The sequence below is a fragment of the Vigna umbellata genome, chromosome 8, assembly GCF_029865625.1.
Source record: "Vigna umbellata cultivar VRB3 chromosome 8, Vumbellata_1.0, whole genome shotgun sequence".
Lineage (NCBI taxonomy): Eukaryota > Viridiplantae > Streptophyta > Magnoliopsida > Fabales > Fabaceae > Vigna > Vigna umbellata.
The window spans coordinates 7,914,065-7,984,434 of NC_142172.1; the positions used below are offsets into that span (position 1 = coordinate 7,914,065).

A 70,370-nucleotide genomic window follows, 5' to 3' on the forward strand; every position below is an offset into this window, starting at 1 on the left:
GAATACTCTGCCTGCTGTCTGCGGCTTTCCTCCATTACCGGGTTTATGGTAAGCTCCAGTTGGTGTCTTTTTTTGAGGACAATCATAAGATAAGTGTCCCGGCTTGTTGTAGTTGAAACACGTTCTCACCTCGTTCTTAACATCAGAAAATTTGGGACAATTCCTCTGAAGGTGATCTCCACTACTCCCAAAGCACTTCAACGTTCCCAACCTAAACTGTTGTAGTTGCTCCTACAGCTTCTTCTACTGTCGGCCTTTTGAGGAACTGCCCTTTTGACTCCTCATCACGTGCGCAGACTCATCCATCCTCTCAGCTATCAAGGCCTGCTCCACCAATTCTGGAAAACTATTAATTTTATGGTGAACTAATGGTTTCAATATCTTAGGACGAAAACCTTGCTCGAACCTTCTACACTTCCATTCCTCGGGAAGATTCTGAGTGTAGAATCGAGCCAGATACTCAAATTCTCGACTTTTTAAAATTTTAATTATTGTTCATAAGACAAAGATGGAAACACCATAATATAGGTATAAATGTTTAAGGCACCTAAGAAACCCTAAAAGAAATATTTGCCACAAAGATGTTAATCTTTGATAAGAAAAATACAATTTATTTTATTTCCTATACTAATTACTATTCAGGAGATAGTCCTCTATCCTACCTTTGGCTCGGGTTAGCCCATCCCTACCTTTGGCTCAGGTCGACCCGTTTCGACCTTCAACTTATGTTAGTATGTCTGGACCTTAAGTCTTAATCTCCGAACATTCATTTAGGGTCGACCAGTCTCCATCGTCAAACTTAACCTGCCTTAATCTTTGACCCAACCCATTCTATCTTAATTTTTGGTTTAGATCTGTCTGACTATTTTCCATACACGTTGTCTCTTGTCGATCTTTGACTTGGTGTGATGCATCTCTGTTGTTAACTTGTCTACATATTTTGTTTCTAACTGAGCTATCTCAATTTTTGTCCATGACATTCTATCTTAACCTTTAGTTTATCAGTCAACTTAATTTTTTCTCAAACTTAAAGTATTATAATTTAAAAATCAGTCAAAGTCTTTTAGTATAATCATACCTCTCTTTAGCGTAAAACATTAATTTCAAATTACTTTTAATAATATAAAAATATTTATTATGATTTTAATTATTGTGATCTGTAACTAAAACTCAATTCTCATAAAATATTATTATTATTATTATTTTCCATATGTAATTAAATTAATATTTTAAAGAAACAAAATTTTATTCTCTTTAAATTTCACCGACAAATCATACTTATATTTTATAATATGTAAATATTACAAGATAAATTTACACAAATTGATATAATATAAAAATAAAAAAAATTGTAAATCTTATCTTAAAATATAAAGGTAATGGTGGGTTATGAGAGGTTTATAAAGGAAAAAAGTACAGAAAAGGGCGGGAGGCTGAAGAAGAAAACCTCGAATATCTGTAATGTTGCATTTCTAATGGGAGGTTATCTTAAAATGTAAATCTTATATTAAAATATAATGGTAATGGGAGGTTATGAGAGGTTTTAAAAAGGAAAAAAAGAGGCGCGAGGATGAAGAAGAAAACGTCGTATATCTGCAGAATACGATGTATCATTTGTCTTTTGTCAAACTCTTTGTCTTTTGGCTGAAAATTAGTGCGTCGAAGCCTAGTAGAATTGGATGTAACCATTGTATATTTTAAGCTGAGAAGTTGAGAAGTTAAAAACTACTAGATTGTGAAAGACGTTCCAAGAATTCTATCCAGACATGGCTTCTTCGTCGTCCTCATCTAGAAGAAAAGAGAAGGTTTCCCGGGTTACAAGAAACGCCAACCTATCTGGATGGATAAGTGATGAAGAGATCCGAGGAAAGTTTTTATTCTAGAGAGTTATAAAATATGTAGTTCCTCACAAGTATCTGGACCTACAATTGTTCAAGAAAGAAGGGTTCCTCACAAGTATCTAGATTTGGTAGAGGTTTTCTACACAAACTTGAGGGTTGTAAATGGGGTCATTCACTCAAGGATAAAAGGTGTTAACATTACTATTGACGATAATGTTTGGTCACATATTGTTGGACTGAAAGCTGAAGGTTTGGATTCTAATATCCGTGATTCTGAGTCAAACAGATGGCTAACAAAGATAGCTATATATATATATAAACTGCTTAAGATATCCATGAAGGTACAAGGTGGATAAGAAGTACCTACATGATGGCTTAAACAAGGAGGAGAAACTGATTTCTTATGTCCTGACTTGGCTACTGCTTCCTGGAAGATTTGTCGAGGATAGAATGTCAACAGAAGATGTATTTTTGTTGAATGCTATCAAGACTAGAATCCCAACCAACTGGGTTGCGGTACTAAAAGACAACATGATCGCTGTAGGAGATAAATATGCACACAAATTGCCATATGGAGTATTTATCAGCCATGTGCTGATACTCCAAGGAGTAAATGTATCTCAAGAATTAAGACTTGTGTGCGACAAGTCACAAGAAATTGGTATACTAAGTCTGTTTTCAATTGGGCTGGAAAGGACTGTGAGTGGATGGTTCTTTAGAGATGAGCTAACTGTTGGAAGTACACCTACTCCTACCGTAGATCATACTGCCTTCATTCCACAAACTGATTTTGAGAAATATGTTGTTGATCAATTTAGGAAGAAGTCTGAAACGGATGAGAGAGTTGAAGATACTCTTTTCAGATGGGAGAAGAAGGGAAACAAGAATGGCATTGGCTTTGAAACTGAAGATTCTGATGATGGGTCAACTGATGAAGATTGAATGGAATCTTCTTCATAATATAAGTCACCTATATTTTGTAATCATGGGTATTAAGTCACCTATGGTTTTATGTACTGCTTTCGGTTTTATTTTGAAATGAAGTGAAGATTTATTTTAGTAAACGATATGTGAATTGTGAATGTTGATTGCATTGTATGTGGACTAACCCTCAAGAAGAGAAGATTATACAGTTCTGATATTGATCAAAAACTGATCACTGGTTTAAAAGTGCAAATTTCAGTACACTGCTAACTTGAATCAATTAAGGAAGAAGTAAAAAGAAAATATTTCATGTCTGATTTTAAAGAAAAAAGAATCATAAGAGCGCTATATTTTGCTATTGGCGGAAGAAAAAAACGTCAAAGCCCTATCGAATACGATGTTCTATTAAGCACACAATTAATGCTCCCAAGTACTTTAATTCCCTTCACGTTCCAGCCCGACAGCCTTTGACGTTCTATTAATGCTCTCGTGTTTAAAAGAAAAAACTAAAAAGAACTAAAAAGGTACAAACTTTTAGCTTCCAATACTACGTCTTAGCCCCTTCAAATTCGACGTAACCTTTGCAATTTATAAGAAAAAATTAATAATAAAAGGCGCACTATTTTAAGAGAAAACGTCGAATGGTTTGGGACTTCGACGTTGTTTTTAAACATAATGTCAAATTTTTGTTGTATTCGACGTGAAATTTATTTATTGAATGTAAAAACAAAACACAGTCTCATTGTTTGTTCGCGGTTCCATTTCTGCTTGAACTTTCTTTTTTAAGTCGTTTCTGTCTTTGTAATGTCATTTGGTTCTCATTTCTAAGGTTGACCGATTGTTTTTCATTTATCTTTAGGCTGTTTATCGTACGTGGTCAGCGAAGTTCATCATCTTCTCTAGTGACACCATTTGAAGTATGTTTTTTTTTCTTAAAATACTCTTACATATGATGTATGTGCTCGTGTTTGTGTTGTGTTTGTCGATTCTGGATGTATGATATCTATATGTATAACGATACTATGATAGTTTTGTTTCCTTCAACGTATGATATTTGTGTTCGTTCATGGTCAGCGAACTTCGTCATCTTCTCCAGTGACACCGTTTCAAGTTTGGTTTTTTCTTCCTTCAATATCTCTTACGTATGATATATGTGTTCGTGTTTGTCGATTCTGGACGTATGATATATGTATAACTATAGATATTTGTGTTTGTGTACGTATACTATGATAGTCTATTTTTTCCTTCAACGTATGATAGGTATTTATTTTTGGTTCTCTAAGTAAGTTAGTTTTTTTTTTCCGTGGATTCTTTGGTTTTAGTGTATTAGTATGGATCGAAGCTGGATTCAACAGCGTCCTATTAGTGAAGAGTATGAGCGAGGGGCATATTTTTGCCCTTGTGTTCGTTGTCTCAATCAAGTAATGAAGACTTGGACAACATTCGTGATCATCTGTTCATATATGGAATAATGAGAAGCTATACAGTTTGGACTTGGCATGGGGAAGTATTATATAAGCCAACAACTTTAAGAGGTTCAGATTATGTCGACGAATGGATGCGTGATCATTTAGAAAAAATGGTACGTGACATTGACGAAGAAAATTTTGGAAGAGCTCATTTATACGATAGTCTTAAGAACAATTCGGAGCAAGAGTTGTATCCAGGATGCATCAATTTTACAAGGTTATCGGCTACTTTGAAATTATTTTGTTTGAAAGCAAGAAACGGATGAACTAATAAAAGTTTCAAGGAATTTTTGGAGTTGCTGAAGGATATGCTTTTAGAAAATAACACATTACCTATCCGTAATTACGACACGAAGAAAATTCTATGTCCAATGGGTTTGGAATACGAAAAGATACATGCATGTCCCAATGACTGTGTATTGTATAGAGATCAGTATGCTTCAATGAAGGTGTGTCCGACGTGTGGTTCGTCACGATTTAAGAAGAAACTTGATGGAAATAACGATGAACACAATGAAGGTCCACCGGCTAAGGTCATGTTGTATTTACCTATAGTACCTTGGATGAAACGATTGTTTTCTGTTAAAGAAGATGTGAAGAATCTTATGTGGCACGTTGATGGAAGAAAATGTGATAATCTTTTTTGACACCCAGCTAATTCCCCATAATGGAAGAACATTGATGGAACATTTCCCGAATTTAGTGTAGAGCCGAGAAACTTAAGACTTGCACTTGCTACCGATCGTATGAATCCTTATGGCAAGTTAAGTAGCAAACATAGTTCATGGCCAGTTATTTTGATGATTTATAATCTATCTCCTATGTTGTGCATGAAGAGAAAATACATGATGTTGTCTATGATGATATCGAGTCCTAGACAACCTGGAAATGACATTGATGTTTATCTAAAATCGTTAACTGACAATTTAAATATGTTGTGGGAAAAGGGCGTCGAGGTCTTCGATTCATATTCAGAAGAACAGTTTCGTTTGTGTGCAATGTTGTTTTACACCATAAATGATTTCCCAGCATATATGAACTTGAGTGGTTACCGTGTTAAAGGTGATTTTGCATGTCTAATTTGTGAAGAAAATACTAGTTATCTTCACCTGAAGCATGGGCAAAAAACTGTGTACACAAGACACCAAAGATTCCTTCCTCGAAATCACCCTTACTGTAGATTGAAAAAGCGTTTAATGGAAGTCTTGAGGATGATGTAGTGTGTAGACCACATAATGGGGAAGAAGTATGCGACCAGGTGAGAAACATTGATGTTGTCTTCGGAAAACAAAAAAAAAAGACCGTTGAGAAAAACATTTGGAAACAACGATCAATATTCTTTAATCTTCCATATTGGTGTAAACTTGATGTGCGACATTGCATAGACGTGATGCATGTTTAAAAAAATGTATGTGATAGTGTTGTTGGGACTTTACTAAACATTAAAGGAAAGACAAAAGATGGAGTGAAAGCACGACAAGACTTGGTTGACATGGGAATCCGTAATCCATAAGAAGACGCACCTATCTTCCTCCAGCTTGTCACATTCTTTCAAAAAAAGAAAAACAATTTTTTTGTCAATGTTTACATAGTGTGAAGGTTCCACAAGGTTAATCGTCGAATATTAGTAGCCTTGTTTCTATGAAAGATTTGAAGTTGGTTGGTTTAAAGTCTCACGATTGTCATGTCTTAATGCAACAACTTTTACTAGAAGCTATTCAATGCCATTTTCAAGAAAGTTGTTGATCCTCGACAGTTAGATGATTTGTAAAATGAGGCCATCAGACTATTGTGCCAATTGCAAATGTATTTCCCAACCTCAGATTTTGATATCATGGTTCATTTGATTGTACATCTAATGAGAGAAATTCGAATATGTGGGTCGGTTTTCTTGAGGTGGATGTACCCGGTTGAAAGATACATGAAGATCTTAAAGGGATATGTTAAGAATCAATTGAGACTGAAAGCTTCAATTATAGAGCACTACATTGCAGAGGAAGCCATTGAATTCGGCTCAAGTTATATGTCAAGTTGTGACCCCATAGGACTTCCAAAGAAAAGACGTGAAAACAGACGTGAAGGAAAGGGAGTTCGAGGAGTAAGGATTGAAAGTGTTAGTGGAAAAGAAGTTAATCAAGCACATTTGTACATTTTAAACAACACAAAGGATGTTATTCCTTACATTTCACAACACATTCATCAAATTAAGTCAACACATCCACGTATGAGTGAAAAGTGGACACTTAATAAACATAACAAATTTTTTTTAGCTTGGTTTAAAAAAAGATTTATGAGACTCCGAATGTTTCTAAAAATCTATTGAGACTAGCTTGTGGACCTAACACAAATGTGATCACTTTCGGCGGCTATTACATAAACCATTACTTGTTCTATTCAAAAGAGGAAGATGCTAACGGTTGAAGAACCGTTATTTTTATACTTAATTTTTATTTTAAAAACACCCTTTATGACTTAGAAACTAGCTTGGAATCATGCTTTTGATTTAGTTGTGAGAATAAGAGAGTTGAATGGGTTTTATGCTTGTTTTTCCTTGTTTTGACAGAAATTAAGATGAATTGGATGAAGAAGTTGAAGTAGCAAGGAGCTGGAGTGATGAAAGGTTGGAAAAGTGGCACATAGAAGAACCACTATTTCACGCCTGGGCACCACCGTTGAGCGCCAGTCTGGAAGTGCAACCATTATTTCACGCCTAGGCGCCACCGCTGAGCGCCAACTTGGTTTTGAAAGCACTGTTCCACACTTGGGCGCCACTGTTGAGGGTCAAAAGAGTGTCGCAGCTACCGTTGAGCGCCCTTTTGGTGCATTGAGAGCTGACGACGAGGGCTTGGGCCATTTTTCTATATTTTTAATGAACTATTTAAGGTTTTAGACGTTCTAGGGTTCATATCTTTAGACAAAAAGAGGCGAAAATACATTCCTACGACCTCTTGGAGGCGGATTTTAGATGCGGAAGCTCCGATCTTCAACTTTTAGGGTTTTATCTTTCATTCTTTTCATTATTTTCATCTAGTTTCACCATGTCTATGGTGAACTAAACCTCCATTGTTGTTGGGGAAACGATGTAATCCTTTGAAACTCTCATGTATTGAATTGATTCTTATTATAAAATTCTTTACTTCATTAATTGTTAGGGTTTTTCCTCTACACTCTATGCAGGCTTTGTTTAACTCATTCAATTTCATGATTATTGATATTGTCACTACGGAAACATTTGGGAAAATCTAGAAGTGGGAAATTCTCCCAAAAGTAATATTACCCAAACATAGGGATAGGAGGGTTGGTTGCCTTTAAGCTTCTGTGCGAATGTAATGCATGATTAATTGGTAGGGATACAAGACATTGTGAACTAGTAATTAGGAGTAGGCATTCTTCACCAAGACATCGGGTTTAAGGTAAATTAGAAAGTGACATTAACATTAATGGAGAAGATGAATTCATAAATACATAAGAGTGGATAGGATAAGTCGGAAACCCCAACAACATAATCATTCCATATTTTATATCAATCACCTTTGCATCTTTCAATCCAATTGATCAACACTTGCATTCATATTTATTTTCCGTAATATAAACACAACGATTTCGTTTACCAGTCCTAATTAATCAAGAAACCATATGAATGTTTAGGCCGTGAGTCTCTAGGGAAAGGATACTTGGTCTTACCAATTATTATTACTTGATACGATTCGGTACACTTGCCGAAGTGTTAACAGAAGACGATAAAAGTAGAGTTCAAAATAGTGGAGTTACCCTACAAGCTGAGGCTGTACAGGTTTCCAGTTCCAAGGATAAGAATCCAATTAGAGCATCAATCGGTTATTTTTAAATAATCACTTTTAGAGTTCCAATTTTCAAGTGTAAATGGGTTGACAGTAATTCTGGTGTGGTGATAGAAGACCTTAGATTCACTTTGGTGGATCTTAACAAAATGAGTTACACGAAAGAACCATTTATTATGGCTAGTCAAGCAAGACAAATATTCTATGTCACTAACCCTAGTGAATCATAAATGGTCAGTGGTATTGAAAGGCAGAGCCATGCACACAACTGGAGATGAAGACTCTCTAGATATACCTAAGATAAGCTCTTTCTCATCAAGAACCATTGAAAATAAGGTTGATGATGTACCTGATGAAATACATGCAACTCGATGTGATCACAACGAAGGCATATGGGATAAATAGGTGTCTTAACATTGTTTTAATTACTTGTACAATTTATTTATTTTGTTTGTTCTAACTATAATTTACTAACAATTTGTAAACAGGTATGACAAGCTCTGGATCAGGTCCGACGGGAGGAGGGGGTATATCTGTGACTCAAATGTCTGATGTCACATCCCGTCGGGTTAATGAGAAACTAGTAACAGTGGAGTTTGATCCCCGAACATTTGTACCTATTGGGGCACATGCAGCATCGTTCAGGAGTTACTTGGGCGTTGGCAAAATATCATGTCCCTATTGTCGCTACCTGTTGGGATGATGTCCCATAGGTTGACAAAAATCTACTATGGCAGGATATTTTAGTATATTTAAGATGTTTTACTTTCATCATTGACTTATTTTTGTTGATCATGTTTTAACATTAATTTTGTTTTTAACAGGAAAATTGGGATATCCCTAATGATGAGAGGATAAGGAAGAAGATTTTATCCCACATTGCAGTCCAATGGAGGGACTTCAAGACGAGAATGGCACGTCAATACGTCTTTGGCTCTAAACAGAACGACACTCCTTGTACAAAATATAAATTAACTGACGAGGAGTGGATGCAGTTTAAAGAATCTAGATTTACTCCTGAGTGGCAGGTATGTTTTTTAATATTTTTCTCTAGTCACACAACATGGGTGAACGCTTCAAAATGCTCGAAGAAAAACTTGCGATGATCACCCAACAACAGCAACAACATGAACAACAACAACAGCAACAACAACAGTCTCAACAGGAGGATGCCCCTACAGATGATCCTATTGCACCTCGTGTAATATCAATAAACTTTTGACAATAAAATGAATATAATAGTAAAGTTTCCTTGATTATGCAGCGGTTCAACACTACCTCTTCATTGTCCACTTCAGTAATAAAGACGATAAGAGAGGATTAGGCAAGATATTTGAATAAACATTTTAAATAGCTATAGCTTTAGGTTTTTCCTTTCATGATAGTAGCATTTGCTTACTTGTGTAGCTTTTAAACTGTTAATAGATTATTGTGAATAAATGAATATTGTGAATAGATGAATACTGTGAATAGAAGAATGAAAAACTGGGTTCTTTTAAGTTTTGATGATAGCATTAGCGTCTTTTAGTTTTACTATTTAATTGGAATTGATGAATTGATGATAACATGGTTTAAATTAATTAATTCTGTGAATATATATGAATTGGAAAACTGGTTTCTGTATTTCAGGTTTGGTTAAATGATCTAAACCAAATCAAATTTAAAAGAAAAAACACTGAAGGTAACGTCTAAGTATACATCATTCTACATCGATAGTAACGTCCAATATCGCCAAGTTCGACGTTAACCTTACGTCCATCCCCTTATACTTGACGTCAAATATTCCTTTAAATATAAATATTTATTCAAATATTACTAAAATATTGATGTCCTCTTTGAACTTTGACGTGAACATTACGTCCGTTATTTTCCATAACAACGTTAACTTTACGTCACTTCCCTCGTACATAAGATGACAAATCTTTCTATAAATATAACTATTTATTCAAATATTGGACGTCATTCTCTTTACTAATGGACGTAACCTCACGTCGTTGTGCAAAATCGACGTTAGACTTACGTCAATTCTCGATCCACTCGATGTCAAATTGTCCTATTAACGTCGCCCACTGATATTCGACGTAAAATTTATGTCACCTCCTATGACGTCGGTCTCGAATTCGTCGTTTAAAGCCAAAAATAACCGACGTAATACGCTATTTTTGTAATAGTGTGAATTGTTTCAGATTATTGATCTCTGGTAGAACGTGCTAAAGCTCCAAGAATCCATCAAGAAAGACCGAGGTGTTCACTCTTTGGTGAATGCTTGACGAGCAAGAATCTGTGCGCATTGACTAATTTATCAACCTGCACTTAAGGTGTCTGATACGTGATTAACTTCTTCTCTCAATCTTGTGAAGATTATTGTTGCACTGTTGTGACTACAGGAAGAGAACGTGCGGCATTCTAGACTTTGAGGATTGTATAAATTGATTAAAGACTACAGGAGAAGGGACATCTTGTTGATGTTCTTTGTTTGTATATGTGTATATTTTGATTAGAGGGTTAGAGAGGTGTTTTATATTTTGACGTGGAGGTCGCTATAAAAGCCTTGTTGTAAAAACTTTGATCATTATAGTGCATTTGCTTCCTGGGATTGAAAGGACACTAGATGTAGGTAGTTTGGCCGAACCAATATAAAAACTTGCGTTTGAATTCTCTATCCCTGCACTTTTAATTTTCAAAGTCGACTTTACTTTTCACGTAGTCAACTATTTCCGTTGCACTTAAAAAATCTTATTCCTTGAGATTCAAGAAACTTTTGAAAGATCATCCTTTTGTGAAAAATATTTTTAAAAGACTCTGATTTTTGTGTTTCACCAATTCACCCCCTATTGGTATTGAAACTAAGCTATTCTTTTTCAACAATTGGCACCAGAGCTGGTTTTCATAAGATATTTGAAAAACAAGTCGATTACTTTTTTCTTTAAGTCGACTATTCCTAGAAAATGGCTTTTAGTTCTCAAATCTTTGGTGGAGGTGCATCAACAAATAGACCACCACTATTTGTTGGTGAAAACTATGCTTTTTTGAAAATTCGGATGCAAATCTTTCTTGAATCCGTGGATAAAGGTGTTTGGGATGCAACATTGAATGGTCCATATGAGCCAACTCATGTTGTTAATGGAAAAACTGTTTTAAATTTTTTTTCTGAGTGGACTCAGGATGAAAACCGTAGAGCACAATATGATGTCAAAGCACATAATGTAATTGCTTCTGCACTAACTATGGATGAGTTTTTTAGGATTTCACACTACAAGACAGCAAAGGAAATATGGGACGTATTAGAGGTCACACACGAAGGCACAAAAGAAGTAAAGAGAGCCAGAAAGAACTCACTGATACAGGAGTATGAACTGTTCAGGATGAAGGCTTGAGAGACTATATATGAAGTACAGAAAAGATTTACTCACATAGTCAACCACCTGATGACTCTAGGAAAAGTGTTTGACAAAGAAGAGATCAATGTTAAGATATTGAAAAGTCTGAATAGAAGCTAACAACCCAAGGTTACTGCAATTTCTGAATCAAGAGATCTTACAAGCATGAATATGGCTACCTTGTTCGCCAAGCTAAGAGAACATGAGCTTAAACTTTGAAGACTAAAAGAAGAGGAAGAAATTGAAGAAAAGAAGTCCATAGCCTTGAAAGCCACTAGTAGAAAAGCCTCAAAGATTGTACCATCTGTTAGGGGTATTCTGACACGTCTGAGTTTCTTCTTTAATGCCATTTGCAAGAAAGTTGTTAGCCCTCGAGGTTTAGATGAATTGGAAAATGAGGGAATAAGACTACTATGTCAATTGGAGATGTATTTTCCACCTTCCTTTTTTGACATCATGGTACATTTGATTGTTCATCTAGTCAGAGAAATTCGAATATGTGACCCGGTCTTCTTAAGGTGGATGTACCCAGTTGAAATACATGAAGATCTTAAAGGGATACGTCAAGAATTAGTATAGACCAGAAGCTTCAATCATAGAGCGATATGTTGCAGAAGAAGCCATTGAATTTTGTTCAAGTTATATGCCATCTTGTGAACCCGTCGGTCTTCCCAAGAGCAGACATGAAGGAAAATGTGAAGGTAAGGGTGTTCGAGGTGTGAGAATTCAAAGTGTTAGCAAAAAAGAAATTGACCAAGCTCATTTGTACGTCTTAAACAACACTGTTGATGTGATTCCTTACATTTCTGACCACGTTAATGAAATAAAGGCAACAAACCCAAAAATGAGTGAAAAATGGCATCTTAATGAACATGTGAAAACCTTCTTGCAATGGTTTAAGAAAAAGATTTATGTGACTCCACATGTTTCTGAAACTTTATTGAGGTTATCTCGTGGGCCGAACACAGATGTCATTACATATGGTGGGTACTATATAAACAATATTTCTTTTCAGACAAAGGTAGAAGATGACAAAAGCAAAGTTCAAAATAGTGGCGTCACACTACAAGCTGAGGTTGTGCACTTTGCTAGTTCTAAAGACAGAAATCCAATCACAGCATCCATCAGTTATTTTGGAATAATACAAGAAATATGGGAAGTTGATTACGTCACTTTTAGAGTCCCAGTTTTCAAGTGTAAATGGGTTGATATAAATTCCGGTGTCATGATGGATGACCTTGGTTTCACATTGGTAGACTTGAACAAGATGAATTACACTGATGAACCATTTATCATGGCTAGTCAAGCAAGACAAATATTCTACGTAAATGATCCAGCGAATAACAAATGGCCAGTGGTTTTAGAAGGAAAAAACGTGCATGGACATGATGATGACGATTCTCTTGATATACTTGAGACAACATCTGTTGCATGTAGACCCACTGAAGACCCAGTTGATGATGTTGTCGATGTCATGCAGGCAATTCGTAGTGATCACAACGAAGACATTTGGGAAAAAACAATTAATTAATAGGTTGATATTTTCACTTTTATTGACTTTATATGTATGTTCATCATAATTGAATTATTACTAACGTTGTTTAATTTTTCAGGTATGTCAGCCTCAGACTTAGGATCGGGAAAGAGCAGACGTGGACGCGGCGTCACCCGAGTGGCAGATATGACATTCGGACGCATGGATGGTCAGAGGAGGCATGTTGACATCGACCCCAGATCAGGTCATCCATCAGGGCCAAATGTTGATAGGTTTAGGAGTTATCTGGGTAAGTTCGCAAAAAGTCATGTCTCTATCCTTCATGCATGTTGGGATGACGTCCCAGAGGTCGACAAGAACCTCTTATGGAAAGATATTCATGTATGTTTATACTTCATGCAATTTGTGATATACTTATCTTTTATGTTTTCTTTTGGAATAACAAGTTTTTTGTTTTAAACAGCAACATTTTGATATTCCAAACACAATGCAAATTAGAAAGAAAGTGTTATCGCATATAGCGATAAGATGGAGGGATTTCAAGACAAGGCTAACACGACTATATGTCTTTGGATATAGACAACATGAAAATCCATGTGAGCATTATACCTTCACAGAGGAGGATTGGATGCAGTTTCGTGCATCTAGAGAGTCTGAGGAATGGAAGGTATGTTTCTTAAGATCGTCTTTCATTGAGTTTTTATGATTTTACACTTATTTATATACATGGTTTCACAAGGTAAAAGGTTAGCCACCCAAGAAAGATAAAGGCTAAACGACGCACCCCACTTGTTATCACGAGGTGGATATGCAAAACTGGAGAAGAAACTGAGAAAGTCTAGAGCAGATGCCTTGGGACTTGAGTCGCCGGACCTAGCACCTGCACCTGCTAGGTACGAGCTGTGGAAGGCTGCTCGGACTAAATCTGATGGGAACATGACATCTTCCTCAGCTTCCTTGATCTCACAGAGAATTGTAAGTTCAAATTATAAGCAGTTATTTGATTGTGTATCTATCACAGCATGTCTTCTAAGTAACTTGGTTTTTTTATGTGCAGGATGAGTTGGTTGAGCAGCAGACTCAGGGCACATTTGTTGGCCAAGGTAGGGACGACATTCTAACAACGACCATTGGAAGGCCCGAGCACCCAGGACGTGTACGTGGAGTTCCTGGGGCGATTGGTCTTCGTGACTACTATGGCCCTACATAGAAAACCCCCCAATCAATGAGTCAGGAGACACTGAGGCAGATGGATCTTCAGTGGGAGGAAAGACTCAACCAAAGAATGAGATCAATGGAGCAACGATTCATGGAGCAACTACAAGAACAAAAACAAATACAAAGAGCGCTTGAAGAAAAGCTGCATTCCATGACGCAAGGCAACATGGGGGCCGATGAAACTCCCACACCACCTCATGTCAACACTAGAGGATCATGCTCTATTGTAGACCCCACTCAGTATAGCAGTCAATATGATTTGTTGGTTGATGGGGATCCCCCACGCACTGTGGCTGTTGGACGAGTGCTTGAGGGAGGGCAGACCATTCATGGTGTTGCCATATTACCCCAGCACGTGCGTGTGACCATTGACGAGGTTCGGGATCCCCAAGCTCAGGTGCCTGTACCCACTCCAGAAATTAACTTTATGGGGGAGGCCATAGGATCATTTATTGTCTGGCCTAGAGCATTGATCATGTCCCACATCGCTACTCCACAGGTATAATGTCTTTTTCCTTAGTATTTCTATGATTATTCTTCAAATAATTGTTGATAACGCTTTGACGTAAATTCTTATCTTCAGTTCACACGTCCTCAGAAGCAGCCAATTCATGATACAGTCATACATGAAGATGATGAGATGGCTGAAGCGGAGGATGATCCTCTATCAAAGTTAATGACAAAATTACCCAGATTGAAGAAAGCATCATTAGAACTATACTGGGATTTGAGAGTATTTGGTCTTCCCCCACATGTGCCAGTTTATATCACATTCTCTGATGCATTGGAGGTGATTGGGGGAGACATGATGTTCAATATTTCCATCATTCGGCTATGGTGCATGTAAGATAGTCAATTTGGTCTTTCATATTACTTTTATTTACATTGTTATAGTTTCTAATAACCTAACTTTGTTGTTTTAGGTACATGGACACAATCGTTGTAGACCAAGGTTGGTCTTCCATGTACAAATTTGATGAACCTCAGACCATTCAACCGTCTGGTAACACACTTCAAAACAGACAACATTATTTGCAAACATGGATGGATGAGTCAAAAAGAGACGTATACCTTGTGCCATACATTGAGGGGTAGGTGTTGTTATATGTGGTCAGTTCATTATTATAGTTTCCTTAATTAGTTGAATAACTATTTGTCCTTCGTGATAGGTCGCATTGGCAGTTGATGGTTATCATTCCCAAACAATGTAAAATTATATGGTTTTGTTCGTTGCACAGGAGCATGAAAAATGACTTGAGAACCATGCTTCAAGGGTAAGTGTTTCTCCAAAAATGACTTTGAATTTGATGTTCACCTTCAACTGTTATGATAAAATAGTCATATTAATTATACTTTGTGTTTTCAATCTGTACAGAGTTATTAGTAAATCTCGTGGTCAACTGGTTCAAATTTTGTATCCAAAGGTTGTAAGTCATTTATAGTTTCTAATTCATTTTCTATGTTATTGAATGATCTAAATTCTTAACTATTTAGTTTGTGATTTTAGTGTAACCAGCAGCTAGATTCATGGGAATGTGGCTTCTATGTCATGTGTTGGATTAAGACCATCATTCGAGCTGTCATTACAGATGACTAGAATGAGGTAATGATGTATACCTTCAATACATTACAAATCAAATTGATCTTCAACATATATGAAACCATAATGAATCTTTCTTGAATTTTGCAGCGCTTCAAGAGTACATCGCCTATTCCAGAGGACACAATTAAACAGATAAGGCAGGAGTGGACCGCTTATCTTCTGCAAAGATGGAGTTAGGAATAGTTTTATTTCTTGTTGAACATTGTTTAGTTTTAGTTTAAGTTTTATGTTGATAGTTTTGGTAGTGGATTGAACTCCACATTAAGTAGAACTTTGTTTATATGAAACACATATTTATATTATTGCAAAATTGTTCTGGGACATTTTTCTGCTTTTCAGGTGTGGTTTTATTGAAAAAATAAATTAATTTTTTAAAAAAAACCACCCAGTAGACGTCAGTTAGTGCACAGTCGGACGTCTATAGACGTCTGGAAGTGCACAAACGGACGTCCAACCCCCCAACCCCTACCACAAACAATTCAGCCAGGTAGACGTCGGGGAGGGAGGAGCCGGACGTCTATATAGACGTCCGGCCTGACACAACGGATGTCTATATAGACGTCCGGCCTGACACAACGAACGTCTATATAGACGTCCGATGTGAACCCCCCAACGTCTGAGTAACGTCACCCACAAAGACGTCGGGGGAACGTCGGACGTCAAAAGGCCAAAAGAACGGACGTCTAAAGCCCTTTCTGCACTAGTGCAATGAAAAGGAAAAAATAAAGAAAAAGAAAATAAATGAAGAAAAATGAAAAAAAAATGGGAAATGCGAAAAACATCTTTTTGTTGGTCGATAAAGTCAGACAAAAGAAAGTGGAGTCCTTTCCATCCAATCTTTTTTACCAAACCATATCACTGTTAGAAACTGTAGCAACTTTGTAAATCTTACACATCTTTTTCCTCATAGATTGATCTGTTTATTCCTTAAGAATACTAAAAAATCAAAGATACTCAAACCAATATATTGAGTCTCCCACGGGTTCAAGCATACATGAGTTGTATTATGCTAAAAAAAGTAAAGTCAAAGCGTAAGGTGCTCTAAAAACATACCAAGCTTTGCCTAATCCCTCATGGTAATGATATGAATTTGGAGATGATAGTAAAAAGACAAGTTTTGATGTATCAGGTTGATGGCCCTTCAACTTCCCTATGCCCTGTTGGAACAATTTTCCAAGAACTTAGGGAAGCAAGATGAACAACAACGTAGACTTGATATAATCTTCTAGGTGTGAATACACAGTTTCCTAAAAACAATATTTTGTCCCTTATAAGAATGAAGGGGATAACGAAATCCGCTTTTGAGATACAAAGAAGAAATACAATGATGATACTCACTCTTAGTATTAACATTAAATAAGATAAAATTCTCACGAATTGTTTTGCATTAGTATAGTAAGGGGAAACGACAGCGGTTATTTTTCTTATATGCAGCGATTCCCGAACCGAGGCATATGCAGGCGAGGCAAAACGTCAACTACTTTTTACCTCGAGTGCGAACCGAGGCATAAAAGGAGAGGATTTGGCCTCGGTTCAGCCTTAACCGAAGCAGTAGAGTTTTTGATTTTTTTAAATTTATTTTTCGTAGGACTTTATGCCTTAGTTATAGCTTGAACCGAGACAATAGAGTCCTTTTTTTTTCATCTGCAAGCCTTTCTGCTTCGGGTGTGACTATAACGGAGGCCATAACGGGCCTTTCTACCTCGGGTATGACCTCAATCAAGGCATATACCCCTGTGTTTTTTTTAAAATGAGGTCTGTTTCTACAACATTCTCAACTACAGAAACAGACCTGCATATATTTTTATAGCCAGAACAGTCCAGAATAATCCAGAAATGTATATTTTGAATGAAAATTATATTAAAACATAAATATATTCAATGGAATCATAAGTCAACTTCTTAGAAGCTTAAATCAATTCAATGTAATCATAAATCAAGTTTGAAGCATAAATCAATGCAATGTACAAAGTTAAACTAATAATAATGTAGAAAAGCATAAAACAACTTAGAAACAATAAACTTAGAACTTACTATATCGTAATATCTACTACATACTATTATATAAATGAATTACATATTTAGCCAGTGTTTACCTCACAAGTTGAATTGACTTCTCTGGAATTGGAGCAATCCTATTAAATCTCTGCATAAAACACAATGATTTCAATTCGTGTATATGAAGTATAAACTATAGAGAAACTAAAATTCAATCCTAAATATTACCGTTTCCCATCCACTAGTGTAATGTGCACGAATAATGGTCATCATCCAAATCATGACGTAGTAACCACATTCATATGACCTCGTTTGTCTATTACACTACAATATATCATCATAATTATAAAATGTTAAGTAACATCATTTGAGTGGAACCAAATGTAACAAAGTATGAACTAAAATACCAAACCTTAAGGGCAACCCATGCAAGCTTTTTAGCTGTAGTAGTAGATCTCCCAGATAACATCATATGTGTTGCAAGGGAACTATTAAAAAAAATTGCTTTAGCATACATTTATACAGCAAAGAAAGTTGAAACATTAAGTCTTACAAATCTACTACATGTCTAAGAGTGCTGGGAGGAGACTTGTGCAATGAACAAAACCAGACAATAGTGTTCTCCGGTATGGAGATCACAAGTAGCTGCCAATGACACCTGAAATTGGTAATAACTTCATTGTCATATACCAAAATTAATAAATGAAACTTTAAAGTTAACAAATTTCACTTACCCATGTATATAAGGGAGAAAATATATCTCCTTTCCCATTCCAAAGCAGGTGGTGATGTATGTTTGGATATCATCAAATTTATTTCTTTCATGAGTCATAGAGGGGTCAATCAACCCATGTACATCGTTGAACCCCTTCTTGTTACTAACATCAAACATATACCTAAAATGAAGAAATAATCTTATATAAGTAACTTGATAAAAAATAATTATATAAAAAAGTTCGCATAAACTTACATCATCCACAGCTGAATGAGTGTAATATTAATTTTTTCTCTCCCCGACGCAAGCTCCCTAACATCTTGATGATGCAAGTACAATGGGATCTGAGCTTCTCTTCCAAATGTAGTAGAACACCAGTGTACATTTATCAGCGCATCTGAAATGATTTTAACAAGCTCGTCTAACGCACCAAGAGGGTCGTCCTCAGATAAATGAGTCTTCTTCGGTCTAGGACTTCCCTCTTGACCTATCTGCTGTTACATGCAAAAATGGTTATGTTATAACGTCAATTAGAAGTAAATATTAAAATTGAGAAGTATATAGTATGAGTGTTTACCAGGGGATCAGACACATCGCCAATCAAATGTCTAGGTCAGGCGACAAAGGACTTAAATGCTCTTCCACGGTGAAGAACTCATTTGTAGGCACAGGAAGAACGACATCTGGTATGACAACTTCATCCATCGTGACCTTGACCTCATCTTCTACAAGCTGTACACCATGCACTACAGTGGCTGTCTCATAAACTGTATCACGAGCCACTAGCATGGTCCCAGTATCAGAGAGAATATATAACTGACATGGACGAGTGTCATCCATGTCGTCTCCTAGGGCACTGGCAGCTAAGCATTTTCCTTTACCGCTTCTACCTATCAAATTAAATGTTAGGTTATACAAAAAGTAAATTAATAAACAAAAATTATTAAGTTTACTTGTAGGGGGCACAACATATTCCGCTATAGGAAATGGCGGAGGACGATTGCCATAATCCTCATAACGCTGCTGGAACTGGCGCGCAACCATTTCAACAACTTCATCATACAACTCTAATCGAACCTTCTTTGTGATCTCCTGCGTCATCTCTTTTCTTATGTCCTCCTTCATCTTTTCGTATGAATATGGATGCGAGGAAGACCCAAAGAACTGTCGTATGCTTATGTCAGTCCCAGCACAATGCACTCGTCTTGGGTGCTCAGGTCGTCCAATAGTTGTGGCAAGAATATCCTGACGACCTTCTTGTGTGAATTGACCTTGGGAGTTCTGCTCAACCAAGGAGTCCTGTCACATAACAAAACTTCAAAATCATTTGAAAGATCTATGTAATATATATATATATATATATATATATATATATATATATATATAACAAAAATAATGTAAAAATATGAGAAAGGACATATTACAATTCTTTCAAATATCTCTTTGCCAGAGTCGGAAGTGTAGGAGTCCCATGGTCTTATACGGGCTAACTTCCACTTCTCGTGCCGAGATGGTGGTGAAGGAGGAGGACGAGGGTCACCACCCTCAGAAAGTGGAAGTCTACTATCTGACTTCTACTTCATTATTTTTTCCTGAAGCTTCCTGTATCCACCACGAGACAGTAGGTGTGGATTTTTATTCTGAGCACTTATTCCCTGTGCTTTTAACCTTTTTTCCTGTGACAAAATGAAACAATTATCATAAAAAAAAATTATGAATGATGAATTGAATGATTTTACTACACTTATGTGCCACACCTCGAATGAACGAAGCTCTACAAAGTGACACCATGTTTCTTCGTTAATTGCTGAATATTTGGAACATGGAGTTTCATTACTTTTTGGTCCAAATATATATATATATATATATATATATATATATATATATATATATATATATATATATATATATATATATATATATATATATATATATATGGACGTCAATTTTGTCTTAAACCCTCGAAATCTTTCTGCAATGGCAGATAAACACCTATTCCTTAAATAACCTTATATGAATACAAATTTATCAATATAATGAATATAGAATTTGGAGCAATATTGCTTAACTTACCAATAGATCTTGCCATATGAGATTCCGATCTGCCTCAGATACATAGTCAAAGGATGGAGTAAGTATAGAGATCTGATCACGTGGTAGTACTCCAAGGTAAGATCTAAATACATCTGCATTTGGGCCAAATGCAACTCCAGTGACCACGTCAATAAGTTCTCTTCTTTATCTTCAATTTGTCTTTTTCCTTGGAGAGCAACACACCAATGGTCAGACCTAGGATCTTTGACATAAAAAACCTGACTTGCTTGATATGCCATGATGAACGATTCGTCTCCATAACCAACCTTTCAAAAATCAACAAGTGTCATATTAGATTCATCTATTTTGACACCACTCTTATTGTTGACCCACTTACATTTGAAGAGTGCAACGGAAAACTTAGTGTAATCAACCTCCCATATCTCTTCAATTCTACCATAATATCTCATGGATCCAATTACAGGATTTTGATCTTTGGATGTGGAAAATTGTAGCGACTCAGCTTCTAGACTGACGCCACTATTTTGTACTGTGCTTTTATCATCCAAAATCTTTGTATAGAATGTGCAATTATTAATTTCCTAGCCTGTACAACATACAACATCAAACTTCAAACCATTTGTTAGCCACAACAAAGTCTTAGAGGACCATAATTCTTTCGAAACTTCAAAATTGAACCAGGACAAGAATGTTCTATTATGCTCCATCAACTGCCATTACTCTGATTGTCATGGATAATTGTCCTTTACAACGACTTTGTGTGCTTCCAAAAATGGGATCACTTCATTTGTGTTGTTTAATATGTACAGATGTGCTTGCATCAACTCTTCACGACTTTTCGTCACCACATTCACACCTTGGATGCTTTTACTTGTAGAATATCTATTCAACCATGATGTCCGAGGGACTCCTATCGGATTTGCTTTAGTCATATAATCAGAGCAAAACTCAATACTTTCTTCAGCAATATATCTTTCAATCATTGAACCTTCTGGACGATATTGATTTTTGACGTACCCTTTCAAAATCTTCATATAACGCTCAATTGGGTACATCCATCTTAAGTATACTGGTCCACATAACTTTATTTCTCTAACCAAATGAACAAGTAAATGCACCATGACGTCAAAAAAGGATGGAGGGAAAAACATTTCTAGCTGACACAAGATGATGATAATTTCGCTTTGAAAGTTCATCTAACTTTGTAGGATCGATGACTTTACTATAAATTGATGAGAAAAATGAGCACAATCGAGTTATGGTCTGCCTAACTTTTTTGGGAAAAATTCCACGAATTGCCACAGGTAACAACTGTTGCATTAAGACGTGGCAATCGTGAGACTTCAGTCCAACAAGCTTTAAGTCCTGCATTGATACTAAGCTCTTGATATTTGAAGAGTATCCTTGTGGTACCTTGATACTCTTTAAACAAAGACAAAAACTTATCTTCTCTTGTCTGGACATTGTGTAACATGCAGGGGGAAAATAAGTCTGTTTACCAATCTCTCTTGGTGCCAACTCTTCTCGGATCTTCATGTCAACCAAATCCAAACGCGCATTCACTCCATCTTTTGTTTTTCCCTGGATGTTTAGTAGTGTATCAATCAAGCTATCACAAACATTGTTCTCTACATGCATGACATATATGCAATGTCTAACATCTAACTTTGACCAATATGGAAGATCAAAGAATATTGATTTCTTCTTCCAAGGGGTCGTTAGAGAACACTTCTTCGACGTTTTCCCCAATACATGATGTACTCTATTAAATTTTTCAAGAACTTCAACTCTAGTAAGTGGAATGGGTGCATTGTCTTTCTCTTGTTCTCCATTGAATGCTTTCTTTAACCTTCGCTATGGATGATTAGATTGTAAAAATCGCAGATGACACATATACATTGTCTTCCTTCTATGTTTTAATTGATGAGCTGTAGTGTTTTCTTCACATATAGGACATGCTTTATGACCCTTCACACTGGATCCCGACAAATTACCGTAAGCTGGGAAGTCATTAATGGTGCAAAATAACATGGCATGCATCATGAAAGTTTCTGAAGCAAAGGCATCAAATATTTCAACCCCATCGACCCACAACAACTTCAAGTCTTCAACTAGTGGCAAGAGATAAACATCGATGTCATTTCCAGGCTGCTTTGAACCAGATATCAACATTGACAACATCATGTACTTTCTATTCATGCACAATCCAAGAGATAAGTTGTAAATTATCAATATAACGGGCCAACAACTGTGATTGGTACTTAAATTACCAAATGGGTTCATTCCATCAATAGCTAAGCCAAACCTAAGATTTCAACATTCTTTACCCCAGTTTGGGGAATTCTTGATCAATATTTTTCCATTGCTTTGAATCAGCTAGATGACGAAGCAGCCCATCAATTGCTCTCTCATCTGCATGTCATCTTAGGTTTTTAGCGTCTTTGGGATTCGCGAACAAACGCTTAAGTCTGGCCACGAGTGGAAGGTACCAAACTACTTTCAAAGCATAACCATTCTTTTCTGTGTGACCACTATCTTCACCGTTGTTTTTTGACTTGTATCGTGATAACCCACATTTTGGACACTTTATTAAAACCTCATTCTCATTCCTATATAATATGCAATCATTCGGACATGCATGTATCCGTTTATACTCCATACCCATCGGACAAAGTTTTTTTTTTGCATCATAATTACAAGTGGGTAACGTATTTCCGTCTGGCAGCATTTCATTCAACAACGACAACAATTCTGTAAAACTCTTATCAGTCCATCCATTGGTTGCCTTTAAATTCATGAGCCTTAACACCATTGACAACCGTGTGAACTTAGTTGAACCGGCACACAAAGGAGTCTCTGCATCAGTGGACATCGTTTCATATACATGTGATTGGGCAAAAGCTTCTGCGCCAACATCACGAATCATGTCCTCTAAGTTGTCTTCTTCTGGTCGATCTTCCATATCCATGGTGGAATCATATACATTTTCAGTTGGACAGACAGTTGGAAAGTCTATTGCCTCGTCGTGCCATATCCATGTTGTATAACTTCGTATGAAACCATCACAGATAAGATGTTCCCTAATATCGGGTGCGTTCAACTTCCTCCCATTCAAACAGTTCACACAAGGACATCTAAACTTGACTTCATCATCACCATTTGTACTCACATCACGTTTCGCAAACTCTATAAATTCTTCTACCCCTCTCTCGTACTCAGTACTGATGCATGGTAAATTAATCCACCCTCGATCCGTACGCATGTTTAGTGAAATTGTTTACACAATTTCAACAATCTTGAATGGTCACTTTGATAGTGTTTGTATTCAAGGTGTGACCCTATCCCATTCAAGAAGATTCACTTTTTTTAGTTTATTAAACATATCAATTTTAAACAACATATCTTAAATTTCACGAAATTTTGCCAGCATTTCGCATTGGTCTTCAGGTTACACGAAATGAAAGTGATTATAAATCACAATCAAATATGCACCCGAAGATCAATACAAAACACAACTGTAAAATTTCATGAAATTTAAGACATGTATATTAAAATTGATATGTATTAATAAATTATGAAAAAATTATTACTCTTCTTAAACTGTCCAACCGAACAATTCAAGATTCAATACTTGTAAATTATTATTACCATCTCCTCTCTTTTCATTTGGAAAAGGTACATTTCTTCAAAAATCTCTGGAGATAGTAAATAATTTTTGTACTGAATCTCAAACGGGAAACTAACTCGAATTCACAACAATATAAATTCAAGCAAACAAATAATTACATATGCAACATGCAATATAGTCAAGCAAACAATATATTCAAGCAAACAAGTTCATATGAAAAGGAAAATTTTAAGAATAGGAACCTGGGAACGTGAAAGTCAGTCAACTATCGAGAATGTCCGCGTATAAAACCTCACCACAACAGTACAATATCTAGACAAAAACAAACAACACATTAATTAGTTTCATAATTTCTAACCTTAAAGTTTATTTCATCACCAAATCAAGATTATGTTCCTATATCCCGAATTCAAATATTCAATAAAACCTAATTCGAAATTTATATAAAACCTAATTCAAGCAATTAAAACAAACCTAATTCAAAATTTACATACACAAATTATATAAAATCTTATTCAACCAATTATAGTACAAACACAATTAATAAAAAAAACACATGTAGATACACAAATTTTCCCATCACCACGCCTATCATCATTAGTACATACACAAATTTTCCCATCACCACGCATATCATCATCAGTACATACACAAATTTCCCCATCACCACGCATATCATCATCAGTACATACACAAATTTACATATCCTATCATCATCATCAAAAAACCTACCACTAAGAACCAAGATAACTTGAGCAAGAGACGAAGAACCAAGACAACATGAAGTCCAGCGATGCAGTCTAGCGGTGCAAGGGCAAAGGAGGATTGTGGCAGTGAGAACAAGGCAAGGACGTCTTGACAGCGCGAAGACGAGGCAGTGGCGCAAGGCGGCGACGACGACGTAGCACCAACAGCGATGCAACTATTTGAGTTTTTCTACGAGAAGAGGCACCGTGAGCACACTATAGTGGGGGCGACGGGGCGACAACCCTGTAGCGGTGGCAAAGGCGGACCAACGACCCTGAGCGGTGGCACTAGCGAAGGAAGAGTGGCAATGGCGACAGGGAGTAAAAACAGCAAAGGAAGAAACGAGTGCGCGCATGGTAATTTGGTTTGGGGTGAAAATATAAAGGAATTATGCCTCGGTTTTAATCTGAACCGAGGTCATAACACGCTACTGCCTCGGGTGTCAGCAAAATTGATGCTTAAAAGCATCACCATTTCCACGTGGAAAATTACAGGTGAAATAGGTAGAGTGGCAGGTGAAAGGTGCAGAGAATTCTGCTTCGGTTGTTGAAAATAACCGATGCCTAAACCCACAGTATACACCTCGGGTCTCAGCAAAATCAATTCCTAAAAGCATCACCAGGTCCACGTGGAAAATTATAGGCAAAACAGGCAGAGTGGTAGGGTGGCAGGTGAAAGGTGCAGAGCATTCTGCTTCGGTTGCTGAAAATAACCGATGCCTAAACCCAATTTCAGAATGCTGACAGCAAAATTTCAGTTGAGGCGGGAAATTGCAAAACCATAGGCATCAGTTTTTCATTTTAATCGAGGTAATTTATCCTTTATGCTTCGGTTCCGGACGAACCAATGCCTATAAGTTGGCTAAAATTGCAAATATGCCATCGCATTTGCCCGACTTCTTATCCCCATATTCTACTAGTGTTGTGTGTTAAGTGAATGACGAAAAGTCTCATATTTCACTTTTCATCAATAGAGCACAGGATCCTTTTATATAGATGTTGATCAAGCATCTTTCAAATCCTAGAGATACCAGGTTCTGATTAGTTACATTTCTTCATAAATGATTGTAACTTTTAATGAATGATTATAACTCTTCATGAATAATTGTAACTCTACATAGTTATAACTCTTCATGAATAAATGTAACTCTTCATGAATCTGAAAATGGTCTCTAATACTCTTAAATTCCAACAATAAGAACTATACTTCCATCTCTCATGAAAAAAACAGGGACGATAAAAAATGACGGATCTTTCGTCACTTTTCATGATACTCACGTTCTCGTGTCTCATCCATAGATGCTAACCATCAACACTGTGTCACGCTTCCATCATTTTCCTCATATAACCTCCATCATTTTATGTTGTCATTTATATATATGGAGTACTCTTACGTGATTTTTGATATTAACTTGATTACGTGATTTTTGATATAAATGTTATTGACTTGCTTTTAATTTAGTTATGATATCTTTTTATTCTGTTACATGTGTTTCAAAGGCTGTTTCAATCTTGAGTGACAATTTATCTAATTAAAGGTAGGAGAACGTTTGACCCCATCATTAACTGCAAAAACAAACACATAAGTACTTACGTTATTAGATAACTCTTTCCTTTAAATTATAATCTGCATATATTGAACTACTCAAATGAAAACAGTGTTTAAGAGAAGAATTACCTTCCAGATAAAGGAATAGAAGGCTCTAGTGGAAGCTGGATTTGTCACGTCTACGTATTTGGTCCGGTACCACAGAATTGAACCAAGAACAGCATTTCCAAGACACTAAAATATAAGACAGATTTTGTTTAAATTTTTTTCAAAAGTTTAAATAACTTTATGCTCATTTATAATGATATACAAAAAACAATAACCTATTGTACTAAAAAAATAATGCTTATTTTAACGATAATTTTTTACCCTTCAAATCGAGATTAAAAAGTTGGAATAATCTACACAATAAGGACAGCTTTTCTATAGAAATCTGTTTATCTAAATACAGATATATGATATATCATAAGAAAGTAATGTTAAACATAAGGGACGGTGTTGAACTCAAAGAAACTTCGTATGTATAGAGAGGTTCAAATAGAAATACTTCACTCTATGAACTTTTCAGCTTCTATATATCATTTATTTTACATTTTCTTTTGCATTTTTAGTCTACTTTGCTATCGATAACGCAGTCTCTCTTGTGGGATGAACGAAATATAGAATACTCAAAACAGTTACATGTTACTATATAGTATTAGTGAGAAACATTGTCACAAGTTTTAATAATAAATCTTGTGTTAAATTAACAATTGAAACCTATGCCTGATTAAACAAAGAAATAATTCGTGGTATTTTAAAAATTAATGTATACATCACTTAAAAAAGCCTTAAACTTTAACTTAAAATAAGTATTTTTAAGATAAAACATTTTAAAAAGGCTTAATTGTTTGGTCTTTACATTAAGTGGTTTTTTTCAATTTAGTATTCACTGGGAGAAACAAAGTTAATTTTGCGTTAACATAGTTTTAAAATCTAATCTTTTTCTTCTTTCTCGTCTTTCTCTTTATGTAATATTTAACTTTTTCTCTTTTTATATTAATGATTTTTATAATTGTAAAACATCTTTTTTTTTTCATAACGAAACTCAACTTGCATGGCCACAAGATTTTATTGGGCCATGTGTCCACACGTGTTTCTCAATTGGTGTTTTTATGAGAATTAGTATTGTAACTATTTTATATTAATGTTGTCACAGGTTTTGTTTTCGATTTTCTGGATATGAATCATTTTCAAGTTTTCATACTAAACACATTTATATGGTGTTACATTCAGCTTTAATTTTATTAAAAATAATAAATAATTAATATTTAAAGTATTTATTATTTATCAATAATAAATGCTTGATATTTTAATATTTTTTATACAAACTAAATGTAGGTATTATATTATTAGTATTGTAAGATAAATTTAATTAAAATTAAAATGTAATTTCTATTATTAAATTAAATATAATAAAAATTATAATAATATAATTATTATTATTATCATTATTATTATTCTTATTATATTATTATTATTATTATTTTTATAATAATAATTATTAATATTATATTATTATTATTATATTTTTGTTATTATTATTATATTATTATTATTATTATTTTATTATTATTATTACTATATTATTATTATGAATATTATTAATATTATATTATTATTATTATATTACTATTATTATTATTACTAATATTATTATCATTATTATTATTATTATTATTATATTATTATTATTATTATTATGATATTATTATTATTATTATTACTAATATTATTACCATCATCATCATAATTATTATTATTATTATTATTATTATTTTATTATTATTATTATATTACAGTAAAATGTTTATGCACTTTTTGTTGAAAAAAAAAGGTTTAATTGCTTCCTTTGTCCCCAGTTTGGTTGAATTGTGTCAAATTCATCCTCATTTTTAAAAAAGTTTCATTGTCATCCTCACGTGGTGTAAAAGTTTCATTGTCGTCCTCACGTGGTGTAAAAGTGTCAATTGAATCCAAACATAGAAAAAATTTGTGTCAAAGTAGTCATTTTTCCTATATATCTGTGTCTTCCTTTCATACAATCAAGTACAGATATTCATTTTACCTTATCCAATTTAAGGCTTTTCATAGCTCCAGAGAAGTGACATATGAAAGGAAGACACAGAGATATAGGAAAAATGACTACTTTGACACAAATTTTTTCTATGTTTGGATTCAATTGACACTTTTATACCACGTGAGGACGACAATGAAACTTTTACACCACGTGAGGATGACAATGAAACTTTTTTAAAAATGAGGATGAATTTGACACAATTCAACCAAACTGGGGACAAAGGAAGCAATTAAACCAAAAAAAAAACATGTCTATTCACTTTGAAAAATAGTATACCGGAAAGATACAAAAATGTCTATTCACTTTCTCTCACGCTTTGAATTAATGTTGAGAGGAATAGAAAAGAGAGAAAAAGATGGCAAGAAAATCATATACGAGGGAAAAAAAAGTGCAGCCATGTCAATACGGAAGTAACTCTTTTTATGCCAATTTAACGGAAGGGGCTTGATTTATACAATTTAACAAAAGGGGCTTGATTTATACAATTTTTACAACTTTGCGACACATTCTATGCTCTTTGAAAAACGGGTACTAAACTGAAAAAAATCACTTAACATAGGAACCAAATAAGCAATTAAGCCTTTAAAAAAAGTACATAGAATTTACTTTTTTTTTTTAAAATATTATTTGTATCGTACGATCTCCCGAGCATAACCAGGCTGACCACCAGGCCGACCATCAGACCGTCGTCCTATGTCGTCTTCCCAGGTTGTCCACCTGGGTCATCCTTTCGGACCGTCCTCTCTGGTAGTTCTCCTAGGTCGTCTATCAGGGTCGTCCTCCTAGGTCGTCCACCAGGTCGTCCACCTTGGCCATCCTTCTAAGCTGTCCACCCAGGCTGTCTACCTAGGTTGTCCTCCTAAGCCGTCCACCCAAGCCGAACTCCCAAGTCGTCCACCCAGGCTGTCCTTCCAGGCCGTCCACCTAGGCCGTCCACCCGGGTTGTTTACCTAACCCTAGGTCGCGCCCAGAATGACCAAACAGTATGGTCATATTATCAATGGTAATGAATAATTAAGCCTTTAATGCAGGTTAAGGTATGATTGGGCAGTATAAATAAAGCTCTCAAGTATTACTTTAGGAAAATTATACACGCTATATGCATCACTTATTGTGCTAACCGATCAATTATATTATTGACTTGAGCGTCGGAGTACCTTTGACAAATACCCACCCACATGGCTTCGACAAGAAGGAGGGAGAGAGAACACCATAACTTAGATGATGGAGGACTACTAGGGAACCCATACGGTCTTCAAGACAACTTGGAGTGCTTTGAGTAAGGGACCTTAACTCCATACCCTAAACATTTTGGCGCCCACTGTGGGACCTAGTGAGTATCCCTCATTGTAGCGATAAGGAACCAATGATTTGTGGTTTAGAGGACACAATTGCCCAACCGTTCAACGTCAGTCTTTATGTTCATTATCAGCTTGCTCAGACTAGTCGGCCAACATTGGCCTAAAGTGTTCGACTTAAACTATTCAGCCTCAACTGCTCGGCCACCCATGGCCTCATAGGTACTCGACCACACTTGGCCTAAAGTGTTCGGCCTCAATTGTTCAACCTCAACTACTCGGTCACCCATGGCTCATAAATACTCAACCACACTTGGCCTAAAGTGTTCAGCCTCAACTATTCAACTTCAACTACTCGGCCACCCATGGCCTCATAGGTACTTGACCACACTTGGTCTAAATTATCCAGCCTAAAAGTGTTCGGCCTGAACTGTTCAGCCTAAAACTGCTCGATCACCCATGGCCTCACAGGTACTCGACCACATTTGGACTAAAGTGTTTGGCCTAAATTATTCGGCCTCAGCTATTCAACCTTCCCTTGGCCTCATAGGAATCCATATTGGTCTTCCTGAAGGTCGATGACCATGGCTCTTCACCAAAGGAATCCCATCGGTCTTCTCGAAGGTCGGTGACCTTTTACTCTTCACCAAAGGAATCTCGGTCGGTCTTCCGAAGGCCCGTGACCGTTACTCTTCACGAAAGGAATCCTAACTGGCCTCACCAAAGATCGGTGACCGTGGATCTTCACCAAAGGAATCTCGAACAGCCTCATCGCAAATCGATGACCATGGATCTTCATCAAAGGAGTCCCAATTGGCATCACCGAAATTTGATGACTGTGGATCTCCATATCATGTTGTTTAAGGAGGATTAGTAGCCTATCTAGCTTGGCCGTCAAAGGCACGACCCGTTGTAGTCTTCCAGCCACTCATCCTAATCAACGAATAAAGATGGCATAAAGATAAAACCAATCGGAGAACCCGTCCTTATCAAGAGTGACATGTGCAGAACAACTTCTCATAATAAACATCATTCTCAGGCTTGCGGGGCTTGTGTACCATACGGTTTCCCGAGAGCCACCAGGCTAACCATTACGCTGACCTCCAGACTGACCTCTAGGTCGTCTACCCAAGCCATCCACCCAAGTTGTCCCCCCAGTTCATCCTCCTAGGCCGTCCTCCCAGGTCGTCCTTCCAAGTCGTCCTTCTAGGCTATCCATCGAGGTTGTCCTCCCAAGCCGACCACCTAGGCCGAACACCTAGGTCGTCCTCCCAAGCCACTTAGTGGTAATGACTTATTAAGCCTTTAATGCAAATTAAGGTGTGATTATACCGTCATTATGTTGGCAAAAGGTAAAGGCCCGTTACAACTAGTATAAATAAAGGTCTCAGGTATGATTTTAGGATCATTATGCACATTATATGCATCACTAGTTGTTCTAACCGATCAGTTATATTACTAACTTGAGCGTTAGAGTGTGATGAGTGCATATTTATGCCCACATTTTTGTTTTAGAATTCAAATTTTTTATAAGATTCTTGTGTTTAAATGATTGATTTAAAGTGAATTTGTGATGATTGGATTTATTAGGTTTGGGAATTAAAGATGCTTAAAATGTGATTCTTAGTTGCATAAATTATTTTGGATGTTCTAATGTTTATTTGTGCATCTGCAGTTATAATTTTTATTCATTTAAAGCATGAAATTGAAAGGTCAAAGCTGGTCCAATCTGGTCAACGCAGGACTCCTATGCAATTTTGGAAAGAAAGAGATAAATAAAGTGCAATTAGAGGAAAATTCTGGACTTTTGTGTAATTTTGAATAAATAAAAAGAGTTGAAATGTAATTTTGGGCAAGTTTAAATATGTTAGATATTTTAAAAGATAATTTGGAGAAAATATATCTTAAGATATTTTATTTGATATTCTTAAATAATTACCTTATTTATATATCAATAAATATCAAAAGATAATATTTGCCAAATCTTTTTGAATCGAAAAAAGATATTATCAAATATTCTCAAAACCTGATTGAATCTGTTGAATATTTAGAAGATATTAGATATAAGATAAAAGATTTTATCAACAGAAGATTCAGAATCTAAGATCAAGCCTATATAAAGAAATCGAGGGGAGACAAAAATCATAACTCATTCATTCTCAGATTCCTCCACGGGAAGCCATCATCCACCACTCCTCTCACTTTTATTTCATCATGTATTCTACTCCATTCATGGAGGGCTAAGCTCCTAGGGCTATTCCACTATAATTTCATTATGGATTATGAGTTTAAGTTAAATCAATGCAATTTTTTCTTTTGATTATTGATTGAGTTATTCTTCTTCTATGTCTTTCATCTCTCAATCATATTAAAAGTAATGATTTTTGCATCATTAGATGTTTGAATCTACATGCATATTAATTATATAAGTTCAAGGTTTTCTAGGTTGGATTGAGAATCTACTTTGGTTAAATTTAGGAACTTTCATATGATTAAACGGGTTTTTGCAATAAATTAGAATATACTTTGATTGGTAGTAATAATTTCAACTATAATTAATTGAGAATTTACTTTGATTAATTAGCTTTTAATTTGGCTAGGAGATTTAAGAACAAACATGACTAAACACAATAGAATTTGATTAAGAATGTACTTTGGTTGAATTCATTGTGAATAATCTAGAAAGGTCTTGCATTTGATTGAGAATCTACTTTGGTTAATTGCATGATCTCCCTCAAATTTATTAAAAATGTACTTTAATTAATTTGAAACTTGAACAATAATCAATTAAACAATGATCTATGGATAACCGACGATGAATCTATCTTAGAAAATGGAATTAGCCTATTTCATCATAATTATTTCTAAGTTTCCTCTTTGTTCTTCAAACATTAATTCCATTAGCATAGTTTCTCACTTTTATTTTTGAGCATTGCATTGAATTCACAAGATTCAAATATTAAAAAATAATTTCGTATTCGTTGGGAGACGACTCAGGATTACTCTAACCTTATCTACTTTCTTAACTACTAACTTGGCAATATTAATCAAGTTGTCTTGAAAAGTAATATTAATTTGATAACTTCAACGACACCTTATCAAGAAAAATTGGGTATAATTATAAGACATCATGGATCAAAATCAAACTCCATGCTGAGGAAAAAAAGACCAAAAATAAATCCGCATACCTAATAAAATTCAAATCCATATATAATATAATAAAAATATGTTACCGTGACAAATTTAATCCAAAAGGGAGATGAAGATGATGCTCCTGCCAAAAAGGCAACTCCAAATGCCATTTCCAAAAGGAAAACGCAAATCCAAAATACCTATTAAAGATTTAGAATCAATGAAATGTTATACAAAGTGGAGATAACCAAAAGAAAATATTGAATTTGAGAAACATACATTTTTCTGGCCTAAACGTGCTGCGAAAGTATCAACGCCATATTTTGTATCTCCTTCTACGTCAGGTATATCCTACACAAACCCAATACAAAGTTTTACATTTATTGGACCAAAAGCTTGATGTTGGAACATTAATAAATGTCCTTAAAAAATAAAGACATTTACCTTGGCTAATGCTAAACCAGTTGAGTAGAAACTCATGAACAGAAGAGTAACAATTAACGATCTTGTAAACACAAGTGGCCTCTTCAACACAAACGTCTGAACATTTGTTACATCAATTAGCAATTTAGTAGATCCATTTCTGGTTGGTGGATTCAAATGGTTGATTATATATCAAATGAAACTAACCCAAAAAACTTTGGATGAAAATTTGTTATTATTCTTTGAAGTGATAATAAGTTGGAACATGCTTATTCAAAACTAGGGTCTATAAAAGGCAAGATTAGTGAGAGGGAAAAACCTGGATATGAAGGAAGTATGTAATTGGATTTACAAGTGTCGAACAAGCAAACATGACTAATGATGCCAGCACCGGATTTTGCTTCCATCGTAAGAAAGGCAACTACAGATATATATAAGATTACTCAGTGCACCAATACTTTATACCCTAAAACATAATACACAGTTTAAATTCAATTGGAAAGAACTTACATTGGCAGAATAGCAAGTCCATAATGTTGCGCACAACACAAAGTTCCAAATCAATGCAGTAGAACCTATCATCAAGTTAAGCCCCAAACCCTGTAAAAGAAAATAAAACAATAACTCTTCTTTCTGTATGAATCTCATCTTAAAATTATTTATTATCAAAAGCGATTAAACTATATGGCACCAAAATTGCAGATGTGGCAGCAATAAAGACACAATTTCTGAAGGATATTTTCCCAGAGGCCAATGGAAGATATGGTTTGTTTATCTGAAATAAAACATGTAACATAGATTAGTTCTAAGAAACAATCAAAAGGTTTGTAAACTATAAAAGGTTACACGCTTTCACAATCCTATCAAAGGATATAGTAATTGTAGGAATACTTCAGATTCAAAATTATAAAGGGATTATATTTTTACAAGAACATATAAGCCTTAGTAAACATATCAGCCACTTGTGCAAAAGTCAAAGCTTAGAAGTTTTAAATTAATGAGTAACTAAGACACATTGTTAACTAAGAACTTTAAATTAATGAAGCCACTACAACTTAGAAGTGAAAGCTGCAAGAGCTCTAAATTCAACTTCTTCTTCCTCTCAGATATTGTGGTTTTGCTTCTAGGTTTTCTAAGAAATTAATGAAGAGACAAGAATAACATAGTATCAGTGATAGATTTCCAAGTTTCCATACAACGACCCCATTAGAATCAACAAAACTGAAAGGAAAGAGAGATGAGTTGACAACAAAATGAAGAACTCTAGCAGGGGATCCTTTAAGATAACGAAGCACTCTCATGGCAGAACGATGATGAGTATCCATGGTTTGAGAAAAGCTAGTCTAGTAAGATACATTAGCTGACCAATCAATCAGCGATAAAATTGAAGGTCAGATAAAAGAGTGTCGAAAGAGCTATTTAGTATGGTAGAAGGTTCTATAGGAGTGGATATTGAGTTGGTAGAAAACATGTCATTTTCTTCCAATATTTCTAGTGCAGATTTGCTCGGATTGGCCACAATACTAGAGAAAGAACGTGATATTTCAAGCCCTAACAAATAATGAAGTTGACTAAGATTTTTAATGCTAAATTCATTGTCCAAATGTGTCTTGACATATTCAATTTCATTAGAATCATTATCTACAAGAATTATGTCATCAACAAAGATAAATAAAGCATACCCCTATATTCTTATGAAGAGAGAATGATCAACTGAAGATTGAGTAAATTTAAGGGCTAATAAGGTTGTGTTAGCTTTGCATACCATTATCTTGTTTCAATTCTTGCAAGGATTTTTTTTCAATTTACAAATCTTATTTTGATGGGAAGATGCCATCACCAGGAGGTAAATTTATATAAACTTCTTCATGTAAGTCACAATGCAAAATTGAATTATTAACATCTAATTGTTCAAAGGACCAATTTTTGGCAACAACTATGGAAAGGATGATTTTTTCTGTTGTGAGCTTTGCAACGAGAGAAAAAGTGTCATGAATAATCCACCCTTTCAAGTTGTGTATATCCCTTGGCGACTAAACGAGTCTTGTGCCTCTCTATGCTACAGAAGATAAAATGTCTCCCAAATGCACCCTATAGTCCATTTTAGAAGCTTAAGTAAATGTTTTTGGTTTTATTATAGAAGATATAGAACAAAAAAGTGGTGGATTTATCTATATCAAAGAGGGCATTTATCTCACATATTGGTTTTTGTGTATTTTGACTAATCATTGTTAGTATTTTGAGGCTATGAAAGAAATAATTGATAAGGAAAAGAAAATGTAGAGATAATATAATTGAAAGTAGTAGTTGGAAGAAGTGTATATATTTTCTTAGTTGGGGCATTTATAGAGTAGTTGGAAGAAGTGGTATATGTTGTCTTGCATCAAATGGTAGAGCACATGGATATTTATAGACTCATATAGATTATTCTAGAAAATGTTAGCCACAACTTATGTGGAATCTTAGGCTTTTCTACAATATTATAGAATTTGTATTACATTTTTTATCTTTAGGATTTTCTACATTATTCTAGAATTTCCATTACACTTTAATACCCCTTCTTGATGCAAACTCAGCAACTCCAAGCATAACACGCTAGTTGTAGTTCAAATCCTTGTCTTGGTAACACCTTTGTAAAAATAATTACAATTTGGTCTTCTGTTGGACAATACTTGAGTCCAATTTGTTTAGTTATCTCTTCATCTCGAATTAAGTGGTATTTAATGACTATGTTTTGTTCTACGATGATAGACTGGATTTTTTGCAATTGATATTGTCGATGTTTTGTTACAATAAATAATAGTCGATTCATCTTTTGGTTCACCCATTTTTGCAAGAGTTCTTCGTAACCATAATGATTGGGTCGTGGTTTCAGTAGCTGCTACAAATTTTGCTTTTGTTGTTGATTGTGCCGCGGTTTCTTGCTTCTTTGATGCCCAAGATAAAGGGCCTGATCCTAGTTAGAAAGCGTATATTGACATACTCTTCATGTCAAAATTTGATCCTGCCTAATCACTATCTGTGTAGCCAATAATTATTGAGTTAGTCATGGTTTTGTACCATATACCAAGCTCCTTTGTGCCTTGTAGATATCTTAAATTTCTTTTTCCTACTCCATAATGAATCTAACTTGGTTTTTGCACTAGTTCAGTCAAGGGAAACGATACCGGTTATTTTCACCCACAGACAACGGTTCTGGAACCGAGGCATACACAGACGAGGTAAAAAGTTTATCCTTTTTTACCTCAATGGTGGACCGAGTTAAAAGGGTAGGATTTTTCCTCGGTTCAAAAGTAACCAAGGTAGTAGGATTTTTCCACTCCCTTTTTAAAGGACTTTTCGCCTCGGTTCTCTTTTGAACCGAGGTTGTATCTTGGACTTTTCCAGTTTATGATTTGTTTAAATCCAATGGCAGCAACAACATATACTTAATTATTTAAATGCATAAAAAGAAAAAACAAATGAACGGCAGCAAAGGGCATTATTGAAGGTAGACAAGAAGTGAATATTCGACATAAATTTAAAAAGCAGAAGAAAACAAATTTAGAAATTAAATATATATATATATATATATATATTATTGTAGTACTAAGGCATTGGTACAGAGTAGGAGTAGGAGGCTAGGGAGGAGATAAAAATTTTGAAAGCAAAAGAAGCAGGTAGAAGTCATGAACCTAAAGAAGAAGAAGTAGATTTATTAGAAATGAAATTGAAAGAAGAAGAGAAGAGTAAAGTGGTCATGTCAAGAGGGGCCACCATGTGAAATTGTGAACTCTGTGCAAAACACTCGCCACCATCACTCAACCAAACACCTTCTCCATTAAACAAATCTTTTTAACATCTCATCACTTAAAACTTTAAATCATTAAAGTGGCTTCGAAAATCTTGCATATGCTAACTTCAAAAATCTTGGCTTAGACTTAACCAACCCCAAATATCACTGCACCATAACCATTTTCCTAGGTTAGCTTCTAATAAAACATTTCCTGCATTAGTTTCTAATAAAACCATTCCATGACTTAGATATTTATCAACTAAACACCAAATTCTTGGCAATGAAAAAAGGTACAAAGACAATATTTGGCATAAAAAACACTTAGTTAAAACAAAAGTGAAAACTTAGAAGAAACTTGACAGCACAAAAATATTTTTCAGTGGCTTGCTCAAGCACTTAGTACTGCCAATAAAACTGCATGCATCACACCAAGGAATCAATCATTCAACTAAGCCAAATCTTTTAACTGTTAACGGTAATCCTAAATTCCAACAACTGATAACAATTCAAAAACTGTTATTTTTATACATAAAACTGACATCAATTACAACCTTTATGACTTAGAAATTAGATTGAACTCATGATTTTGTTGAATTATTGGAAATAAGAGAGTTGAAGGTGAATTGAATGGTTTTGCGCTAGATTCCCTTGATTTTGTAGGCTAATTGAATGGTTTGAAAGAAGAGTTGAAGTACCGAATGATTGGAATACAGAAAAGTCAACCAGTCAACCAATCAACCAGAATGCAGAAAAGTCAACCAGAGTGTAGAAAAAGTTGCGACCGAGTGGCGCTGAGCGGTAAAAATCGCTGAGCGCCAGTTTTCAGGTGCCGAAATCACCGCTGAGGTGCAAAAACAGCAACTGAGGGGAAAAACTGAGGTGCAGCACTTGCCGCTGAGCGGTAAAAATCGCTGAGCGGTAAAAACCGCTGAGCAGCACTTTTCTGTATTTTTTTAGAATAGTATATAAGCTTTAGGACGTTCTAGAGTTTGTATCTTTTGCTGGAACGAAGCAGAAACACACTTTTCACCCCTTGGGGGTAGAATTGGAGATGGTGAGGGCTCTCCTCTTCTCTTTCTCGGGTTTTTCTATCTCTTCCATTCTTTCATTCCATTGTTCATCTAGTTCTTCCATGACGATGGAGAACTAAACTTATTTTGTTGTTGGGGAATCAATGTAAATCCTTAGAAACTCTCTTGTATGGAATTTGTTTTTCAAGATCATTTTTATGATACATGCTTTCTTTCATTAATAGTTAGGGTTTTTCCTCTTTACTCAAAGCATGCATTGTTTAACTCATTCGATGTCATGATTATTGGTTTTGTCGATATGGACATATATGTGAAAATCTAGATTTGGGGAATCTCTCCCAACAGTATATTACAAACCTAGACATAGGAGTATGATGGTTGGTTGCCTTTAAACTTCTGTGCTTCAGAATTAATTATTAGGGATGCTAGGAATTGTATGAACGCATAATTAAGGATAGGCTTTCTTCGCCGAGACATCGGGTTTAATGTAATTTAGAAAGTGGCATTAACATTATTGAAAAGAATGATGAATTCCTAAATATAAGAGAGTGGATAGGATGAAATTGGTAAACCCCAACAACATATTCATTCATATAATTCAAATCACGTGTTTTGTTTCTTTTTGCCCATTAATCAATGCATGCATACATATTTACTTTTTAGTTTATGGGGTGACGTTAAAGGCCATTTCTGCACTAGTGTTTTTTGGGTCTCGGGAGATAATTTGATTCGACCATGTTCCGAAGTGATTGAGTAGGTTGTTGTTTATAGTATAAGAGCATTAATTTTGTTGCAAAGGTGTAGTCAATCTATTAATGAGATAAGTCAAATAGATAGAACAAAGAGATTTTTCTAACTTAGTTTCAAAGATTAAAGCTCTCATAACATTCATGATGATATCTTAATGCTTTCCCTCAGCTATACAATTTCGTTAAGGCATTTCAACACATGTTATTTAATGAGAAATTCCCTTTTCAAGGGAAAAGTCTATAATAAAAAAATTCTCATCCATTATCACTTTGGATTTCCTTAAGCTTTGCATCAAATTGTGTTTTATGTTTTGTTAATTTAACCCACGATAAACTATAAAAAATCAACACTGATGGTTAAAAAATATTTATAACTCGTAACAGAGGTCCCCAAATATCAACATGTAAAAGATTAAATATTTGTATTGAATTAGTTGTACTAGAAACAAAAGGAGGTTCCTTTGTTTAGAAAATTGGCATACATCATAAAGATATGAATTTTAGAAGGTTACCAAAGGAAACTTTAAATAATAAATTTAATTTTTATTTTGAAAAATGTCCAAGCCATTGATGCCTAAGCATAGGAGTAACAACAATATTATTTAGCACCAAAGGAAGGGTTGATTTGGTAGTAAGAAGATTAGCTACATGAGACATTATCACGTGCAGTCTCTATAAGTGCTTAGTTGTACCAATCATCTTTCAGTTAAGAGTATGTTTGATATAACAAGAGGCAAAGTTAAAAATAAGATAATAGTTGGAGTCAGTAATAAGGTTTATCGAGAGACCTAGGATCGTTGGTAATTTGCCTTTACCAATGGAATTTCTGACAAACCCTACAATTATATTTAGTAACAGATATGTTCGTCGATAATGTTATGGTAATTGTCTGTCAATGAACATATAACTAAGTGGTTGTTTGGATGATACATGGTTTAATGAATAGTGAATTGCCTAGGAAAGGACACAAACAACTAGAGCCACTTTACCAGTTTTAACTCTTTGATTTAGTCTATATAAATGTTTGACTAGTTATTTAGAAACCTGTTTAAATAGTGCTTCCTTAATAAGGTTGTACTAGTAGTTGCTTAGGTTAGTTTCTCATAAATAAGTATGGCCTTGTCAATTATAATGTTAAGGTTGTTGTTTTTGTTCCCAAAATGATTGGTTATATGTTGCTTTGTGCTGGTAGGAGAACTCTTCTATTGTTGTCATTGGTTATCAACTCTCATGGTGACAAAACCATGCTCTTTCATTTTTATTTGAAAACTCATATCCATGAGATCTTACTTCACCAATTATATTTATTGTTCTTGACCTTAAAAATTGCTTGAATGTTGTCCTCATTTCTTTCACATGTGGTTTGGTTAATAGACCTCAAGTTCATGCCTTTAAACCCATATTGTTGCACCGAAACCACCGAAGAGCATGAACCCAATGTATTGGATGCCAACATATCCTCCATCACCTTAAGTTCAGGACAATCAATCCATTCTAACCATTTTTATAGCACTGTAGAGTTTCTTTTTTTTCCATGCTATAGAAGATATAAATCATATCCCTCCCTTTCCAATTCATCTAGAACCAACAAAATATCATCAATAGTTTGCATTTCCTTCTCTGAATAAGTTATTGAATGCTCATTGTTCACTACCATGAGTCTGAAAGGTGGATCAATTACCGTTCATGAGCATTACATTCGTATGGTACAAACTTTCGTTCTTTTTGTATCCATTGTGACATAAAACTTATGTAATTTAAATTTCATGTACATATAAAACTTTATATTCTATTTCATGCAGCTGAGGTAGGACGAGTTGTGCATGTTGATGAGGTTTTCCATCAAACTCATCTTCAAAAGAGATATGGCCAGTTCATTATTGAAAGGTCTTGGAAGACCTATGTAAGCAAACAATTTTAATGTTATTTGCTTTTAACTTTTTGCCTTGCTATCATTTACTGATACTCTATGATTATGTTTAACAAGAAGAATTCTCCACTAGACTTTCATATAGGTGAAATCCGAGCATGGGTTATGTCCTGAGTCATCAGAATAGCCTAATTATGACTTTGCTTAGGTCACAATGTTGGATTGATGTTGGTGGTGGGAAGAAAAAAGGGTGAATTTATAGGATAAGCCAACTTGCAACAAATTACAATGTAGGACGAGATTGTTTGAAGCACCAACCTTCTTCACCCAACAGTCTTGACGAAGCCATTGTTCAGTTGACACAACAGCATGAAACATGTGATTGGGAATAGAACAAATTGAGAGAAAAGTTTACTAGTTTCAAACAACTGGTCATGAGATTGTTTCCTTAGTCTGCACAACCTCAGCCCACCATCCCTCTGACCTAGCTACGACCCTCTCAATCATAGTCAACATCAATCCAGCCTATACCAGTCCAGCCCACACTAGTCCATCCAACTTTAGAGCATCAAAGAGGACAATGAAGACGATGAATATTTAGATTATTAGTTTTTATGTCTATGAACATATACTTCTTTATGATTGACAAATCAAATTTACATGATTCTTATACTTTTTATAAACATAATTAGTTTGTGTATGATCATGTTTGGTTGCTTAGATATACATTTGTTTTTTCAATAAGAACATTGAAGTTATGTATATTGCTTGGAGTTATATTGGTTGGAGTTTATATTGCTTGGTTGAATGTAAGTCTGATTGATTATATTGTGAGGGTAAATCATTAATATAGTATGCACTAGAATCTCACTAGTAGAATTTTTGCCTTTAAACTCGCACATTATACCTCATTTTATACACAACCGCTGCGTATCAAAACGCGGTGGCAGATCTGAAATTAAGTTCAACTTATATGCCTCGGTTGCAACTAAAACCGAAGCATAATCTGGTAACCACCTCGGTGCTTCCAAAATCGGTGCCTAAAACCACCTACCGAAGACACTACTACCTCGGTTCCCTTAACAACCGAGGCATAAAGCCTCTGCACCTCTGAACACACTGAACACGCCAGCTGACAAGTTTATGAAAAAGCTATACGGCTTTGGTTTCTCTTAGAACCGAAGCATAAAGCCTTTGCCACGTTTGCACCGTACCACTTTCTGAAGCACTTTTTGAAGTTTCAATCCGTTTTGTCCAAGAGTTACAACCTCGGTTGCTTTAGGACCGGTGTCATTGTGCTTTTCGGCTTCGGGTGCTCGTGTGACCGAGGCAGATAGTGCTCTACTGCTTGGTAGAAACCGAGGTAGTATTGTTTTTTAAGTTGGAAAGTTTCAGCTCCAGTTTCATTTTTCTCGCGCTGCATGTTCGTTCTGCTTCTTCTTTCTCTGTGCTTCTCTGCTTCTGTGTGCCGCCACCACTGTTTTTCGTTGCCGCTGCGAGTCGTCGCCGCCGCGAGTCGTCGCCTTCGCCAGTCGTCCCCCCCCCCCCCCCCCGCGAGTCGTCGCCGCTTTGCTGTCTACGTTTTCGGTGCTGCCTTGGTCGCTGCCGACGTAGCCGTTGCTACCCGCGCCCTCACTGTGCATCACGGTAAGTTTTTCAAATGTCTTTAATATTAATTTGAGTTGCTCTGTTGATTGAAACTATTCCAGTTCCTGCTATCTGCGTTTTCCTGCTATATGCGTTTTGTTTTATGCGTTTTGTTTTATTAATTTGAGTTGCTCTGTTGATTGAAACTATTCCAGTCCTGCGTATGCGTTTTGTTTTATGATTTGTTATAGAAACATCTACTTATTCAAAGAAACAAACTGGGAATCAGAACTTTCGGTTTAGATAAGCCTCACTGCCGAGATTTGGAGTTAGCACAATGACCTTCAATACAATTTTCGAACCAATTTTCAAACGGCACAATGCGTTTTGTTTCAATACTATTAATAATAGATAAAAAAATAAATAAATAACGACTAATTAAAGCTTTGAATATAAATTAATACTATTAATAATAGATAAACAAATAAATAAATAACGGCTAATTAAAGCTTTAAATATAAATTAATGGCTAATTAAAAGAAAAAGCTATAAGACGAACATATTTAATTCATTATGTTTAATTAATACAAATTACACTACAAAAATGTACAATTTTACCGGGGGTTATTTTTTTAGTTTCCGGCGGTTTTAACCCCCGGAAAGTACGTTACCCGCGGTTAGCAAAACCCATGGGAAAAGCAGCGTCGCTAAATAATTACCGGCGGTTTTTTGAAAAACCGCCGGAATTAACGGGGGTTTTCGAAAACCGCCGGTATTAGCGGGGGTTTTCCGAAAACCGCCGGTATTAGCGGGGGTTTTTCGAAAACCGCCGGTATTAGCGGGGGTTTTCCGAAAACCGCCGGTATTAGCGGGGGTTTTCCGAAAACCGCCGGTATTAGCGGGGGTTTTTCGAAAACCGCCGGTATTAGCGGGGGTTTTCCGAAAACCGCCGGTATTAGCGGGGGTTTTCCGAAAACCGCCGGTATTAGCGGGGGTTTTCCGAAAACCGCCGGTAATTGTGAGGGTTTCCCAAAACCGCCGGTAATTACTGAGTTTACATAGTTGGGTTTCCAAAACCTCCAGAAATATAAATAATATTTTTTATTATTCAAATTATTTGATTATCATAAATAAACTAAAATTAAATAATATGAAACCAAAATAAAATGTAAACATTAAATATATACCAAAATATTATTATATAAATTATAAATATTAGAAATACAATTAATGTTTCCTAAAAATTAAAATAAACATGTTATGAATAATAATCATCAGTTTTGTACTTCTTCATCGTCTTCATCATTTGATACTTCTTCATCATCTTCATTATTTGATACTTCTTCATCATTTGATACTTCTTCATCGTCTTCATCATTTGATACTTTTTTATCGTCTTTATTTGAAACACTTCTTTTTCAAATACCTATAATATAAAACAATAATTATTGATAATATATTAAAAAAATTATTAAATTATTGATAATTGAAAAATATTAAAATATGATATATTAGAAACTACATAACCAACTTAGAAAACATGTCATAACACTTTCAATATTAATTCAAATTAAGATACATTCATTAATAATAATAGGAAGTGAAGTGTCAACATTTTCCAAGGTGAAATGAAAAAAGAGTAAAAACCGAGTTTTTGAATCCTGGATAAATTAAAAAATATATTTGAAACAAAGTTAAATAGCCATAAATTTTCAGTAACAGAAACATTATCATACACTTAATTTAAGGCCAAAATTGAAAATCATAAATACATATGCTTTTACAACAAGTCTGCATTATGGAGAGACAGAAATATTAGAACAATATTAGTGGTAAAAGAAGGTAATAGGACTTGACAAAAGACTTTATTGAGAAAAGAATAACAAAAGACTAACTCACATTTAATAAAAATAAATAAATTTTTGAAGCTATTCTTGGAATAATTTTATCCATATTTCAATTTTAGTATTAAACTAATACGTGCATAATTAAAATTTTAATACTGCACATAAGTAATGATATCAGTCACTTCTTAACATTTTAATACGTGCATAATTAAATGTGAATCACACTTTTAAAGACTGAACGAACAATTTAATCAAACAAAAACTAAAAGAAGTCTGTTATGGCATATTGTAGTTTGATGATTTAGAATTGTGAGAAATAATATTTTGTTTATGGCTCATAAAACTAACCGAAGATCAAAGAAAGATTGTAGCTATCATATTGTTCTTAATTACAACAAAACAGTGATTATCATTCTCTATTGTTCTATCATACATTAAAACAGGTTGCCATAGTAAAGAAGATTCAAGGTTTTTATTTACTATCCAAGAATGAGGAATTTTCAAAATCAAACAGATTATAATTTTGCAGACTATGAGACTGGGTGATATAATTAATAAGTAAAGCATTTGTAAAACAATACAGTAGGAAGTAAAAGTTTCTCATAGCTCTTTCTCTCATACTCCTCAAATTATTAATGAGGTAGATGTAGATGAAGTTCAAACCTTAAGATTAAGCTCGTTATACAGGGCCTTTACTTTAGCAACATTTTCTGGATCTGCACTCCCATAGTTGTCCTGCAAACCGCAAAAATTAGTGATTTAGTGCAGTGTTATCACAGGATAAATGCGGGATATATTAAGATGATCACTTACGTATAGAACTTTCTTTTGTTGCTCATTGGTAAGCTTCAAAGCTTTCGCAACTAACCAAGAGCATTTAAAATTTTTAATATCTGTACCTATCTGGTCCCATTAATTATCCAGGATTCTCACCTTTCCAATAGTATCAGGATCCCCAAAGCAATCCAAATAATCATCCTAAAATTAGAGGGGGAAGGGGAAGGGAAAAGATACGTCAAAATACGGTTTTTTATGAAATATTTTAAGCTGATAGTGAAAGTATACACTAGACAGACATCATTCTAGAGTCTAAATGGTCTTAAGAGAAGCGATCAAAACTATACTAGCAAAGTATTACCGGTACTTGAAAGTAGGTTCCCATCTCAACAAGAATGTTCTTCACATCAACATGGTTTTCCAGATTCTCACCCGCCATGAGCAATGCACATGTAACCTGTGTAAGAAGGAACTAGGAAAAGGCAGCAGTTATCTCTCTTCTAGTGTCAGCTTCCAGTCAGGTTTTACGGAATACTCTTGATTGCACTCTATAGAAAGGACGTGATTTACTCTCTAGCAGAAGAATTTATACTTTTTTTTCTTATAGTTGTTTTAGTCACATTTACATATGATACATGATTTCATGTTTGTCAAAAAAGTGGTTAAGCAATGATAATTTCTCTCCAATTGTTCTCCTTGTTTTCCCGTACTCACAGAGTTAATGTGTATTTGGACAGGTCTTTTCTTCCTTGCAGTGTGGTAATTAGATCTATCATCTGTCCTGAAGCAGTCTGGAACTCAACCTAAAGGAAAAAAGCAAGATGGTCACATTTTAGTATATTGATTAGAATAGTCCCATATAACTTAAACTTTGACATTTGTACTACCTCATTAAACAAATCAAGAAGATCTACTTAATATAGCTTTCCCCTGAAATGGTTCTTAAGAATGCGTGAAATATGGTTTCTTAGTAAAACTCCATCATTTGCTGCAATTATCCCAATCTACACGATGCAATAACTAGAGATTAATAAATTATCAGTGATAATTACCTAATCAAAACAAGATGCCATCATCACAGTAAACTCTGAAACCATTAGAAGTTGTTTAATCATTTAAACAAGAAAAGCAAAAGCTTTCAACTGTCATATTGTAAAGTGGAAATTACAGGCTTCTTTTGATAGAGGCTTGAGTTCTGAAATAAAATCATCATCAACACCAGCTGCTACTTTCTCTGACTTGTCTTTCACAAGGCGCTTGATCACATCACGATGAACTGTTGGAAATTCATATGAACGTAAATGATTTACAACAAACAAAATGAGAAACATTAACAAATAATTTCTTAATGATTTGCATTAAACATCATCATCTTAAATCAAGTAAAATACCTTCATGTAGGTCTCCACATCGGTTGCCAGCCTGTCCAGATCGAGGTCGATGGAGGGAGATGGTCGGTCCTCGAGCCACGTCACCTGCGAGACCAGGTAAGGTTTCGTGCGCACCACACTGTTCACTCAGAACCTTTCCTGGCCCTTACAGATGAGGAAAAAGCGGTCATCCATGAGGCTCTCATGCTTTATGACTTCGCCGACACAGTCAACGGCGGTAGTTCCGGAGACGGCATCCGTGTAGATGACGCCGAAGCGAAGGTTTGTTTGGAGGAGTGTGTGCATCATGATGCAGTAGGGGAACTCGAAGATCTGCAAGGGGGGATGGCGCCGGGGAAGAGCACCAGAGGGAGAGGGAAGAGAGGAAGCTCGACGACGTCATCGGAGTTGGGGGAGTTTGTGTGGTGCTTCTCGGAGAAGGAAGAGGAGCAGCGGAGAATGGAATTAAGCTTCAGGCAGCGGTGGCGGAGAGGTGCAGCGAAATGAAAATTGTGATTTGGGAGAAAATGAAGGCATAAGGAAAAAGAAGATAGTGGTTTGGGAAAGAAAAAGCAGAAAGAATGAAGGCGCAAAAACATTATTTTAAAAATTAAAAATTATAAATGTTACGGGCGGTTTCTTTTAAACCGTCGGAAATTTTCCGAGGTTTTGAAAACCGCCGGAAAAAAACCTCTCCTAAAATTAAAAATTTTTGTAGTGTTAATAATATTTAAGAGGAAAATATAAAAGTGATATGATACTTTCAAAACTAGCGTAACCTATTTAATTGATATATAACTTTAATTCATTTTTTTTATATAAACCATTTTATTATATTACCGATTTGGTATTGTCATTTTCATATAAAATTGAATATATACTTAATTTATGTAATAATAACAATAATTTATGAAATTATAATCGTCTTCTAGAACTAAGTATGAGTGGAACTATGTGCTACAATTTCTAGAACTAAGTATGAGTGGAACTATGTGCTACAATTTGAAAGGTAGTGGAAGGTTAGGGTTCTGAATAGTTTTATTATTCTCAAGTGAAATCCTGAAAATATTATTAGTTTGTGCCATAAAATATAAGGTCGGCCACGCCACAGAGATATAATATACATTCGAGATATAAAGTACAATTTTTATGTACCTAAGGTGATATATATACACAACAACTTTAATACTTTTCTTCTCAAATATATATACACAACACCTTTAAATATATTACATGTTGCATATGTAATTATTAATTTGGTAGAATATATTACATGTTGCATATGTAATTATTAATTTGTTTGAATATATTGTTGTTGTTGACAATTAGCCTTAATTTCCCGTTTGAGATTCAATACAAAAATTATTTACTATCTCCATATTTTTTGAACAAACGTACTTTTTACAAATTTAAATAGAGGAGATAGTAATAATAATTTACAAGTATTGGATCTTGAATTGTCCGGTTGGACAGTTTAAGAAGAGTAATAACTTTTTCATAGTTTATCATAACATATCAATTTTAATATACATGTCTTAAATTTCACGAAAAATTGTCGTTGTGTTTTGTATTGATCTTCGGGTGCATATTTGATTGTGACTTATAATCACTTTCATTTCGTGTAACCTGAAGACCAATGCGAAATGCTGGCAAAATTTCGTGAAATTTAAGATATGTTGTTCAAAATTGATATGTTTAATAAACTAAAAAAAGTGAATCTTCTTGAATGGGATAGGGTCACACCTTGAATACAAACACGATCAAAGTGATCATTCAAGATTATTGAAATTGTGTAAACAATTTCAGTAAACATGCGTACGGATAGAGGGTGGATTAATTTACCACGCATCAGCACTGAGTACGAGAGAGGGGTAGAAGAATTTATAGAGTTTGCGCAACGTAATGCGAGTACAAGTGGTGATGATGAAGTGAAGTTCAGATGTCCCTGTGTGAACTGTTTGAATGGGAGAAAGTTGAACGCAAGTGATATTAGGGAACATCTTATCTGTGATGGTTTCATACGAAGTTATACAACATGGATATGGCACGGTGAATTAACAAACTTTCCAACTGTCTCTCCAACTGAAAATGTTTATGATTCCGCAATGGATATGGAAGATCAAGCAGAAGAAGACAACTTAGAGGACATGATCCGCGATGTTGGCGCAGAAGCTTTTGCCCAAGCGCATGTGTATGAAACGATGTCCACTGATGCAGAGACTCCTTTGTATGCGGCTTCAACTAAGTTCACACGGTTGTCAGCGGTGTTAAGGCTCATGAATAAGGCGAGCAATGGATGGAGTGATAAGAGTTTTACAGAATTGTTGTCATTGTTGAATGAAATGCTGCCAGATGGAAATACGTTACCTAATCGTAATTATGATGCAAAAAAAATTCTTTGTCCGATGGGTATGGAATATAAACGGATACACGCATGTCTGAATGATTGCATATTATATAGGAATGAGAATGAAGTTTTGATAAAGTGTCCAAAATGTGAGTTATCACGATACAAGTCAAAAAACAACGGTGAAGATGGTGGTCGCACAGAAAAGAATGGTTCTGCTTTGACAGTAGTTTGGTACCTTCCACTAGTTGCCAGACTTAAGCGTTTGTTCGCGAATCCCAAAGACGCTAAAAACCTAAGATGGCATGCAGATGAGAGAACAACTGATGGGCTGCTTCGTCATCCAGCTGATTCAAAGCAATGGAAAATTATTGATCAAGAATTCCCCCAATTTGGTGAAGAATGTAGAAATCTTAGGTTTGGCTTAGCTACTGATGGAATGAATCCATTTGGTAATTTAAGTACCAATCACAGTTGTTGGCCCGTTATACTGATAATTTACAACTTATCTCCTGGATTGTGCATGAAAAGAAAGTACATGATGTTGTCAATGTTGATATCTGGTCCAAAGCAGCCTGGAAATGACATCGATGTTTATCTAAGGCCACTAGTTGAAGACTTGAAGTTGTTGCGGGTTGATGGGGTTGAAATATTTGATGCCTTTGCTTCAGAAACTTTCATGATGCATGCCATGTTATTTTGCACCATTAATGACTTCCCAGCTTACGGTAATTTGTCGGGGTACAGTGTGAAGGGTCATAAAGCATGTCCTATATGTGAAGAAAACACTGCAGCTCAACAATTAAAACACGGAAGGAAGACAGTGTATATGCGTCATCGGCGATTTTTACAATCTAATCATCCATATCGAAGGTTAAAGAAAACATTCAATGGAGAACAAGAGAAAGACAATGCACCCAGCCCACTTACTGGACTTGAAGTTGCTGAGAAAGTTAATAGAGTACATCATATATTTGGGAAAACGTCGAAGAAGTCTTCTGTAACGACCCCTTGGAAGAAGAAATCAATATTCTTCGATCTTCCATATTGGTCAAAGTTAGATGTTAGACATTGCATAGATGTCATGCATGTTGAGAAAAATGTTTGTGATAGCTTGATTGATACACTACTAAACATCCAGGGAAAAACAAAAGATGGAGTGAATGCGCGTTTGGATTTGGTTGACATGAAGATCCGAGAAGAGTTGGCACCAAGAGAGATTGGTAAATGTACTTATTTGCCCCCTGCATGTTACACAATGTCCAAACAAGAGAAGATAAGTTTTTGTCTTTGTTTAAAGAGTATCAAGGTACCACAAGGATACTCCTAAAATATCAAGAGCTTAGTGTCAATGCAGGACTTAAAGCTTGTTGGACTGAAGTCTCACGATTGCCACGTCTTAATGCAACAGTTGTTACCAGTGGCAATTCGTGGAATTTTGCCCAAAAAAGTTAGGCTGACCATAACTCAATTGTGCTCATTTTTCTCGTCAATTTGTAGTAAAGTCATCGATCCTACAAAGTTAGATGAACTTCAAAGCAAAATTATCATCATCTTGTGTCAACTAGAAATGTTTTTCCCTCCATCCTTTTTTGACATCATGGTGCATTTACTTGTTCATTTGGTCAGAGAAATAAAGTTGTGTGGACCAGTATACTTAAGATGGATGTACCCTATTGAGCGTTATATGAAGATTTTGAAAGGGTACGTCAAAAATCAATATCGTCCAGAAGGTTCGATGATTGAAAGATATATTGCTGAAGAAAGTATTGAGTTTTGCTCTGAGTATATGACTAAAGCAAATCCGATAGGAGTCCCTCGGACATCATGGTTAAGTAGATATCCTAGAAGTAAAAGCATCCGAGGTGTGAATGTGGTGACGAAAAGTCGTGAAGAATTGATGCAAGCATATCTGTACATATTAAACAACACAGATGAAGTGATCCCATTTTTGGAAGCACACAAAGCCGTTGTAAGGGACAACTATCCACGACAATCAGAGAAATGGCAGTTAATGGAGCATAACAGAACATTCTTGTCCTAGTTCAAATCTGAAGTTTCGAAAGAATCACGGTCCTCTGAGACTTTGTTGTGGTTAGCAAATGGCTTGAAGTTTGATGTTGTATGTTGTACAGGCTACGAAATTAATAATTGCACATTCTATACAAAGACTTTGGATGATAAAAGCATAGTACAAAATAGTGGCGTTAGTCTAGAAGCTGAGTCGCTACAGTTTTCCACATCCAAAGATCAAAATCCTATAGTTGGATCCATGAGATATTATGGTAGAATTGAAGAGATATTTGAAGTTGATTACACTAAGTTTTCCGTTGCACTCTTCAAATGTAAGTGGGTAGACAATAAGAGTGGTGTCAAAATAGATGAATCTGGTATGACACTTGTTGATTTTCGAAAGGTTGGTTATAGAGACGAACCATTCATCATGACATATCAAGCAAGTCAGGATTTTTATGTCAAAGATCCTGCGTCTGACCATTGGTATGTTGCTCTCCAAGGAAAAAGGCAAATTGAAGATAAAGAAGAGAATCTAAGTAATCTTCATATCGCTGACAGCCATCCATTTAAAACGACAATAAATTTGGATGACGACCCTCTAATTGATGATATACAAGCAATACGAGAAGATCACAATGAGGGAATATATATATGACCAATCCATATGATTATGTATGAATTTCATGTTTGTGTAAATATTTATGGCTTTTGTTAAATAATATATGTTATTTTATAAGTGTTTTTATTTATATTTCATCTTATTTATTGTGACAGATATATGGCTGAGTCACCTCATTCGTCAGGCGATGAAGTCCCCACCACTTCTAGACGGACGAGAGCAGCAATGAGGCTACGACAGCTTATACTTAGAAGAAATGCAGGTGAGAGGACACCTGTCATTATTGACGTGGTCACTGGAGTTGCATCTGGCCCAAATGCAGATGTATTTAGATCGTACCTTGGAGTACTAGCACGTGATCGTATCTCTATACTTACTCCATCCTTTGACCATGTTTCTGAGGCTGATCGAAATCTCATATGGCAAGATCTATTGGTAAGTTAAGCAATATTACTCCAAATTCTATATTCATTATATTGATAAATCTGTATTGATATAAGGTTATTACTTTCTTTATTGCAGATAACATTTGATATGCCAAACGTCGAGAGCTTAAGGAATAAGTGTTTATCTGCAATTGCAGAAAGATTTTGAGGGTTTAAGACAAAATTGACGTCTAGATATATATTTGGACCAAAAAGTAATGAAAATCCATGTTCCAAATATTCAGCAATTGACGAAGCAACATGGCGTCAGTTTGTAGAGCTTCGTTCATCCGAGGCGTGGCAGGTAAGTGCAGTAAAATCATTCAATTCAATATATCTTCCATTATTCTCTACCATGACAATTGTTTCATTTTGTCACAGGAAAAAAGGTCAAAAGCACAGGAATAAGCGCTCAGAATAAAAATCCATACCTACTTTCTCGTGGTGGATATAGGAAGCTTGAAGAAAAAATAATGAAGCAGAAGTCAGATAGTCGACTTCCACTTTCTGAGGGTGGTGACCCTCCTCCTCCTCCTTCACCACCATCTCGACACGACAAGTGGAAGTTAGCCCGTATAAGACCATCGGGCTCCTACACTTCCGAGTCTGCCAGAGAAATATCTGAAAGAATTGTAAGATGTCATTTCTTATATTTTTACATTAATTTTGTTATATATATTACATAGATCTTTCTAATGATTTTGAACTTTTGTTATGTGACAGGACTCCTTGGTTGAGCAGAGCTCCCAAGGTCAATTCACACAAGAAGGTCGTCAAGATATTCTTGCCACAGCTATTGGACGACCTGAGCACCCAGGACGGGTGCGTGGTGCTGGGACTGGCATAGGCATACGACAATTTTTTGGGTCTTCCTCGCGTCCAAATTCATACGAAAAGATGAAGGAGGAAATAAGAAAAGAGATGACGCAGGAGATCACAAAAAAGGTTCGAGCAGAGTTGTATGATGAAGTTGCTGAAATGGTTGCGCGCCAGTTCCAGTAGCATTATGAGGATTATGGCAATCGTCCTCCACCATCTCCTGTAGCGGAACATGTTGTGCCCCCTACAGGTAAACTTATTTATTTTTGGTTACTAATTTACTTTTTTCATAACCTAACATTTAATTTGACAGGTAGAAGCGGTAAAGGAAGTTGCTCAACTGTCGGTGCCCCAGGGGACGACATGGATGACACTCATCCATGTCAGTTATATATTCTCTCTGATACTGGGACCATGCTAGTGGCTCGTGGTACAGTTTATGAGACAGCCACTGTAGTGCATGATGTACAGCTTGCAGAAGATGAGGTCCAGGTCACGGTGGATGAAGTTGTCATAGCGGATGTCGTTCTTCCTGTGCCTACAGATGAGTTCTTCACTGTGGAAGAAGCATTTAAGTCCTTTGTTGCCTGGCCTAGACATTTGGTTGGTGATGTATCTGATCCCCCGGTAAACACTCGTACTATATACTTTTCAATTTTAATATTTACTTTTAATTGACGTTATAACATAACCATTTTTGCATTTAACAGCAGATAGGTCAAGAGGGAAGTCCTACACCGAAGAAGACTCATTTATCTGAGGATGACCCTCTTGGTGCCTTAGACGAGCTTGCTAAAATCATTTCAGATGTGCCGATGAATGTACACTGGGATTCTACTACATTTGGAAGAGAAGCTCAGATCCCATTGTACTTGCATTATCAAGATGTTACGGAGCTTGCGTCGGGTAGAGAAGAAGTTAACATTACAATCATTCAGCTGTGGATGATGTAAGTTTATGAAAACTTTTTTATATAATTCTATTTTATCAACTTACTTATATCAGATTATTTCTTCATTTTAGGTATATGTTTGATGTTAGTAACAAGAAGGGGTTCAACGATGTATATGGGTTGATTGACCCCTCTATGACTCATGAAAGAAATAAATTTGATGATATCCAGACATACATCACCACCTGCTTTGGAATGTGGAAGGAGATATATTTTCTCCCTTATATACATGGGTAAGTGAAGTTTGTTAAATTCAACACATTCATTTATTAATTTTGGTATATGATTCATAAGTTATTACCAATTTCAGGTGTCATTGGCAGCTACTTGTGATCTCCATACCGAAGAACACTGCTGTTTGGTTTTGTTCATTGCAGAAGTCTCCTCCCAGCCCTCTTAGACATGTAGTAGATTGGTAAGAATCTCAATGTGTGGAATTTTTTGTTATATAAATGTATGCTAAAGGAATTTTTTTTAATAGTTCCCTTGCAACGCATATGATGTTATCTGGGAGATCTACTGCTACAGCTAAAAAGCTTGCATGGGTTGCCCTTAAGGTTTGGTATTTTAGTCCATACTTTGTTACATTTGGTTCCATTCAAATGATGTTACTTAACATTTTATAATTATGATGATATTTTGTAGTGTAATAGACAAATGGGGTCATATGAATGTGGTTACTATACGTTATGTTTTGGATGATGACCATCATTCGTGCACATTACACCAGTGGATGGGAAACGGTAATATTTAGGTTTGAATTTTATTTTCTCTATCGTTTGGATTTCATATACACTAATTGAAATCATTGTATTTTATGCAGAGATTTAATAGGACTGCTCCAATTCCAGAGAAGTCAATTCAACTTGTGAGGAAAACACTTGCTAAATATGTAATTCATTTATATAATAGTATGTAGTAGATATTAGGACATAATAAGTTCTAAGTTTTTGATTTTAAGTTTATGTTTCTAAGTTGTTTTATGCTTTTCTACATTATTATAAGTTTAACTTTGTACATTGCATTGATTTATGCTTGAAACTTGATTTATGATTACATTGGATTGATTTATACTTCTAAGAAGTTGATTTATGATTTCATTCAATATATTTATGTTTTAATATAATTTTCATTTAAAATATACATTTCTGCATTATTCTGGACTGTTCTGGCTATAAAAATATATGCAGGCCTGTTTCTGTGGTTGGGAATGTTGCAGAAACAGACCTTATTTTAAAAAAAAAAACGTACTTATATGCCTCGGTTCAGGTCATAACCGAAGTCGAAAGACCACTTACGGCCTCGGTTATGGTCACACCCGAAGCAGAATGTGTTGCGTATTAGAAAAAAAAAATAGTCTACTGCCTCGGTTGTAGCCTGAACCGAGGCAGTAGAGTGGGACATACTGCCTCGGTTGCAGTGGAACCGAGGCATAAAGTCCTACGAAAAAAAAAATAAAAAAAAACAAAAACTTTACTGCCTCGGGTAGAGAAAACCGAGGCAAAATCCTCTCTTTTTATGCCTCGGTTCACAACCGAGACCAAAAGTATTAGACCTTTTGCCTCGCCTAAATATGTCTCGGTTCAAGAACCGCTGCCTATAGAGAAAAATAACCGCTGTCGTTTCCCCTGACTGTACTAGTGTCTGTTGCGAAGGTACCGATGGATTTACTGATGGATATATCTTTTGGTAATTACCAGTGCATATATTTGTTTATACTTACCAGCGAATATATCTTTCAATAATTAATAACAAATATATCCTTTCGGTAATTACCAACGGATATATCTTTTGGTAATTACTAACAAATATATCTTTTAGCAATTACTGATAGTCAATATTCGTCGGTAATGGTTATTGACACCATTATTGCCGAAAGAATAGTGGTCATCAGTAATTCGTTGATAATACATGTTTACGGGGGAAATATAATTGATTCCGAAAAGATATGACCATCAGTAATACCAGTGTTTTTAGTAGTGTACATGGCATTTCTTAAGGTTAACAAAAGGGAAAAGTTGTAGAGTACCAAAAATTTTTGCATGAGTTTTGAAGCCATCAAGTAAGGTAATGAGAATAGGTGAAATTTGAGAAAAAGTGAGTAAACTTGCAAGGTTAAAAGTCATGTGATTAGAGGTTCCCGTATCAATGAGTCATTGATCACAATGTATATCTATAGAAGAAGGAGATGAATGTGCAACGTTATGTTGTGGGCAAGATTGTAATGATGGGAAGAATCACAACTACCTAAGTTGGACTTTTGAAGCAAGGTAAGAAGATCTTAATACTGCTCTTATGTAAAACCAGAACCTAAGGAAGTAATCCCTAACTTGGTTTAACCCTTTTTTTTTGTGGCATCATTGCAAGTACACCTATTGGCACTACTTTTTCTCGGCTTGTAACCAGGACGAAAGTCGTGCTTAAAATAACATGTGTCAACTGTGTGATTAGTCCTGTCGCAATGAGTACATAGTTTGTTGGAGAATATTAGTTTGGTTTAACAAGAAGAACCTTTCTAGAAATACTTTTTCAAGTGTTGACAAGAAAAATTTTCAAATCTAGTGGAGGTTCAATCATTCATGTTGCATATACCTACCTTTCTTGTTGAACAACCAAAGATAATACTTTGTTTATTGGAGGAAGAGGATCAAGAAGCATGTTGGGATCTAACATGTTAAAATTGATTGCTCAACCCTTTGACGAAACAAATGACATAGTTTTGATCTTTGTAATTTTTTTACATGCTTGGGTGGCTTTGCATGTACAAGGTATTGAGCATGTGAGAACAAGTCTATAATTGTCAAACTCATCCCATAGACCTTTTAATTGAGTGAAATATTGACTAACATTGAGGGTGTCTTGTTGTAAGCGAAAAATTTCTTCTTGAAGTTTAGAAACCTTAAACACATCAGCTTGAGAAAATCCTGTCAAACCTCCTATATATATAAACCTCATTTTACAAGTTGATTTTGTGAGTTTGAATTGTCTATTTTTTAATATGATATCATAGTCATATGTTAGAGTTTATTCTAATAGGATTTGTGTATGTTGAATTGAATTAGACTTAAAAGTCAATTTTTTAAATTTTCAACTTGGTTTTGAAATGAAGAGCAAGCTTGACATCTCTTTCTCAAGCATGATAGTTTTGTCCGTGTAGAGGTGGTAGTTTCGTCCGTGTAGACGTGAGACTAAATCTTGTTCTGAAGCAAAAGGCATATATACAAGGATGAAAAAATCATCCATACATAACAAAACGTGACAAACCTTACACATGGACATAGAATAAGACAAAAGTGTAAAAATAAAAGATATTTATTTGGTAATATGACTTGTTAAGTATTATATATCACCATTGCTAAGGTTGAAGTACATTGATAAACTGTTCCAAAAATCTAATATATTTTCAATTATTTTAATTAATTCGGTATATAAAATAGATGTAAAATTACATTAATATGTACATAACTGAATTAATTAAAATAAAAAAAAGTCAGGTTTTTGGTCAGGTTTTTGGTCAAATTTTGGGTGCTGTTGTTTGGTGATGTTCCTATTAATAAAAAGGAAGGAGAGTACAGTAAACATCAATTATGAAAAGGAGTTTGAAAGTAATATAAATTGTTCAAATTGATGTACCTGTGACCTTGTGTAAACTTGGTCTTTTTATGTGTTTCTGAATATTTAACTTTAGATAAATCTTATGCAACAACAATGTTTTTATTATATTTTTTAATGGAATATACAAAGTATATAAAATAAACAAATAAAGAAATAACTTCTCAATGATCCAAAGTATTTTATTTTCATACCTTATCTATTTCAAAGTCAAACAATTGATTCACTCCATTAACGTAAAGAAGAACAAGAGAGTGAGGTAAAACAGCCTGACAAAAAAAAAAAACAATTCAAAAGAATGTCTTTTATGGAAGTTAAAGGGTAATTTTAATTTGTCTTTTAAAAAACATATATTTGGAGTCTCACCTGCAACAAACCAATAAAAAACAATGGAGATATATCCGATAGTTTCTCTACTGCAACGAGAGACGCAGAAATTGCAGCTGATGCCTGTAAAATACAGATAAATTAATTTAAAACAACAGGGTACTAGTTATCAGAAACTTAGTATTGAGCATAACTTTTGAATATTTATTACGAGAATGATGGAAAAGTTTCTACTTACGTGACCATATAATGCGTAAGGGTAAATCAATTGGTACAAAGCCGCCATGAAATTTTTGACAGAGTCGACAATGTTATTGCAGTTGGAAGCTTCAGATTCTGACTCAGAAGATGGTACAGTGTCGGCTTTCGCAGCATAATTTTGAATGCTTTTGTAATGCTGATTAAAAGCTGATAGTTGAAACCTCAAAGGATCATATTGTATTTGACTTTTTATTTTGTGCTGAGAAGTTTTTGATACACCAGAACCTAATGCATACCAAGTGTTCAAAGTTGTAGCATGCACAACAAAAAGTATATTTAAAATTATTGAAACTAAATCAAGACAAGATGATGGATTGGGAGAATAGTAAATTTGAAAATTCAAATATATATATATATATATATATATATATATATATATATATATATTGTAAATATAAATTATGTGAGAAATTTAGTTATCATCAAATATAAACAAATCCACCAAATTATTACATGACTGTTGTAAAGCTTTAGGTTCGATGAGCATGTGCATTTTTTAATTTTTTATGTTTTAAAATTTAATTAAATAATTATAAAATAACTATTATTATTATTATTATTTTATTATTTTATAAAGCATGTTTTAATAAATAGATAAATGTGTAGTTATATATTCATACTAATTTATTTATTTTGTATATTACATAATAAATTTGTTAATAAAAATGTAGTTGGTATTATTTATTGACAAAAATTTATATTCACAGATAATTATTGAAAGAAAAATTTGACGATAAATATCATAATGTGATTCTTCTTCTTTATCTTCTCTCTTTCCTTTTTCTCTTTTAATTTTTTTTTCTATCCTTCGCTAAACTCCTTCATATGAGCATCACAACCTAACGAAAAGAACGCATCTCATTTAACCCTCACTCTCTAGTGGAGAATGCATCTTCCCCGAACATTACATGGATAACCTACTATCTCAGATTTTTCTTATCAATTCTTATGTTTGATTGGTTCGTCTCTGATCGTAGTGAATATGTGCATGAATATTAGTTGGTTATTTATTTTGGTTTCTTCAATGGATTCATGTTTCATGGTGAGACGATGAGGTGATGGTGCACGAGAAGATGGAGATCTAATGGAGATGACGCTATGTGTGGTACTTGAAGAGGCAGATTTGTGATTTAGGGCTTGCATAAACTGCTTCAAGGTGCATATCAGAGTTGATGGAGATGTGATCTAGTGAAAGTGGTTGAACTTGTGTTGCATGGTCGCATTTTATGGGAGGTTCATCCAATAGAGGAGATCTAGTGATGCACGACTTCTGATAGTCTGTGTCACGGGTGATTTATGTTTTTTGTTTGGTGGATTGTGAGAATGGTGATGCTCGCAAAGTAGCTTTATGGTGTCACATTTTAGTTCTATTGTTATTCGCGATTTAATTTTAATATAAGTGTAGTGCAAGTGCCTGGTGCCTTTCGTGTATATTTGTGTTGATGATTAGGATTTTAGAGGGAAAAGGATGAAATGATGTGGGTGGAAATTTGTAGTTTTTTCATTGATAGATTTTCCGACAAACAAACTGTTGATCATAAATTTGTCAATCAAGGTTGTCAAATTCGAAAGTTTACGTAAATTCGTGAAAAATTAGTAAATTTGACTCGTAAACTCGTAAAAGTGTATTCATATAAAAAAATGAAAACAAAATATAAATAATATTTTAATTCAAATAAATCTATAAAATTATATAACTTCAAATAGAGAAAACCCAAAGACATATTTTTCATAGAAATATTATAAAATATAAATACTTGGATTGGTATCCATTAAATTTGATCCATTTCGAGACATAATACTTTAGGTTTTTTCATTGAACATAAAAAAAAATAGTGATAGCGGTAGAGGACACTCACGACTTTATTAAAAAATAAATAACTTCACTCAATAGTGAGTGACACATAGCTAGAAGGAGGCAAGACCAAGAGATGAGATGACAGGCATATGACAACCATGAACAAAGTGCTAATGGAGCACAAACGGAGTCTGACCTGATTGCGAACAAGCGCGTGCGACAGCGTCCTGAAGAAGGTGAGGCGATGGCGAATAAGATAGCCATGGAGAGAGACATAGGGGTGTAAGAGACTCTGTCAATCATGTCATGAAACCCTAAACCCGAAACAAGCTTATTTTTCTTATTTTTTTCCCTTTCAAACTCACAAAATCGCTCTAAACTCGCTATTTTACTCGATCTTATGAATTTCACAGTCGATTCCACCAAATTTACTTAGAAAACAAGTTTACTTAAGAGTTAAATCAAAACCCAAGTCTAGAAATTTTAACTCGGACGAGTTAACTAGTTAACTCGTGAGTTTGATAATCATGTTGTCAATAAAATCCATCGATAATTAAAATTTCAAAATCTATTAATAAAATTGATCGATAATTTAAATTTTAAAATTTTGTCAATAATTTTAAATTTTTTTGTAGTGTAGTGTTTAAATTTTTTTAAAAAAATAAGTATATTATATAATAAAAGATGATAATTAGAGGTGATTATTTCCTTTTTATTCACACCTTCTAGATGAAAAAAATATTTAGAGTGAGATACTCAGAAAGCTAACCAAAGAACCATAATAAAGGTTATTAGTTGAAGGAATAGGGTGTAAGTGATGAGACATACTTTCACAGTAAATACTGTTGAAGGAGAGTTTCCTGCCCCAAAGATTTGCACCTACAATTACAATGCATGCTTCCACATATTATTCAGAAAATAACTTTGCAGTGAAAAATGAAGCAAAAAAGAAGACAGTGAGTATAAATAAGTACCAGTTGAGAGTGAAGAGACGTTCGGAGAAGATATTAGATGTGCCATAGCCATGGAAACTCACCACACAGAGTGACACTAAACTCTATAGAACAGATAAGAACGTAGAGATACCCTTGTACAAGACAAGATAGGAATAGGAGATTTTATAGGCGAAAAGATTCATGAAATAATCAAACATTTTGCAGGCAAACAATTGCAAAATAATCAAATCAAACAGAACAGTCTCACGTAAGATAAATTTAAAAGACTAATGATCACGCCGAACATATGATAGTCAACATTTTGCAGACAAACAATTGCAAAATAATGAAATCAAACAGACAGTCTCACGTAAGATAAATTTAAAAGACTTTGATTGGTACATAGAAAATGATCACGCGGATAGTCAACATTTTGCAGGCAAACAAGTCCAAAATAATCAAATCACAACGAACAGTCTCACGTAAGATAAATTTAAAAGACTTTTATAACAGGATGTAGTAGTTTAGATTTTAATAAATTTACAACGCAAAGGTTTGGAAAGACTTTGTGAATTACATGGATTTTTGTAATGTATAAGGTCGTACAAAAGAGAAAAAAAGAAAAGAAAGTTGAAACATTCTTTTTTTCAATCATTTAATAATTTATTGGTTGTAGATTTCACACATATTAAAGTAAAACTATATAGGTATCTAAGTATATTTTGTCTTTCTTCTTGCACAACCTTATGTATTTTATTTAAATAAAAAAATATAACATAGTTATTTAGTTAGTTTATTAAAGTTTAATTCTATATCACTTATTCGTGTATAAATATAAACTAGGTTTTCTTCTTTAATCCATGACGAATGGCGCTCGAACACTACAAAAATAATTAATTTTAGGAAGGGTTTTTTCCGTTTTCGGCGGTTTATACTTAAAACCGCAGGTAGTTTTTTTTTTAAAAACAAAAATTTTGGCGGTTAAAATAAAAACCGTCCCCTAAAATATATATTTTTAAGAATAATTTTTGGGCGGTCCTTAATTCACCTCCCGCACCTTCATTTCTTATTCACCTCCATTTCCCCCACCTTTGTTCTAAGCCCTAATTCCCTCCCTCTTTTCTCACTGTTGTCATCAAAATCTTCTCCTTCTGCATGTTCGTGGAGCGTCTGTTGCTGCTGCCTTCATCAATCTTGGGCTGAGCGTCGAGGTCGAGGCGGCAAGGACGAGGTAGCGAGGTCGAGGTGGCGATGACTCTGTCGAGGCAATTTTCATCACTTCCGTCTCCCAGGTATGTTCATCTTATCTCTTCAATCTTCATCTTATCTCTTCAATCAGAAATCTCTATGTTCTTTTCCTTTTGTCTGAGCGTCCCATTCCTAATACTTTCTAGTTCCTCTCTTTCATCTTTTACTTCCCATTTCAATTCAGACTCTAACCTAATCTCCATTTTTCATTCTAACCTAATCTTCTGGATGAGTCCTAGGTTTCCCCTATATTAGACCAAAGATCCTGTTAGGTTAACCTCTTGGTCTGAAGACGAGATGACCTCTAAAGAATTGGAATAGTTGAATGTCTTAACCGAACTGCCCACCCCTTTTCCTCTCGGATGATAATTAATTTCTTTGAGCACGACAACTTTAGCTCGCGGGTATTTGGTATAATCACACCTTTATTAATATTTGTAGCTATTTTATGATTGTAATTGACCTGCCTGTTGTGTATTTGACTTGTAGACAATGACTAGGTTTATTCTGCATTTATTGATGAGAAGCCAAGGATTTGCGAAACTGATATATCTTTTGAGATTATCCTTTTGCTGCATTTATTTTGTACTTTATTTTTTTAAGTAAAAATTGAAGATATATACGATTTGAGAAATCAACTGATTCGGTCCTGATATTTTTGTCGTTACTGATGGGGCCATTGAGGATGAGAGAGAGATATGCAATTTTGTGAAAAGCTATGTCTCAAGTGGGCAATCAGTTCCAACACCGCGCATATGTAGCTTTGGCATATGCAAGATTTCTAGCTTCGACTTCTATATATGTTCTTCAGAAAACAGTTTCTGATTTATCATTAATTAGCCATGTTCATCCGACATTGTAAAGCTCCGGTGGGTAGAGGGTTAAAGCCTGAAAGTTGGCAGGCCTCTCATCCCGTTCTACATGTTCTATGAAGAATGAAACTGATCCCAAAGTGATCAACTAATAAACACCGTGATCAAGAGCAAATTGACTTTAAGATTGTATTCAACCAAGTGTGTTCTTTCAACATCTGAATCTGTAAAACATCTACAATAATATCTAGCAAAGAGATAAATTAGTCACACTTGTATAGCTCTATGCTCCCCATTCTCCCTGCTTTTGAAAGAAAATAAGAATTTAAGTTCATCCATGAAGAAACACCATGATTGTGCTCAATAGTCTTGAAAACAATTTTGTGCTCGGATCTGTTAGAAGGATCGAGACAACATCTTGAAATTTGAAAACACTAGAAGCCTCCCTGAACTAACACCAAAATGGTTAACTCGAGAAATTTATTACACTTGTAGTTGGAGGAATCTGATTGCCATCAAGAATTTATTTATCATCTAACTCAGTATCACTTTTTATCTTCCAAGTATTGTTTGATTTTTTACATTAGTTAGTTAGACAATTTCTCTCAAAAGGGAAAACAACGCTAATTGATTGTCAACAAAAGAATTCATGTGCTTATTTATGAGCTTGTATTAATAATTAGAAGAAAAGAAATGGCGTTACAGATCGTTTATAAGTGACTAAAAATACTAAATTGTGTGTAGTGGTGACTTTTAAAGTAGTTCAAAACATAATTTTTTTAATGATACAATAGCATTATTTTTTAAATAAAGAATTTTTTCCCCAAAGGCTAGAATCATCTTATTAACAAGAAGTTAAAAAAAGTACTTCACACATTTACTTCAAATAATACTTAATGCATACATATCCCCAACAACAATGCCTTCTCAATGTCCTAGATTTATGCAGATAACATTATGTTTAATGCAATTCATTTAACACAAATGGATTTCTTTGTGCTCATTCTTCTGTTTCCATGACTAATATGATTCAAGTCTTGTCTAAAGGTGTTTCTACGAGTTCTTTAATGTCTCAACTTCCATCTAAGGGCATCAAACTTTCCTAATTTGCGTCTCCAATTAAAAGCAATTTTCTCTAAAGTGCATGATTGGCCTATGACTTCCATTGGGAGAGGTTTTTTTCTTTTATTTAGGTATAAATTCAAGAATCATGATGTTTGAACAACGGTTCTAGCTGCTAGTTATTCGAGTAGAATACTAGGGACAAAGGATAGATGCAGAAGTTGTAGAAAGTATGAAATAAAAGATTGATTTTCCATATCTTCCTATGCAGTGATTTTTTTTTACTCTAAACACTACTATATGACAAAAAGAATTTCAAAAGGCTAAGCTGCAGAGAAGAACAAACAACCATGCCCTAAATACATGTTAGCTATGTCCTCCCCAATGTATCCATATGATGGTTATTTGAAGAGAATCTCAAATCATATATATCAGTTTCGCAAATCCTTGGCTTCTCATCAATAAATGTAGAATCACAATAAACCTAGTCATGGCGATGAAGAACACGAAGAGTCGAGGAGTGACTGTCGTCGGCTAAGTTCCGACCACGACCGGCGGTCGGCGGCGAGGCCCATGGCCTGACTGGATGAAGAACGTGCGGTGGTTAATGGTCTTCGAATTCGAAATCCCTAATTCCCTTTTCAATTCACTCTTTCCCTGACCCTTTTCAATCCCTAATCTATTATTTTAACATAAACCATTTCAACTTTGCCATGTCATAAATTCCACATAATCAAACAATGCACATCATCATAAACATGTCATCACCGTTTCACGCCGTCTATCAAAACTTAACGGAGGGGGCAAAATTAGCCCAATTTTACAAATATATAGACCAAATTTTGACAGTTAAAAAAACGAGGACTCACTTGAGATTCTCCTACAAAGACGAGGATCATCTAAGGGTTTAAACCAATTAAATATTTTGAAAAACCAAGTCAACTTTATACATTTAATTAAACGTACTGCTTTTGGGCAAGCGCAATAGGGTGTTAATACCTTCCTTATGCGGAACTGATCCCTTAACCTTAAATTTTATGTTTTTTCATAGTTTTTCCAGAATAAATTATGGCTATGATTTCCAAAATATTTTCTTAAACCCGTTATTTTCAGTTCGTCGTCCTGTCGCGATCCCGGTTGCGACACATACTCATTCATGAACATTGATAATGCATCACAACTATTGAAAAGAGGGAAGAAGAGGTTTGTATAAAGAGGAAATTTTTTTAATACAATATAATCAGCCAACTAGTGAGGGCTATAACCAGTCCATAACGATGCGTATCTTTTAATATAGTGATTAAAAGTGAGATAATTATGGTGGGTTACCCACTTTACTTTTCCTAATTAATTCACTTAATGATTTCCAATATTCAGTTATATAATTGCTAAATTGATTCATTTCTTTTAATAATTTAGATTCTTATAAGCTTAATCATTCTGGTACCAAGTTAGAATGTGTGAAGTTGATCTTCAATTTTAACAAAAGTTTCAATTGCGTCTTATTTTTTGAAAAAATGTTTCAAACACTACAAGAAATTGGCTAATTACCGGCAGCTTACTACCGAAGGCCTTGAGGCCGTCTGTAAAAGTGAGGTGCCGACGACCACAAAGAGAAGTACCGACGGGCTTAGTGAAATTAAACTACCGAAGGTCAGGAAGACAATAGCGAGGGATGTGTGTCCTTCGGTAATAGGGTCGACCCATTAAATCTATTCGTCGAGGTCGTCCCCAATTTCCTGAAATTGTGAAAACCTCCCTGCCCTACCTCTCTCGTCTACGTCTGCCATCGTTTTTGATGGACGAGCGCCCGAGAAGAGGTCGATTGAAGTTGCGCGAAGACGAACCGGACCTCCTAGAAGCTCTCTCCAACGAATAAAGACGCAGCGGAATTGATAGGACACTCTAGATCGAGAGAGAAATCGGAATAGAACGAAGTAAATCTGAGAATGAACACGAAGAACCCTAATCTGGACCGGAGGAACCCTAGAAAGGTGAAGAACATCAAAATGAACCGATTGATCGGTTCAAAACGAAGATTGAATGGTGGATAATGAAGATCAAATCGATTAAAGGTGTTTAAACGGTAGAAGAATGGTTTTAATCGGCTAAATCTAAAGGAAATGGTGGAAGAAGATGGATCCGTGAGGAAAAAGAGGATTACCGTGATGGAAGCAATGGCTCATGACGAAGAGAGCTCTCGAGAGAGAGTGAGATGCTCTATGATGTGCAAGGGATGCGCGAGAATGAAATGCGAAATGAAATGTGTTTCTGATGCGCGAGAGGAATAGCCAATGATGTGGAATAGAGGAGCTGACGCGTGCGCTATGGAGACGTGGCTGAGGCGCGCACGAGAAGCTGAAGATGTGGCAGCAGAAAAATGGTTTAGAGTGGAGGATGACGTCGTGGATGAGAGAGAAGCACGGTGAAATGGAAAATGAAAGTGAGAGAGGTGCTTGGAAGGTGGCTAGAGGGAGTCTTTGCACTCTCTGGCCTATGACTTTCAAGAGAGAATAGTTTCTGATTCAGAAAAATCAATTCTCATTAATCTCAAAAGTGCCAATACAAGAGAGGAGTTGGGTATTTATAGTAACCCATACTCCTTACAAGCTAAAATATGTGCACAACAAAATGTAAAAACTACAAAAAGAGGACACTGATAAAACACATCAGGCAGGATTCCATCATGCCCTCCCTCTTAAAAAAAGATTTGACCTCAAATCTGGGAATCGCCTTATGAAGAAGCTCCACACAATCTTTGGGAGCATGGCCACCTTAAAGTGGCCTTATTCTTTTATATCCACTTTTTCTTCCTCTTGGATCAAACACAAATCTACAATAAACATCAAATATATTTTCAATTAATATCAATCCAAGAAAGAATTTTTCTATAAAAACAAGGAAATAAGGACTTCTAATATTTTGTTTTATCACATTTGGAAATTCTAGAAGTCCAAATTCACTTTTGTCTTAAGTTAATTGTTTTCTTAATGATAACAATAACTCAAGATTTGAATTGTCATATTTTGAGAATGTTTTCATAGAATATGAGATGACAATTTGTTTGAAAGAGAAGTTAAAAATTGAAAAATAATCAATTATTGAAAAAGAAGTAAAGATTTGGAAACCTTCCCTTTTAGATTCCATGATCTTTGAAAGAATAGGATTTGTCATCAGTAACAATTTCTCCTTTTCTTTCTTCTCTCTTTCTTGCCTTTCTCTCTTTTCTTCTTCTTTTCTCTCTTCTTCTATTGTTTTATCTTCTTCTCTTTCTTCCTTTTCTTCTTCTCTTCTTCTTCTCTTCTTAATTCCTCTCTTCTTCTCTCTTCTCTTTTCTCGTTTTCTTCTCTCTCTCTTCTCTTCTTCTTTCCTTTCTTCCTTTTCTTTTCTCTCAATCTCTCTTTCTCTTTTCTTATCCTTGATCTCTTTAAGTCTTGCCCCAAATTCTAATTCTCTACGAAGAAACCCATGATCATTTAAACGCTCAAGAAATAATTTTCCATCATCAATGCAATCCCTAATTAGTTTTAGGTTTCTTTTAATGCTTGAAGGCACAAACTTTCTTCTCATGCAAGCTTTTAAATCATGCCAATTATGTATGGAGGACTTTCTACCTTTCCTAACATGATATTGTCTTTCATCCCACCACTCACTTGCATGCTCTTCTAACTTAGAGAGATATATGCTAAGGACATAATATTCACTCTCTCCATAAAACCAAGGATTTATTTTATCAATTTCTTTTTCCCAAGCTAGGTATGTTAATGCACCTATGTCTTTACCAAAGGATGGAAGATTCCTAGCTTGTTTAAACATTTCATCAACATTATCTAACCTAGAAGACCTATATGAACTATAACAAGACATCTTTGTTTTTAAAAGTTTTCTTTGTGTGAAAGGTATACAAGATTCACACTTAGACTGCTTAAGTACCAAGTCTTACCTTGCCAGAAATGTCTTAGGTTACTACTAGTTACCCTTTAAACAAAAATCACCTTTAAAATCAAAGAACACAACTCAAACAATCACAAACAATTAAGCACAAATTAAAAGACTAGCCTCTCGGACTTTAACGTGATAAGGCTTAGAGTTTAATCCCTTTTAGCCTAAATCACCCCTAAACGTAAAACACAAAGCAAATCAAAATTAAAGTCTACTCCTATGGTGAGGCTTGTAGCTTTGGCTAATCAAGACACACTCACCTGTCTAGCTATACTAAAATTAAAGCAAGTAAAGTTGCCAAGAGTTTGAAAGAGCACCAAGGACTCTTCCAAAGCACTTGGACTTTATAAAAGGCCTTTTACAATGCAGAATAAACCCAATCAAAAAGCTAACACTAGACTATTACAAACCAGATTACACAAAACAAATTCAAATAAAACAAGCTATGCTACTAGTCTTTTTCTTGAACGTTCTGGGTACGGTTCACTGCTGCAGGGCTTCACTTGATCAAAATATGGCCTTCAACTACCTCTCTCAGTTAGTAAAACTAGTTTGCACAAAAATATAGGGCAGTAAGAACTTCCCTTTCTCTTGGCTGCACAAACTTTCTAGTGAGATTCTGCAGCTGCTCAATTAAACTCCTGGACAATTTGAATTCCAATGAAAACAACTCTGCACAGATAATTCACACCAATTCAGCAAATCATGTAATTCAACAATGAACAATTTAAATCCAAAACAGTTTAAACAGTCAGAAGCAATTAAACTAGATAACTCCCTTTAGTTCAAAGCTTCCACATTAAGTGCTTAAGTTTCTGTTTTCTCAGTAAATTTCTGCTCAAGCTAAACTCTCAAATATCAGTTCTGCACACACCAAAATCAAACCAGATTCTATTAGACACATGCAAATGGTCATTATACCAGATTCAAATGGATGTAATTCTAAGCTGAAACCAGGTTGATTAACAACCACCCCAGTCTAATCAAAATCAGATTAATCCAATACAATGCAGAATAATTCCAATTTAGAATTCAGATTGGCTAATCCTAGTGTACAAAAACTGTCATACCAGATTCAACACTTGAAATTATGCTAATCAAAGACAAGCTATAACAAGAATAGTTCAACCAAAACAAAAGAAATTTAAGGTGAAAGAAACTCCCTTCAGTTCATATGACTGCTTGTAGCTTGCCTACGTTAAATCTGCTAAGCCAACAATAACACTAGACCAGCACTATCACTTAATGTATGGATGTCCAAACTTGCTAAACCAAATTCAATTTTCAGGAACAGTTAAACCATATGATATCCACATAATATTCAATCAAATATGGTTAACTATTTCTAATCAGGCACAAATATAACACGAAACTACACAACAAAATGAAGAAACTCCCTATTCAGCTTGGTGTAGTTTATGCAGGTAACAAAGCTCCTTTTTCTCCACTGTAGGTATTCTTGTCTTAAATTTCCCACACGTACAAACTGCTTTTGAACACTGTTAATCAGAACAAAAACTGCACAACTAAATGGTCAGCACATTGCAAGTTCAGAAGTTATTTCAACACTTAAAACAAAAACACCTCTCAACAATAAATTTGGTTATTAGATGCAACCACACAAAACTCACAAAAACCAGGTTTATCTTTGGAAGTTTAAAGCACTCAAAAAAAATGAAAGATTTGGAAGGGAGATTCTCCCTTGGCAGTTCAAGGCTTGAGAGTCTTTTAGACCACCACCACCTAAGATGATACCAAGCACACAAACCTCCTTTCAAATTCCAGAAATCCAGAGTATACAAGCTTCTCAATCAAGAATGGCTAGGCTAAGGTCAAAATCAGAAACCAGAACAGAACAGGACAGCCACAAGACAATGACAGCACAACAGATAATGAAACTGACTCAAGATCAACTCTAGATCAGATTATGAAAACAAACAAAGCTCAAATTAGAACAGTTGAACAGATTTTACATGTAATGTAGACAAAACTAACACAGCCAACAAATGACAAACAAGAAACAAAGCTATTTAAGAAGAAGGCACAAAAACTAAACCTACCAAAGGATCTAGAACAGATTCATAAAACAAGAAACAAAAACAAGTTGCAATATCATCAAAATGTTAAGCTCAAAGCAATTGAGTGAAACTGTTTGATGAAATGCTAATAGAGAACAACAGTTTTCTGGTGCATCAGATTTCAGAAAAGTTAATTGCACTGGTCTTTTAGCTTTTTAGAACTATGTAAATGTTTCTTTTGTCAATTCAATTTTTTTTTATGAAAACAGAACGACCAAGCTTTTGCTGCAATGACAACTCAATTTCACATGCACCAATCACAGATTTCAAAAAAGGCAACCAACTAGCAACTTGTGAATGAAAAATGCCAAAAATTTGGTGGTTTAAAGAGTGAAAATGCTTAGGGCAGCTATAACTCGTGGTTTCTTTGCATCATCAGTTTCAAACAACTAAAACTAACTTGTTTATAAAGCAAATAGATGCAGAAACACACTATCTCAAAATTTGACTTAGTCAGCCCCCAAATTAATCAATGTAAGCAACTTAACCACTCAAATTTTGACTCAATGAAATCAAATAGCTTTTGATCAACTAACTAAACTCAAAGACAACAATTAAAATTCAAACAAGACACTAGGAAGTTAATGCAAGATTTCCAGCAAGATCTATATGCCAGAACAGATTTTAAAACAAAAAAAACTAGACTCAAACAAGATTATGCAGATCGGTCAACTGCAACTTTGATACTGTTGGAGTTTTCACAAGATGCCACCAAGCT

General features: G+C 35.0%; 2 protein-coding genes and 1 pseudogene across 2 annotated transcripts; 1 reads left to right on the top strand and 2 right to left on the bottom strand.

The window, feature by feature from the left end:
- Positions 1–10,982: 10,982 nt before the first annotated feature.
- On the top strand, positions 10,983–11,411 carry LOC148193961 (uncharacterized). Its single transcript, XM_088097063.1, has one exon. It carries the CDS (start codon positions 10,983–10,985, stop codon positions 11,409–11,411), a length of 429 nt encoding a protein of 142 aa, XP_087953189.1.
- A 14,985-nt stretch (positions 11,412–26,396) lies between these two features.
- Positions 26,397–60,601, bottom strand: LOC124845687 (glycinol 4-dimethylallyltransferase-like). The gene is made up of 13 exons (XM_088097380.1): positions 60,550–60,601; positions 60,404–60,454; positions 57,755–58,002; positions 57,556–57,639; positions 57,384–57,458; positions 34,085–34,168; positions 33,904–33,993; positions 33,713–33,814; positions 33,415–33,510; positions 33,250–33,321; positions 33,072–33,170; positions 26,551–26,655; positions 26,397–26,438 (listed from the first exon to the last, which is right to left on the bottom strand). Exons 1-13 carry the CDS (start codon positions 60,599–60,601, stop codon positions 26,397–26,399), a joined length of 1,200 nt encoding a protein of 399 aa, XP_087953506.1.
- On the bottom strand, positions 44,804–46,126 carry LOC124830232 (farnesyl pyrophosphate synthase 1-like; annotated as a pseudogene).
- Positions 60,602–70,370: the final 9,769 nt, after the last annotated feature.

What these genes read in the sequence shown, in the direction of transcription:
- LOC148193961 (XM_088097063.1), top strand. Translation starts at nt 10,983, where the DNA reads ATGGCTTTTAGTTCTCAAATCTTTGGTGGAGGTGCATCAACAAATAGA.
- LOC124845687 (XM_088097380.1), bottom strand. Translation starts at nt 60,601, where the DNA reads ATGGCTATGGCACATCTAATATCTTCTCCGAACGTCTCTTCACTCTCA. An exon ending in CAACAGTATTTACTGTGAAA is followed by an intron (nt 58,003 to 60,403) that starts GTATGTCTCATC and finishes GGTATGCATTAG; the next exon opens with GTTCTGGTGTATCAAAAACT. An exon ending in TTTTTATTGGTTTGTTGCAG is followed by an intron (nt 57,459 to 57,555) that starts GTGAGACTCCAA and finishes TTTTTTTGTCAG; the next exon opens with GCTGTTTTACCTCACTCTCT.